The sequence below is a fragment of the Abrus precatorius genome, unplaced genomic scaffold (assembly GCF_003935025.1).
Source record: "Abrus precatorius isolate BTA unplaced genomic scaffold, Abrus_2018 Scaffold4, whole genome shotgun sequence".
In the NCBI taxonomy this organism is placed as follows: Eukaryota; Viridiplantae; Streptophyta; class Magnoliopsida; order Fabales; family Fabaceae; genus Abrus; species Abrus precatorius.
In genome coordinates, this window is record NW_020874384.1 from 6,262,099 (window position 1) to 6,334,187 (window position 72,089).

Below are 72,089 nucleotides of genomic sequence, written 5' to 3' on the forward strand. Positions count from 1 at the left end.
TTGCATGGTTTCCTCCACAAAAATCACAACTTAGCTGACTGGTAGGCATACTCCCTGTTTGCAGATTGTTGATTTGTTGTGTTAAGGCAGCTAATTGTTCTGAAAACATTTGATTTTGTAGCTGATTTTGTGCAAGAAAAGTTTCCAGAACTTTAGCTTCATGACCAGAGTTTCTTCCTTGATTCCTTGAGTTTGAATTCTGATACATTGAAGATGCCATCATGTCAATAATCCTTTGAGCTTCTTCCAAGGACTTTGTATTTAATGAACCTCCAGCAGCAGCATCAACCATTGTTCTTGTTACTGCATTCATCCCATTATAAAAAGTTTCCAATTGCATCCAATCTGGAATACAATGATGTGGACACCTTCTAAGCAGTTCTTTGTATCTTTTCCAAGCTTCATACAATGATTCTCCTTCTTGCTGCACAAAGGATGTAATTTCTCCTCTCAACTTAGCAGCTTTGGATGGAGGGAAGTACTTGGTTAAAAACTTATTCACAAGTTCTGTCCAGGTTGTGATGCTTCGTTGTGGTTGAGCTTGTAACCAGCATTTTGCTCTATCTCTCAAGGAAAAAGGAAATAATCTCAGTCTGATGGCTTCTTCACTAACCCCATTTATTCTTATAGTGTCACATAGCTGTAGAAAATTTGAAATATGTAAGTTAGGATCATCAGAATTTCCACCAGAAAACTGATCTTGTTGGACTAAGTGTAATAAAGCAGGTTTAATCTCAAAATGGTTGGCTTGAATTAGTTGGCCTGATTATAGAAGAGTTAAAACCTTGCATGTTAGGAATAGCATAGTCCCCTAATGTTCTAAATCTGTTCTGTTCTGCCATCTCTATTTCTGAATTTAGTTGTCTCAAAGATGTAGGTGTTCTTTTCACTCTAGGATTACTTTGAGATTCTGGAGAATGGACAGCTTCTAACTCACTATCACTCCCTATGGCTTTTTCTGCTCTAGACTCTTTTCTCAATCTTCTTAAGGTTATGTCTATGTCAGGATCAAAGAGTAGAGTTGATTTGTTTTTGTTTTTGCCACGCATATACAATTCAAAATGAAGCAAAAGTAAACTACAAGTTAGTATTCAGAACTGCACCACGAAAATTATGAAGTAATTATTAGTAAAAGTAATTGAAACACAAGTTTAAAAGTTGCAGAATTATGCAGAATGGATAAAATGTCTAACTACAGACTACTACTACAGAAATTCAGAGAACAAAATACTCAATCTAGCTATTCTTATGTTACTAATGATATTGAAACTCTAATTTCCCCGGCAACGGCGCCAAAAACTTGTTGTTTGCAATCTAACACTAGCAAGTGCACTAGGATTGCAGCAAGTGATGAGTAAATTTAAGATCAGAATATCGTCTCCACAGGGAATTTAGGTTTCAAGTACCACTTCACAGAATTATAACCATTTGAGCCATACGAATTTTTGAAGGAGATTTGTAACATATAACAGCAATAAACCAAAGCAATTAAAGCAAAGAACTTGCAGAGAAACAGAGTATAAGATTTGTGATGAAATGAAATAGCAATGAAGGATAGTTAGGAATTTACTTCACAAGAATATCAATATCAATCCAATTAAATCCTCTGAACATTCAAGCAATTGAATAATTGACAATCAGTTTCACATATATCTAGCCAAAGGTTAATTCCTTAACTCATTGACCCTAACAATCCACTAAACCTCCCTAATCCCTTAGGTGAGATTCAATTTCAGGTTGCATTAAGAATTAGAACTATAAGATTGCAGAATTAGGTCTCCTTATCCCTAAGAAATCCCTAAACTCTGGTTGCCAATTCAGATCGGAGCAAACAATCCAATTCCCATTGGTAAAGATTCCTCTTGATTAATCAAATGAATTTCCATTCAGAGATTGCATGAAGAGCAGAATTAACAACTCAATTAATCCAAGAACTTAAAGTTCAGAAGATAAAGTTGAATCAATACATCAATTCGAGTTCCATAAACCCCTAACTATGGGAAATTAAGCACACATTGCAACAAAAACAGAGAAAGAAGAAGAAGATGAAGAAGAATGCAGAGCAGTCATGGCCACGAGCTCCAATCCGATCCCTCTTCTTGGAGCTTCAAGCTTCAAGAATGCAGAGCAGTCATGGCCACGAGCTCCAATCCGATCACTAACAAAACAGAAAATGAGCAAAAAGATCCCAGTTTCGCGCTTCAATCATGTATTTATAGAAACCCAGTTCTGCGCGTTGTCACTTTTCTTCACAAGAGTAACCACGTAGAAGCTTTATGTAGTGTGTGTGTTCACTTTCAAGAGCAAGAGTAACCACGCGCAACTTGCAGAGTTGAAGGCTCCTCTGGAACATTCACTTTTATTCATAATAGTGGCAACGCAGGAGGTCAAGGGCTGCGCGTGATCACTTTCGTGAGTAATAGTAACCACGCGCAAGCTGTCCTGATACAAGTGCCTCTGGAACGCTCACTTTCGCTGGCGAAAGTGACAACGCGCAGCTCCTCAGGAATAGAGTCTTCTCTGGAACGTTCACTTTCGCTGGCGAAAGTGATAACGCACACTGGCAACGCTCACTCTTGTAAATAAAAGTGATTACGCAAGGCTCTTCTTCTCCTTTAGGCTCTGGAATGATCACTTTCACTAACAATAGTGATCACGCCCAGGCTGCAACCCATAATTCTTGTATTTTGGAGTCCAGCATTGCCATTCTTCCTCTTCCTTCCCGTTGATTCTCCATTTCCATGACTTTTGCTCAGCTTATTCCTTCAAAACAAGATAAATTCCTTAAGAACTAAGCATAAATTCTACAAATGCGAAAATAACTACAAATTGAATTAAAACTTTCAATCATTCTCTTTTTCTGAGTTTTTCTGCTTTCTTCATATATTTTTCTTATTAAATGAGCTAGAATTATGCTAAAATATCAGTAAAAATATGGATTCATCAACAATTTCTAAACACTAGCAAGTGCACTAGGAATTGTAGCATGTAATGAGAAATTTTAAGATCAAAGTATCATCTCCACAGGGAATTAGGAATTCAATTATCTCTTCACAAAACAATAACTAGTTGAGCCAAACGAATTTGGAAGAGTTGTAACAGACAGAAAGTAAGAAACAAGAACAATTAAAAGGTAAGAAATTTGCAGTAAAATAGAGTACGAATTTGATGTTGAGATTAGAAATGAATGAATGATAGTTAGGAATTTATTTCATCAAAATATCAATATCGATTCAACTATGCCTCTGAACATTCAAGTACTTGGTTAATTGACAATCAGTTTCACATATTAATAGTCAAAGGTTAATCCCTTAACTCATTGACCCTAACAATCAACTAAACCACCTTAATCCCTTAGGTGAAGTTCAATTTCAAGTTGCATTAAGAATTAGAACCATAGGACTGCAGAATTAAGTTTGCTTATCCCTAAGAAATCCTCAATTCTAGTAGTTAATTCAGATCTGAGACTTAATTCCAATTTCCATTGGTAAAAGTTCCTCTGTTATTAATCAATTGAATTTCCATTCAAAAATCACATAGAAAGCAGAATTAACAACTCAATTAATCTAAGAACTCAAAGTTTAGAAGCAAGAATTGAATCAATACATCAATTCAAGAATCGAATGATAGTTCCTCTCTTGATTGTTTGCCATGTTGCTTGTGTATGAAGTAGACTGACTATAAGTAGGGTTGTGTTCTTTCTTCAATTTCAAAAGCCTCAATCTCATCCTCTCAATCTTAGAGTCAAATGAATGCAGTATGCCTGGATTAGATCTGGTCATAAAAGGTGAGAATCACAAAGAACAACACACAATTCCTGAATGCACAGAATCAGTTAACAAAGCAAGTACCATCAAAACACAAGCAATGGTTGAAATGAGACCCTGTTAAATCTCTATATGGTATAGGATAACAGCACAAAAATTTTCAGAATTTTTGGAATTGATTTGATATGGAAAATGGAAGCCTAAAATCAAGAAAAATAAGTCAATAAATGCTTAAAAATAAAAAAAACTTATAGAAAACATGAAATTTTTGAAAATTGGGGCGGCCTCATTTGGTGGAGCGGGCTACAGTGGATAGGAAATTTTATTCTACCCCAAAGTCATGTGTGATGGAAAAAATTTTGACATTCCTAGCAAAAGTTATGACACTTTTAAGTTGCACAAAATTTTTCTTCACCACCAAAGTGTATCTCTTTTTCTACAAATGATTTTTCAAATCTACCAACTCTACACACTAATAGACACTAAATGTAATGTGCTTAGAAAAATTCAGGTCAAAATTCTATCATTTACTATTTTTTTGGAATTTTTCAAAATCAGTGAATAGTGAATGAATAGTGTGTGAATAGTGCAATCAGCAAGTGCAATGCATGAAAAAGGATTTCTACTACTCCTTTGTTTTTCTGATTTCTATTTTCAGCAGCAATGTAATGCAACATATACCACACGAATTGGACTTAATCACACATGAACTGAATCACAATATGCAATACAATGCACAAACACTTGATACATAACAAAATACACTATCACAGAATGCATAGAATGTGTATTGTGTTAATGTTACAATACACAGAATTCAGATTTCAGTCGAAACAACCAAATCAATTACAACTGAATTAAACTCTAAACTCTAAACACTTATTCTCAGAATGCACAATTGTATAACATAGCAAAATACAAACGAACTATACTGAACACAGAACACTAAACACACTACAATCAACAATGCAATCAAAACAATTGGTCAACATAACAGAATTATAGAATTCAGAACAACAAAAATGCTACAGGTATACGACATAATCCCACACAAATGAACTAAACACAAATCACAGATATAATTCACACATTATGCAGAACACAGAAAACACAGTACAATTCACAATTGAACTACACTAACACAAAATATTTTTTTTTAAACACATAATGCACCATTGAATCAAAGCAATACAAAATGCATCCCCAGCAACGGCGCCAATTTCGATAACCATGTTGCAAAGGTATCAAAAGTAACTAAATTCCTCACAAAAACATGTAGTTTAGGGAGCAACCTAGGTCATCTCTCACAAGGATGCAAATGCACATTGTTTCTATATCAATTATGCAGAAAACGTTTATGTTTGGGGGAGTTTTATGATTAAATGCAGAAGATTAAATTATAGAAAATCAAACGCAGAGAATTAAATGTAGAGAATTAAACACAGGGAATTAAATGCAGGGAATCAAACGTAAACAAGTAATCAAATACAATCAATCTAAAAATTCAAACCGAGATCCAAAACACACAAATCCCTAACCGAGAATGAAAATCAAATTATTTAAATCTCTTCTGCACAACAAACAATTAATCAATTGTTTATTATACGATTAAGAACAATGCACAATTCAATCGAACAATGCTTTCTATGCAATCGCAAAAGTGTGAGATCAGAAAACAAACTCAGAGCATAAAAAACGTCTTGAACAAATGTGATCTGGACTTCGGCAACGTAATTAAGAAGGAAACATGGAAGAAAATGTTTTTAACTTGCAGAAACTTAATCTCCTTTCAGATGTAATATGTAGAGTAATTCAAATTCGAAGTGAAAAACGCAAGAGAAGAAGAGAATGGGTAAACAATTCAGAGGTTCTATTGGAAGTGGGAAAGTTATTACAAAACTGAAAAATGAAAAAATGAATTAAAGGTGCTTCCAAATCAGCCCCTGGCCTCTATAAATAGTAGTCCTAAAAGAGCAAAACTGAATGGGCCAAAGCTGGGCCGAAAATAAATACAACAAAACCGCAAAACAAAAGCTATACAAAAGTCAAACTAAAAGTCTAAACTTCTAAAATTCGTAGAAAATAGCTCCGGACTCCAAACAGCACGTTCCATATGTCCAAATTGAAGCCCTAGAGGTAAGGAATCCAATGCAAAAGGAATGAACCAAAAAGGATATCTACACAAAAAGTTATCGCCAAATTAGTAACTAAAGGTCAGAATAGAAAACATGAACAAAAGTATAGTATTTACGAAAATTCCTAATTAACATGATAAATGCAAAAACATATTAAATGGAAGAAATAAGGGAATGAAAAGACATGTAAAGGATGCAAAAAGACTAAAAATGTGGGAACAAAATATGACCTATCAGTGTTTTCTGCAAAGTTTTCAATTAAGTTGTTCATCTAATTACTCATCATGATAGTCACACTGCATTAATCAAACTCTGAATAAGAATTGCTATCTAATTTCATATATTTCAGCAAAGTTCATGTGAGCAACAGTAAAAAGCATGATCACAACTCACTAGAAGTGTTTCCCTCTTCACTCAACAGTGTTTAGGCTACTATTTTCTCTCTAAATCACCAATTTTACTACACTCTACCATATGCTTGCCCATATTCTCAATCTCCTCTGCTTAATATAGTCAATCACACATCCAGAGGACTTTTTCAGGTTATAACAAGGCTAAGGTCAAGGTAGGTATTGAACAAAATGGGAAACAATACATGCACTTTCAAAGGATCAGAGACATTTTGAGTGAATGACTTTAAAACTAGCATGGAACTGCACTATTTCTCACTAATTCTCTCAATTATGCAACACACAGATTCATTCGTGCATTAATTCTAATTTTCCTTTCTTTCTTTTCTTGCTTTCATTCACTATTTTCCTTTTCATTGGATTTCTTTTTCTTTTTCTGCAGCACTTTGCTGCAATTCTTTCTTTTGAACTCACTTTTTACTCTTTTCACAACTTTACTGCATATTTTTCAATTTTCTGCAGTATTTTGCTATTTCTTTCTGTCTTTTTGAACTCAAAACCTATATAGCTTGCTATTCCCCACCCCAAACTTAGAACATTGCTTGTCCTCAAGCAAATAGAAATTTGGATGCCACCCCAAACTTAGTTTTAAACTCATTCTTGATTAGACTCAATATGCTCTTTTCATTTGAATGGTAAAATTGGTTTTTCAGCAAGGCTTATAATGAGGTAAATTCAAGAAAGGGCTATTAAGCTCAAAGGGATGAACTAAGATATTTAGGCACAAAGGAAGGTTCATTTAGGCTAACTAGGCATAATCAAACAAGGACTCCATCATATGTGTGAAAACTATAAAGTTTCATATTTAATCAAGAAACAAGGCAAGTTCTAGAGAGTATAAGAAAATTATGATTAATCACGCATGAAAGAAAGATATGCAGTTCAAATCTTACTAGGTATTTGTAAGTAATCATGTTAATCAATGACTCACAATTCACTTTTCAAAATTGTATGCACATAGTAGCAAAACTGCCTCATTTTGAAAATACAAGTGTGATCTCATTTTGAGAATGGGAAAAACAACTTAAAACGAACAAAATCAAACAAAAATTGTAGAATCATCAATTAGCTTTCATTGGATTCACATAAAATAGTTCAATAGCTATATTAAGTTCTGGTTTTGGTCTCTTTTGGTCCCTTTTTGCTTAGTAGCTAAGGAACGCGTGCGAAGGCTACTGTAACTCCTTGAATGTCACTCCAACTGCTCAAAGGAAGGGTTTCTCATCACTCTCTCCCCTCCTGACGCTTCTTGGCGCCTATGGCTCAAGTTCCAATTTTGGTCACCTTTGGTCCTATTTACTTAGCGGCAAAGGAACGTGCATGAAACTCGTCTCAGGCCGCTGACACTCCTTGAATGTCACTTCAAGGACTCACGAAAAGTGTTTTCGACCGCTCTCTCCCCTCCTAGCACTTACTGGCGCCTTTGGACCCAAGTTTTGATTTTGGTCTCTTTTAGTTTTCCTTTTGATTAGCTGCAAAGGAACGCGTGCGAAACTCGTTTTTGGCCGCTGCAACTCCTTGAATATCACTCCTACGAATCAAAGAAAGGGTTTCTCACCACTCTCTCTCTCTCTCCTACCCATCTCTGGCGCCTTTCGACCCAAGTTTCAGTTTTGGTCTCTTTTTGTCCCCTTTTGGTTACCGTCTAAGGAACGCGCCCGAAACGTTCTCAGGCCGCTGAAACTCCCTTATTATCACTCATAAGACTCAAAGGAACGGTTTCCAACCACTCCCTCCCCTCTTGGCACTTCCTAGCACCTTTAGGTCCAACTTCTGGTTTTGGTCTCTTTTGGTCCCCTTTAGCATAGCATCTAAAGAACCCGTGTGTAACTCGGGCTGGCCACTGTAACTCCTTGAATGTCACTCCTAGGACTCAAATGAAGGGTTTCCATCAACTCTATCCCCTCCTGGCGCTTATTGGTGCCTATGTCCCCAAGTTCAAGTTTTGGTCTCTTTTGGTCCCCTTTGGCTTAATGGCTAAAGAACCTGTGCAAAACTCGTGCAGGCCGCTGAAACTCCTTTATTGTCACTCCTAGGACTCAAAGGAAGGGTTTCTAACCACTCTCTCCCCTTTTGGCACTTCCTGGCGCCTTTGAGTCTAAGTTTCAGTTTTTGTCACTTTTGGTCCCCTTTGGCTTAGCAGCTAAGGAAACGCATGTGAAACTCACCTTAGGCCACTGAAATTCCTGGATTGTCACTCCTAGGACTCGAAGGAAGGGTTTCCAACCACTCTCTCCCCTCCTGGCACTTGCTGGCGCCTATGGACCAAAGTTCCGATTTGGTCACTTTTGGTTCGCTTTTGATTAGCTGCAAAGGAACGTCCACGAACTCGTCTCAGGCCGCTGAAACTCCTTGAATGTCACTTTAAGGACTCACAAGAAGTGTTCCCCACCACTCTCTCCCCTCCGGGCACTTACTAGCGCCTTTGGACTCAAGTTCTGATTTTGGTTCACTTTTGATAAGCTGCAAAGGAACACGTGCAAAACTCGTCTTTGGCACTCGTCTTTAGACGTGAAAACTCGTTGAATGTCACTCCTAGTGCTCAAAGGAAGGGTTTCCCGTCACTCTCTCCCCTCTTGGGCCTTCCTGGTGATGAATCCATATTTTACTAGTATTTTACAATAGTTTTTAGTGCAATTAATAAAGAAAACATGCTAGAAATAGTAGAAAACCCTTAAAAAAATAATAAAATGTTGCATGTCACTTTTAAACATAATTATTTTAAAATTCATTGATTTTCTATGTAAAAAGTGACATTTCAAGTATGCTTTTGTAGGGAATTCTGAGCTAAGTTCATGAGGATTGGATGATCAAAGGAAAAATAGAAGAAAAGTAACAAAAATTGGAGGAAAGAAGTTGATAATTGAAGAACAGCCTCTGAGTGATCACTTTCGCTGGTGAAAGTCATCACTCCAGAACCATAAAATGAAGAAGAGCTTCTGCGTAATCACTTTTGCTGGCAAAAGTGATCGTTTCAGAGAGGTTGCAATGAGAAGAGCTTCTGCGTAATCACTTTTTCTGGAAAAAGTGAGCGTTCCAGAGAGTCCTCCAAGAAGAGTAGCTGCGCGTGTTCACTATTATCCACAAAAGTGAACACGTGGAAGAAGGTAGCTTCTGCGTGTTCACTATTTCTAGCAGAAGTGAACACGTGCATGACATTAGTAAGGGAAGCTTTTGCGTGGCTACTATTTTCAACAAAAGTGAACACTTTGAAGTGCGCGTGGCTACTATCACCAGCAAAAGTGAACACGCGCAAGTGGAAATGAAGAATTAGCTTCTGCGTGATTACTATTGCTAGAAAAAGTGATCACACCAACAGAGCGGGAATTCTATAAAAGGCAGTTAGCTCAGGAATTTAGAGAGTTTTTTGTTCATTTTTCATTTTCCATTTGTTTTTGTTGTTGAGAGTCAGAGAGGGAGATTGAGGACGAACACCAAGCTTCATTTCTTGAGGGATCAGATTGGAGATTGGCTTGAAGATGTTTCTTCTTTGCTCATTCTCTTCTCCTCTTCTCTTCTCTTCTCTTTTTGTAATGTTTGCTTAAACTCTTTGTGGTTAGGAACTGTGAATCTGAAATAGAAATGTTGAATTGATTTTGGATCTGAACTTTGAGTTTTGGATTGGATTGAGTGATTGATTCTACTGTTAAAGTAGTGATTGAATGGAAATTTGATCAACTAATCATAGAGGAACTCTTATCAATGGGAATTGAATTTGTTTCTCAGATCTGAATTAATTGCCAAGGTTATTGGTTTCTTAGGGATAAGATATCTTAATCTTGCAATCTTTCGGTTTCTCAAACTTAATGCAGCATTTGATTGGATTAGATCTAAGGGATTAGAGTGATTTGATTAGATGTTAGATTCATTGAGGCAAGGGATTGTCCTTTGATTAATATAACGTGAAACTGATTGTCATTCAATCTAAATGCTTAAAAGTTCAGAACTTTATTAATTCAATGTTAAAGTTTTGGTGAAACAATTTCCTAACTACTCTTTCTACATCTGTTTACTATATACTTTTATGCTAACTTTTCTGTTTTACTTTCTAATTTTGTTTTTGATACATTCATACCAAATCCATCTGAAATTTGTAAAGCTCAACTAATTATGATCTTGTGAAGTGGTAATTGAGAACTTTATTCCCTGAGGACGATACTTGGAACTCAATTTGATTCTAAGATTTTTTTATAACTTGCTACAACAACACTAGTACACTTGCTAGTCAGTTTACTTTCAGTATAACAACAGTTGTAAGAGTAACAAGTTTTTGGTGCCGTTGCCGAAGAATAATTTGTTTCAATATCATTAGTAGCAGAGAGATGGCTAGATTGAGCATTTCTTTTGTTGTTTTACTTTCTAATTTTTCTACTAGCTTTCTAATTTTTCTGAATAATTTTTTTTCCTATATTTTGTGTAGTTTTCTGCATAATTTCGTTTTGCATTTTTCTGCATAGTTGTAATTTTCATTTTGCATAATTTTCTATGTTTTCTACATGTTTTGTTTTGTAATTTTCTACATAGTTTTAGATTTCATTTTGCTTAGTCACTAATTTCATTTGAATTTTGTTTACTTTTTTTTTGTATGCAAGAAAAAAAAAAGTTGCTCTATTGTTTGATGGTAACCAGCATGTATCAGAATTTTCATCAAAGTCAAGTTGCAAGAACAAGAGCTTATGAAGCAGATGCTTTTGAAGCTTTAATTAATAATTTTCAAGCTGGAGTTGCCCAAACTAACCCCTTAGTGTGTGATTTTTATAGCAAAAATGATTTGAATGAAACTTATGATGTGGCTGCACCAGAATTTCAAGAAGAAATCAATTATGGAGGAAATTTTCAAAGACCTGAATTTACCTTTCCTCATGTATATCAATATCAAGCTAACATGAGTCAGCCATATTATGATTGGAATCAACAAATTTCTACTGCAACAACACCTTTGTCAACTCCTCATTGTTCACAACCTTATTTTCAAGCATCATATTCTCAACTTCAAAGAGGACAGCAACCTTCAGAGGCTTCTCCAAAAAGAATGAATGAACTTGAAGAAACTTTGCTCCAGTTCATGGAATTTACTCAAGTTTCAAGAATCAAGAGGGATCCATGGAGAAGATGGAGATGCAAATAGGATAAATTTCAGAACATTTATTAAATAGGAATGATGAGAAATTGTCTAGCAACACCATTGTAAATCCTATAGAGCAATGCCAAGCTGCTTTCACAAGGAATGAGGTAGAAATTTCTACTTATGAAGTTACTGAGAAAGAGAGAGCATTAGATAAATTTGAAGAAAATAAGATTCAAGATAAACAACAAGAGGATTGCAAAGGAGTGCAGTTAACTATTTCAAAGAAAGAAGAACCATAGGATAGCAGCAAGACACAACCTGAAAGAACAAAAAAGCTGTTGTTTGAAGATCCATCTAAGCCAATAGCTGAAGCTAAACACAAAAAGTTTCAATTTTTTCAAGCAGTGCAAAATTTCAAGCAGAAAAATAGAAGGATGATTCTGTTATAAAAGAAGTCCTTGCTGCAGTGACATATGAAGACAATGAAAAGGAAGGAAAGAAACTTAATGAGCATACCAAACTGCTAGAAGTCCCTCCACTTTTATTTCTCTCAAGTTCTGAATTAAATGAAGAGTTGCAAGTTGGTGAGAAAAAGGGAAAACGTTTAAAGATAGAGCAAGAGCCCTTATCATCAAAATCATCTCTTAGAATCAAAGATCAATAGGTGTCAAGCTAGTGACGTTAAAAGAGCGCTTTGTGAGAGACAACTCACATTTCTGAACCATTTTTACTCTATTTGCAATTTACTTAAACTTTTGTTAATTCTTTATTTCAATTTCTGCAATTTTCTGATTTTAGATTCTGTTTTATATGTGTTTTAGGAATAATGTGTTTATTCAACGAAGGTTCATGTTGTGGATGTGATGAGTCCACATTTTACTACATTTTTATACATCATTTATTACTTTTTATAGAAAAGAATAAACTTAGATAGTGTAAATAAGATGAATATTCCAATTAGGCTAAATAATATAGCTTTCTTAGTTTTTTGTTAATTTACATGAATTTAGATAGTTTATTTTTCATATTTTGATCATTTGAATAATATGGCAGGAATCCCCAAGCTTATTTTGAAGAATTATTGGATTTTGAGGAATTTGAGGTGAAAGTAACTACTTTCAATATTGATAGTGACAACTACAGCAAGCCACTTCCAGCAAAGGGACCAAAGTGATCACTTTCAAAGCTTAAAGTGACAACTACAGTAGCCCAAAATCAACCAAACCTGCGCGTGGTTACTATGAATATTCATAGTAGTCACTCCAGAGCATGCAGAATTGAAGGTGCTGCGCGTAGTTACTATCAAAATTCATAGTGACAACTCCAGAGAGTCCAAAATGTCCCAGTGTTGCGCGTGATTACTATGAATATTCATAGTAATCACTCCAGAGAGGCAAAACTCAATTGATGCTGCGCGTGTTTACTATGAAAGAATGAGAGTAACTACTTTGGAGGGTGCCAGCTTTAGTATAAATAGATTTTTACCAAATTAGGGTAGGGAGTTCTTACACCTTTTGAACCTTTTCTCTTCTTTACTCAATTTAGGATATTTTCCAGAGCTTAGGGCAACCTTGGGTGACAGCTAAGGGTCCAACCTAGGGTTTGGTTTCTCATTTCTCTTGCTTTTACATTAATGTTAATGAGTTTTCTGCATTTCCCAATTGCGTTTTTGACCCCCATTTCCATGGAGGGCTAAGTTTGTGTAATCCTTAGTGAATTCACATGGGTTCTTGAGTTCCTTGAATTTAATGATAATATAATTCCTTTCTTTCATGAATTACTTCTTCCTTGTCTCTTGAATTGAATTAATGGTGAATGAGGGGGGTATTGCTCAATTAACCCTAATTTCGTTTTAAGGAGATTCTAAACTAAGGGTTGCTTAATCCTAGGTTTAATTCTAAGGTTGCGTAATTTTGGGATGAGAGATTAGAGCCTAACAAATTGCGTAATTTCGTTGGGACCATAAGGTTGATTTTCGCTTGTTAAATTAACCTAATTCATGGAAGAGAGGATGAATGTTAAATCTTGAGTGGAATGAGGATAGAATCTATGTGGATGAACTAAGGATTGCTGTTTTCTATTGTTTGAATTAATTAAACTCATTTGCTCATTACTCTTTATTTTAATTTGAAACCACAAAACCCCCCATTTTAATTGCTTGTTTAATTAATGCCTTCAACATGTTTAATGAAGATTAATAACCAATGTTCATGGGAGACAATCTAGGGTTACCCTAGTACTACATTAATTTGTTTAAATTTTGATGAGGATTTACGACAAATCTTTTAAACACCTCGAAAAAGTGCATCATCAAATTGGCGCCGTTGCTGGGGATGTTGGTGTTGATTTTTCATAAACATGTTATTTGCTCTGTTTTCATTTTCGTTTTCTGCATTGTGAATACTTTAATATAGTTGTAGTTTCATAGGTAAGTAAAGATATCTTGCATTTAGGTAGAATCAATTGCTGTTTTTTGCATATTGTTTGAATTCTGATTTCTGCATTTTAGTTACCACACTGTATTTTCGTTTGCTGCAATTACCCTGTTTCTGCTGCATAATTCTGCAGAATTTGTGTTTGTGTGTTGCCTATTTTCATTCCCTAGTTTGCAATTTCTTTCTGTTTTTGCTGTTTGGTGTTAATACTTTATTTTACTGCACTTAGATGTTAGTTTTTCTGCATAATTGTCATCTGAATTTTTCTGCATTTTTACTGTTTCATTAGTTTACTTCTTTTCAAATTTCCATAGACAATTCCTAATGAATGACCAGATCAAATCCAGGAGATTTATATCCTCCAGATATTGAAATTGATAGGACATTCCATAGAAATCTTAGGAACCTTAGTAGACAAAATTCTGCACATATTGAGGAGCCATCTTCACCATTTTCTCCATCTTCTATATATTCTTCTCTGCATTCTTTAAATTCTGAACCTTTAGAAATGGCAGAAAATGACTTGACACTTAAGGAGCTTGCCGCACCGGACGTGACCTACCAGACTTTATGTATCCAATACCCGGATGTGGATGCCCCTTTTGTTCTTAAAACTGGCCTAATCCATCTTTTGCCTAAATTTCATGGTCTTGCAGGTGAAGATCCGCATAAACACCTCAAAGAATTTCATATTGTTTGCTCTACAATGAGACCACAAGGTGTTCCGGAGGAGCATGTCAAATTGAAGGCATTTCCATTCTCTCTTATGGATTTGGCTAAAGACTGGTTGTATTATCTTCCACCTGGCTCTATTACAAGTTGGGACACCCTCAAGAGATTGTTCCTGGAAAAATTTTTCCCTGCCTCAAGGGCTGCCTCAATAAGAAAGGAAATATGTGGTATTAGGCAGCTGGAGAGGGAAAGTTTGTATGAATATTGGGAGCGTTTCAAGAGACTTTGTGCTAGCTGCCCCCATCATCAGATAAGTGACCAACTCCTAATCCAATACTTCTATGAAGGCTTACACCCAATGGATAGGAGCATGATCGATGCAGCTAGTGGGGGAGCCCTAGTTGACAAGACTCCCGCAGCCGCTAGAAACCTCATTGAGAATATGGCAGCTAACTCTCAACAGTTTGCTACAAGGCAAAACTCTATCATGTCCCGGAGTGTCCATGAAATTCAAACTTCAGATTCACACAAGCTGGAGCATAAACTAGATGAGTTGGCTACTATGGTAAAATAGTTGGCATCCATTCAAAAGAATTCTACTGCATATACACCTCCACCTTCATCCATTCCAGCAATGCTTTGTGGGATTTGTTCATCTACGAATCACTTCACTGATAAATGCCCCACATTGCAGGAAACTAAATCTTCGGAAGGTAATCCTCAAGCTTATGCTGCTAATATTTATGCTAATAAGTTTCCTTTTCAGCAACCGCAGCAACAACAAAGCTGGGATTTATCTTCCAATAGGTATAATCCCGATTGGAGGAACCATCCTAACTTAAGGTGGGGAGGAAATGCACAGCATCAAGGCTCTAGCCAACCAACTAACAACCATTTCCAACCGCATCAAGCTGGACAAAGCAAGCCATATTCAGCCCAGCAACATCACCATCCCTCATCTTCATCTTAACAGCCCCATCAAGCATCTTCTTCAATAGCCGCTGCACCTCAAAAGAATGAATCATCTTTGGAAGACCTTGTGAAGCAACTCACCATGAGTAATCTCAATTTCCAACAACAGAGTCAAGCCTTCCAGCAACAGACTCAAGCAAGTATCAAGACCTTGGAGAATCAAATGGGTCAACTTGCTTCATCCCTTAATCAACTTCAATCTCAAGGCTCAGGCAATCTCCCTGCACAAACTGTCACAAACCCAAAGAATGTGAGTGCCATTACCTTGAGATCTGGTAAGGTGATGCAAGAGCCAGAAATGCCTACTAAAAAGGATCCCAGTTGCACTTTAGCTGCAGAAGGTGAAGGAGGAGAAGTTGGAAGCCAAGAGCAGCCTACACTTATGCCCACACCATGTCAACCAAAAGTGGTAGACAAGGAGGAGAGGTCTATTCCTATTCCCTTCCCTCAAAGAATGGTTCAGCCCAGCAAGAAGCAAGAAGAGGTTGATAAAGAAATTCTGGATACTTTCAGAAAAGTTGAAGTCAATATCCCCTTGTTAGATGCTATCAAGCAAATCCCAAAGTACGCCAAATTCCTTAAGGACTTGTGCACTCATAGAAGGCGTCTAAAGGGTAATGAAAGAGTGAACATGGGGAGAAATGTATCAGCTCTTTTTGAGAGGCAGAAAACTTCCATGCCTGAGAAATGCAAAGATCCAGGGACGTTTACTATTCCCTGCACTATAGGAAACAATAGGATAGATAATGCCATGCTTGATTTAGGTGCATCTATTAATGTTATGCCTTTATCTATCTTCACATCTTTGTCTCTTGGACCATTGCAGCCCACGGGTGTCATCATCCAATTAGCAAATAGGAGCACTACTAATCCAGCCGGCCTTGTGGAGGATGTTCTAGTGAGAGTGAATGACTTGATCTTTCCTGCTGACTTCTACATCTTGGACATGCAAGAAGAAGAGCCAATAAAAGGAGCTGCACCAATCATCTTGGGGAGGCCATTCTTGAAGACGGCCAGAACCAAAATTGATGTGCATGCTGGAACTCTCACTATGGAGTTTGGAGAGAGTGTGGTTCGCTTCAACATACTAGATGCTATGAAGCACTCTCTTGAGGAGCATTCAGTTTTTCACATTGATGTTCTTGATAGCTTGATAGATGATAATTTTGCTGAATTTTTAGGAGACTCTTTCGTTAATTTTTCTGATTGTATAGATACCATAGATACTAAAAATTGTGAATATTGTACTAAGTCATCTTTGTGTGATATTTGTATTGCTGATTTTCTGGATTTAGATTCTACAACTTCTGACATTAATGACATTGAAAAATCAAAAGGGTTAGAATGTGGTTCATTGAGTACAACAAGTATAATTGAATCTAACCCTTGTGGTTTAAATGTTGCAGAAATCATTTCAAATGAAAGTGCTAAAGCACTGCCTTCAGTTGAGCAGCCTCCCACCTTGGAGCTTAAACCCTTGCCTGAGCATTTAAAATACGCTTATTTGGAAATAGGTGAGAAGCTCCCTGTGATCATTTCCACTGAGCTTGATGAGGACCAAGAGGAGCAGTTGCTTGATGTGATTCGGAAGCATAGAAAGGCTATTGGTTGGACCTTGGCTGACATCCCTGGAATCAGCCCTTCCCTGTGCATGCACCAGATTTTGCTGGAAGAAGGATCCAAGTCAGTAAGACAGCCCCAGAGGAGGGTAAATCTGATTATATTGGAGGTGGTGAAGAAGGAGATCACCAAACTACTCCAAGCAGGCATCATCTACCCGATATCAGATAGCACATGGGTGAGCCCAGTGCAGGTGGTGCCCAAAAAGTCAGGGATTACAGTTGTGAAGACTGAGAAGGATGAGCTCCTGTCCACTAGAGTGCAGAACAGCTGGAGAGTCTGCATTGATTATCGGAGGCTCAACCAGGCGACCAGGAAAGACCACTTTTCTCTACCTTTCATAGATCAGATGTTGGAGCGCCTGGCAGGTAAATCTCACTACTGCTTCCTAGATGGATTCTCAGGTTATTTTCAAATATGCATAGCTCCTGAGGATCAGGAGAAGAGCACTTTTACATGCCCATTTGGTACATTTGCATATAGGAGAATGCCATTCGGGCTTTGCAATGCTCCCGGTACATTTCAAAGATGCATGTTGAGCATATTTTCTGATTTGGTTGAGCATTGTATTGAAGTATTCATGGATGACTTCACTGTATATGGGTCATCATTTTCTGCATGTTTAGGAAACTTGGATAGAGTTTTACAAAGATGTATAGAGACTAACCTTGTTCTGAACTTTGAGAAATGTCATTTTATGGTTAGGCAGGGGGTAGTCTTAGGTCATATAATATCTGAGAAGGGAATTGAGGTAGATCTTGCTAAGCTTAATGTCATTTCACAGCTTTCTTACCCCTATTGTGTGCGAGAGGTGCATGCATTTCTTGGCCATGCAGGTTTCTACAGGCGCTTTATCAAGGATTTTTCCAAGATAGCCCTTCCTCTCTCCAAGTTACTGCAGAAAGATATTGATTTCGAGTTTGGAGCCAAGTGCAAAGAGGCGTTTGATTGCCTAAAGACAGCCTTGACCACAACTCCCATCATTCAGCCACCAAACTGGACATTTCCATTTGAGCTCATGTGTGACGCATCCAACTTTGCTGTGGGTGCTGTCTTAGCACAGCGGTTTGGTAAGGATCCACATGTCATTTATTATGCATCTAGGACTTTGGATCCTGCACAGTGTAACTATACCACAACTGAAAAGGAACTATTGGCCATAGTATTTGCTTTGGATAAATTTAGATCATACTTGCTAGGGTCAAATTTACTGATCATTCTGCTCTTAAGTTCCTTTTGAAAAAGACAGATTCAAAGCCAAGGCTAATAAGGTGGATGCTTCTACTTCAAGAATTTGATGTAGAGATAAAGGATAGAAGTGGAGCACAAAATTTGGTGGCGGATCATTTGAGCAGGATAAAGGGAGTCCCTAAACTCACTCCTCTAAAAGATGATTTCCCTGATGAGCAATTATTAGAGTTGTATACTTCAAAGTTGCCTTGGTTTGCTGATGTTGTAAATTTTTTAGTTGCAGGAGTTTTTCCAGCAGATGCACCAAGGAGTAAAAGGGAAAAGATCAAGAATGATGCCAAGCATTACCTCTGGGATGATCCCTATTTGTGGAAGTTCTGCAGTGATCAAGTGATTAGGAGATGCATTCCTGTGGAAGAAACTGCATCAATTTTGCATTTCTATCATGCATCCACTGTAGGAGGCCATCTTGGGCCCCAAAGGACTGCAAGGAAAGTACTGGATGCGGGTTTTTATTGGCCTACAATCTTCAAGGACTCTTGGCAAGTGTGTTCTACATGTGAGAAATGCCAAAGAACTGGAGGGGTAATCACCTTGAAGCATGAAATGCCTCAACAATCTATTTTATACTGTGATGTATTCAATGTATGGGGTATGGACTTCATGGGTCCTTTTCCTCCTTCCTTTGGTTTCTTATATATTTTGCTTGCTGTAGACTATGTCTCTAAATGGGTAGAGGCTAAGCCTACAAGAACTAATGATTCAAGAGTGGTTGCAGATTTTGTGCGTACTCATTTGTTTTGTAGGTTTAGAGTACCTCAAGCTTTGATTAGTGACCAGGGTACCCACTTCTGCAATAGAACCATTGAGACTCTACTGAAAAAGTATGGAGTATTGCACAAAGTATCTACACCTTATCACCCCCAAACCAATGGGCAGGCTGAGCTCTCCAATAGAGAAATTAAGAAGATTTTAGAAAGGATTGTTCAGCCAAATAGGAAAGACTGGAGCAATGTTGTTAGCAATCTATACTAGCAAGTGTACTAGGATTGCAGCAAGTGATGAGTAAATTTAAGATCCAAATATCGTCTCCACATGGAATTTAGGTTTCAAGTACCACTTCACAGAATTATAACCATTTGAGCCATACGAATTTTGGAATGAGATTTGTAACATATAACAGCAGCAAACTGGAACAATTAAAAGTAAAATGAACTTGCAGAAAACAAGACAATGAACACACAGTTATGTGATAACAGAGGGAGAAACCATAGCTAGGGAATTGCTTCACCAAAACTCCAATGTTTAATCAATAAAGTTCTGAATTAACAAGCAATTGGAAAGAATGACAATCAGTTTCACTTTATACTATTCAGAGGTTAATTCCTTAACTCAGTGAAACATTCAATTAAACCATTCTAATTCCTTAGATCTAATTCAATTCAATGTTGCTTTAAGTGTAAGAAACTAAAAGATTGCAAGATCAAAGTTCCTTATTCCTAAGAAAACTGAAATCTCGGTGATTGGTTCAGATCTGAAGAACAAATTCAACTTCCATTGACAAAGGTTCCTCTGGATTTAGTTAATCAAATTTCCATTCAATTCACACGTGAAGTTCAGAATCAATCACTCAATCTATTCTAAAGCTTGAAATCCAGATCCAAGTCAATTCAACATGTTCATTTCAGATCTACAATCCCTAACTATGAACGAATTACACAACCATGGTAGTAGAAGAAGAAAAAGAAAGAGAAGAAGAAAAGAAGAAACTCAGAAACGCCATGGAAGCTTGCTCCACTCCAATTCCTCTTCGTGAAGCTCCAAGATCTGAATCCCCACTCCTCTCTCTCACTTCCTCTAACCAAAAACTAACTAACAAAACTGAAAAAATAAACAGCATCCCCGTTTTCGCGCTTCAATCATGTATATATAGAAACCCCAGTTCTACGCGTTGTCACTTTTCTTCACAAGAGTAACCACGCAGAAGCTTTATGTAGTGCGCGTGTTCACTTTCAAGAGCAAGAGTAACCACGCGCAACTTGCAGAGTTGAAGGCTTCTCTGAAACATTCACTTTTATTCAGAATAGTGGCAACGTAGGAGGTCAAGGGCTGCGCGTGATCACTTTCGTGAGTAATAGTAACCACGCGCAAGCTGTCCTGATACAAGTGCCTCTGGAACGCTCACTTCGCCTTGTGATGTTTTTGTGCAGACCATGCTCTCAAACTCTGAACAAGGAGTGCATGGAATGATTGAAATATGCACAGCTACCATGAAAGGGGGGTTTAATTTTGTACCTCTATTTTCATGTGTACAGCTTAAATTTTGCATAAAATTTTAACAAGTTAGAAAAATATTAAATTGCATTAGATTTTGTTTTCTTGATAAATAAACCTGATTTTCACTTGATTGAAATTCTGATTGTTGAATTACATAAGTTATTTTTCCTATTCTTAACATGATTGTCATACTTGTATTTTAAAAAAATAAAGCAGTCTTGCTATTTTATTCATGCAAATTTTTGAAGTAAATAGTGAACTGAATTGATGAATATTATCTATTTACTTCCTTGGTGAGACTTGAACCTTTTCATTCATTGATGTGTGACTGATCTCAAATTCTGATTTACTCTCTAGAACTTGCTTTGTTTCTTAACTGAATATGCTGTTTTGCACTAATCACATAAAGGATGGAGGCCATTATTCAGATTTACCTAGTGAGCCAAATAGACTGCCTTTCATTCTTGAATGTCCTAGTTAGCCCCTTTGAGCTGATAGCCTTTCTTTGATTAACCTTAATACAAGCTTTTCTAGAAAAACCATTTTACCTATTCAAATAGAAAAGAGGCAAATTGAGTTGAATCAAAGATAAGTTTTAAAACTAAGTTTGGGGTAACATCATGTTTCTAGTGCATTACTTGAGGACAAGCAATGTTCTAAGTTTGGGGTAGAAAATGATTGAGAAAAGGATTGAAATGAATTAAGAAAGTAAGAAAAAGTCATGCAGAGAAAATATGAAAAAGAAGTAAAAAGCTGCAAGGAAAAATAGAAAAATGAAAAAGAAATAAAAAGAAATCAGCAAATCAAAAAGGAAAAGGAAATTGGTAGATAATTTTGCAAAAATTTAAACTGTGATTGAAAGTTGATTAAGGATAGAAACAGTTGACGCAGCCCTTACTAAGTTTAAAAGCTTATCTACTCAATTTGCATATTTTTCTGTTTGAAATTAGCTGCATTGATATCCTGAATTCATTAAAATCATACCTGTCCCTGAGCCTTAATATTACCTAAAAAGTCCTCTTGATATGTGATTAATTGTAAATTTGCAAAGGAGGTAGAGAATATAGGCAAGCTTATGGCAGAGTTTGATGAATTTGGTGATGTTGAGAGCAAACACAAGCTTAAACACTGATTGAGTTATTGAAACACTTTCTGAGAGGTTGCAATGAGAAGAGCTTCTGCGTAATCACTTTTGCTGGCAAAAGTGATCGTTGCAGAGAGGTTGCAATAAGAAGAGCTTCTGCGTAATCACTTTTTCTGGAAAAAGTGAGCGTTCCAGAGAATCCTCCAAGAAGAGTAGCTGCGCGTGTTCACTATTATCCACAAAAGTGAACACGCGCAAGAAGGTAGCTTCTGCGTGTTCACTATTTTTAGCAGAAGTGAACACGCGCATGACATTAGTAAGGGAAGCTTCTGCGTGGCTACTATTTTCAACAAAAGTGAACACTTTGAAGTGCACGTGGCTACTATCACCAGCAAAAGTGAACACGCACTAGTGGAAATGAATAATTAGCTTCTGCGTGATTACTATTGCTGGAAAAAGTGATCACACCAGTAGAGCGGGAATTCTATAAAAGGCAGTTAGCTCAAGAATTTAGGTAGTTTTTTGTTCATTTTTCATTTTCCATTTGTTTTTGTTGTTGAGAGAGTCAGAGAGGGAGATTGAGGATGAACACCAAGCTTCATTTCTTGAGGGATTAGATTGGAGATTGGCTTGAAGATGTTTCTTCTTTGCTCATTCTCTTCTCCTCTTCTATTCTCTTCTCTTTTTGTAATGTTTGCTTAAACTCTTTGTGGTTAGGAACTGTGAATCTGAAATAGAAATGTTGAATTGATTTTGGATTAAACTTTGAGTTTTGGATTGGATTGAGTGATTGATTCTGCTGTTAACGTAGTGATTGAATGGAAATTTGATCAACTAATCATAGAGGAACTCTTATCAATGGGAATTGAATTTGTTTCTCAGATCTGAATTAATTGCCAAGGTTATTGGTTTCTTAGGGATAAGATATCTTAATCTTGCAATCTTTCGGTTTCTCAAACTTAATGCAACATTTGATTGGATTAGATCTAAGGGATTAAAGTGATTTGATTAGATGTTAGATTCATTGAGGCAAGGGATTTTCCTTTGATTAATATAACGTGAAACTGATTGTCATTCCATCTAAATACTTGAAAGTTCAGAACTTTATTAATTCAATGTTGAAGTTTTGGTGAAACAATTTCCTAACTACTCGTTCTACATCTGTTTACTATATACTTTTATGCTAACTGTTCTGTTTTACTTTCTAATTTTGTTTTTGATACATTCATACCAAATCCATCTGAAATTTGTAAAGCTCAACTAATTATGATCTTGTGAAGTGGTAATTGAGAACTTTATTCCCTGAGGACGACACTTGGAACTCAATTTGATTCTAAGATTTTTTTATAACTTGCTACAACAACACTAGTACACTTGCTAGTCAGTTTACTTTCAGGTACTTTTAGTACAACAGCAGTTGTAAGAGTAACACCTGGCACCTTTGGGCCTAAGTTCTGGTTTTGGTCTCTTTTGGTCCCTTTTTGTTTAGCAGCTAAGGAACGCGTGCGAAACTCGTCTCAAGCTACGGTAACTCCTTGATTGTCACTCCTAGTGCTCAAAGCAAGGGTTTCCCGTCCTTTTCTCCCCTCCTAGCGCTTCTTGGCACCTATTGCCCCAAGTTCCTGTTTTGGTCTCTTTTGGTCCCTTTTTGCTTAGCGACAAAGGAACAGGTGCAAAACTCGTGTCAGGCCGCTAAAACTCCTTGAATGTCACTCCTAGGTTTCAAAGGAAAGGTTTCCATCAACTCTCTCCCCTCCTAGCACTTCTTGGCACCTATGGCCCCAATTAAAGTTTTGGTCTCTTTTGGTCCCTTTTTGCTTGGCGGCAAAGGAACATGCACGAAACTCGTATTAGGCCGCTGAAACTCCTTGAATAAGGACTCATAGGAAGTGTTTCCCACCACTCTCTCCCCTCTTAGCACTTACTGGCGCCTGTGGATCCAAGTTCCAATTTTGGTCTCTTTTGGTCCCTTTTGGCTATGCGGCTAAAGAACTCGTGCGAAACTAGGGCAGGCTACTGAAACTCTTGGATTATCACACTTAGGACTCAAAGGAACGGTTTCCAATCACTCTATCCCCTCTTGGCGCTTCTTGGCACCTCTGGATCCAAGTTCCGATTTTGGTCTCTTTTAGTTCCCTTTTGACTAGCCGCAAAGGAATGCGTGCGAAACTCGTCTCTGGTCGCTGGAACTCCTTGTATATCACTCTAGGAATCAAAGGAAGGGTTTCTCAACACTTTCTCCTCTCCTAACACTCTCTGGCACCTTTGGACCCAAGTTCTAGTTTTCGTCCCCTTTTGCTTAGCGGCAAAGGAAAGCACCCAAAATGTTTTCTGGCCACCTAAACTCCTTGATTATCACTCCCAGGACTCAAAGGAAGGGTTTCCAACCACTCTTTCCCTTCCTGGTGCTTCTCGACACCAGTGGCACTAAGTTCAAGTTCTGGTCTCTTTTGGTCCCCTTTTGCTTAGCGGCTAAGGAACACTTGCGAAACTCGTCTATGGCCACTGTAACTCCTTGAATGTCACTGCTAGGAGTCAAAGGAAGGGTTTCCAACCACTCTCTCTCCTCTTAGCGCTTCATGGCGCCTTTGAACCCATGTTCTGATTTTGGTCTCTTTTGGTTTCCTTTTGCTTAGGCGCAAATGAACGCATGCGAACTCGTCTCATGCCGCTGAAACTCCTTGAATATCACTCCTAGGACTGAAAGGAAGGGTTTCTCCCCACTCTCTCCTTTCCTGGCACTTTCTGGCGCCTTTGGACCCAAGTTTCGATTTTGGTCTCTTTTGATCCCCTTTTACTTGGCAGCAATGGAGCACACGCGAAACTCGTCTCTGGCCACTGTAACTTGTTGAGTGTCATTCCTAGGACTCAAAGGAAGGGTTTCTCATCACTCTCTTCACTCTTGGCGCTTCTTCGCGCCTATTGCCCTAAGTTCAAGTTTTGGTCTCTTTTAGTCCCTTTTTGTATAGCGGCAAAAGAACGTGCGTGAAACTCATCTCAGGCCGCTGAAATTCCTTCAATGTCACTCCAAGGACTCACAGAAATGGTTTTCAACAACTGTCTCCCCTCTTGGCACTTCTTGGCGCCTATGGCCCCAAGTTCCAGTTTTGGTCTCTTTTGGTCCCCTTTGGCTTAGCGGCTAAAGAACCCGTATGAAACTCGTGCTGGCCGCTGAAACTCCTTGATTATCACTCCTAGGACTCAAAGGAAGGGTTTCCAACAACTCTCTCCCCACATGGCGCTTCTTGGCACCAATGGCCCGAAGTTCTAGTTTTGGTCTCTTTTGGTCCGCTTTTGCTTAGCGGCAAGGGAACGTTCACAAAACTCATCTCAGGCCCTTGAAATTCCTTGAATGTCACTCCAAGGACTCACAGAAAGGGTTTCCAACAACTCTCTCCCCTCCTAGCGCTTCTTGGCGCCTGTGGCTCCAAGTTCTAATTTTGGTCCCTTTTTCCTTAGTGGCTAAAGAATCTGTGCGAAACTCGTACAGGCCACTGAAACTCCTTGCTTGTCACTCCTAGGACTCAAAGGAAGGGTTTCCAACCACTCTCTTCCCACCAGGTGGTTCTTGGCACCTTTGGACCCAAGTTTCGATTTTGGTCTCTTTTGGTTCCCTTTTGCTTAGCCGCAAAGGAATGTGTGCGAAACTTGTCTCAAGACGTTGAAACTCCTTGAATATCACTTCTAGGACTCAGAGGAAGTGTTTCTCACCACTCCTTCCATTCCTGGCACTTTCTGGCGCCTATGGCCCCATGTTCCAATTTTGGTCTTATTTGGTCCCATTTTGCTTAGCCGCAAAGGAACGCATGCGAAACTCGTCTCAAGCTGCTGATACTCCTTGAATATAACTGCTAGAACTCAAAGGAAGGGTTTCTCACCACTCTCTCCTTTCCTCGTACTTTTTGGTGCCTATGGCCCCAAGTTCCAGTTTTGGTCTCTTTTGGTCCCCTTTGGCTTAGCAGCTAAAGAACCTGTGCGAAAGTCTTGCAGGCGGCTGAAACTCCATGATTGTCACTCCTAGTACTCAAACGAAGGGTTTCCCATCACTCTCTCTCCTCCTGGCACTTCTTGGCGCCTATGGCCCAAAGTTTCGGTTTTTGTCACTTTTGGTCCCGTTTTGCTTAGTGGCAAAGGAACGTGCGCAAAACTCATTTTAGGCAACATAATTCGTTGAATGTTACTCCAAGGACGCACAGGAATGGTTTCCCACCACTCTGTCCCCTCTTGGCGCTTCTTGGCCCCAAGTTCCGGTGTTGGTCTATTTTGGTCCCCTGTTGCTTAGCGGCTAAGGAACACTTGTGAAACAGGTCAATGGCCGTTGTAACTCCTTGAATGTCACTCCTGGCACTCAAAGGAAGGGTTTCCAACCACTTGATGAATCCATTTTTTATTATATTTTTACTTGCCTTTTTGGTGCTCCTTGATAGAAAAAAGTGGACTTAGATAGTGCAAATAATATAGAAATCACATTTTGAGTAAATATTATAGATTTATTAATTTTTGGTTAATTTGCATTTAATTACATAGATATAGATTGCAATTTTAATTGTCTTGATAATTTTGCAGAGTCCCCAAGTTAATTTTGAGATATCTTGGCCCTTGGATGAAAGTTGCCCCCAAAGTAGCCACTTTTAGGAGCAAAAGTGGCAACTACAGCAAGTCTGGGCATTAAAGGTTCCAAAGTAGCTACTTTCAAGTGAAAAAGTGGCAACTCTAGAAGCTCCAGGGACGCCATTTTGGAAGCATTTTGCGCGTGGCCACTATTGCCTTTCAAAGTGGCTACGCGCATCCAAAGTAGCCACTTTCAAGTCCAATAGTAACAACTCTAGAAGCTCCAGGACGCCACTTTTGGAAACATGTTGCACGTGGCCACTATTGCCTTTCATAGTGGCTACGCACATCCAAAGTAGCCACTTTCAAGCCCAATAGTGGCAACTCCAGAGAATTGGCAAGTTTACGTAAATATGCGCGTGGATACTTTCAAGGCCCAAAGTGGACACTTTCAAAAGACAAAAGTGGACACTTTGCTTACATGTCCTCCACTATAAATAGATTTTAGGAATTAGGGTACGGGGACTTGAACATTTATTTTTCTTGGATTTCCTTTGTCAAATTAGGACATTTTCTTTCCAGAGCTTTGGAGCCTTAGGTGACAGCCAGGGATCCATTATAGGTTTTAATTTCCAATTTCCCTTTGATTCTCATTGAATTTACATTAACGTTGCTTACGTTTCTGCATTCTCATCTTTCATTTGTGAAGCCCATCCATATGGAGGGCTAAATTCTCTTGTAATTCCTAGTCAATTCACATGGTTCTTGAATTCTTAGGTTTAATGGCAATATTATTCTTTCTTTCCTTGGATTTATTAACCCCAATCTCTGAATGAAATGAAATTTACATGAGAGGAACATTGCTTAATGAACCCTAAATTACCTAAACGAAATTCTAATCCAAAATTGCTTAATTTTGATTAATCTTTGAGATTGCTTAATCTTAGGGATAGAGATTGGAGCCCATTAAGATGCTTAATTTTAATTAGGATGCTAAAGTTAATTTTCGCTTGTTATATTAACTTAATTCAAGGGAAAAATAGGGGATTATTGAATCATTTGAAAGAATAGGGATAGAACTCATTGATTGACTAGGGATTACTCTCCTTAATTGATTGAATTTCACTAGTTTACATTTTGCTCTTGATTAAAATCTGGAAATTGACAAACCTCCCCCCAATTTACTTGCTTTAAATTTTATGTTTACACTTGTTCGATGTATATTCCTAACCAAAAATTCCTTAGAGACGACCTAGGACAACACCCTAGTACTGCATTCATTTCTTTGCATATTTGATGAGGATTAACGACAAAAATTTGTGCATAACGAGTAGCGAAATTCGTTTCATCACCACTCACTCCCCTCCTGGTGCTTTTTAGCGCCTATGGCCCCAAGTTCTGGTTTTGGCCTCTTTTGGTCTCCTTTTGCTTAGCGGCTAAGGAACACTTGCGAAACACATCAGTGGCCACTGTAACTCCTTGAATGTCATTCCTGGGACTCAAAGGAAGGGTTTCCAACCACTCACTCCCCTCCTAGCACTTCTTGGCGCCTATGGCCTCTAGTTCCAGTCTTAGTCTCTTTAGGTCCCTTTTTGCTTAGCGGTAATGAAACGTGAGTGAAACTTGTCTCAGGCCGCTGAAACTCCTTGAATGTCACTCGAAGGACTTACGGAAAGGATTTCCCACCACTCTATCCCTTCTTGGCGCCTATGGCCGCAAGTTCTGATTTTGATCTTCTTTGGTCCCCTTTTGGTTAGCATTAAAGAAACGTGCTCGAAACTCATCTCATGCTGCTGAAATTCCTTGAATGTCACTCCAAGGACTCACAGGAAGGGTTTACCCCCACTCTCTCCCTTCCTGGCACTTCCTGGCACCTTTGCGCCCAAGTTCCGGTGTTGGTCTCTTTTGGTCCCCTTTTGCTTTGCGGCTAAGGAACACATGAAAAACTCGTCTATGGCTGCTGTAACTCCTTGAATGTAACTACTAGGACTCTAAGGAAGGATTCCCCACTGAACTCTCACCTTCTTGCACTTATTGGCGCCTTTGGACCCAAGTTCTGATTTTGGTCTCTTTTGGTCCCTTTTTGCTTAGCAGCAAAGGAACGTGTGCGAAACTGGTCTCAGGCTGTTGAAACTTCCTGATTGTCACTCTTAGGACTGAAAGGACGGGTTTCCAACCACTCTCTCCCCTCCTTGTGCTTCTCGGTGCCTATGGGCCCAAGTTCCAATTTTGGTGTCCTTAGGTCCCCTTTGCGGCTAAAGAACCTGTGCGAAACTCGTGCAGGCGTCTGAAACTCCTTGAATGTCACTCCTAGGACTCAGAGAAAGGGTTTCTCACTACTCTTTCCTTTCCTCGTACTTTTTGGTGCCTATGGCCCTAAGTTCCAGTTTTGGTCTCTTTTGGTCCCCTTTGGCTTAGCGGCTAAAGAACCTGAGCGAAACACGTGTAGGCTGCTAAAACTTCTTGATTGTCACTCCTAGGACTCAAAGGAAGGGTTTCCAACCACTCTCTCCCCTATTGTCACTTTCTGGTGCCTTTAGATTCAAGTTTCAGTTTTGGTCTCTTTTGTTTCCCTTTTGCTTAGAGGCTAAGAAACGCGCTCTAAACATTCTCAGGCTGCTTAAAGTCCTTGAATGTCACTCCAGGGGCTCAAAGGAAGGGTTTCCAACCACTCTCTCCCCTCCTAGCACTTCTTGGCGCCTATGGCCCCAAGTTTCGATTTTGGTCTCTTTTGGTCCCCTTTGGCTTAGCGGCTAAAGAACCTGTGCGAAACTCGTGCAGGCGTCTGAAACTCCTTGAATGTCACTCCTAGGACTCAGAGAAAGGGTTTCTAACCACTCATTCTCCTTTTGGCGCTTCTGGGAGCCTATGGCCCTTAGTTCTAGTTTTGGTCTCTTTAGGTCCTTTTTTGCTTAGCAGCCAAGGAACGTGAGCCAAACTTGTCTCAGGCCGCTAAAATTCCTAGAATGTCACTCCAAGGACTCACAGGAAGGGTTTCCTACCAGTCTCTCCCCTCCTGGCACTTCCTGGGGCCTATGGATGCAAGTTCCGATTTTGGTTTCTTTTGGTTCCCTTTTGCTTAGCTGCAAAGGATTATGTGTGACACTCGTCACAGGCTGCTGAAACTCCTTGAATATCACTCCTAGGACTCAAAGGAAGGTTTCTCACCACTTTCTCATCTTCTGGCACTTTCTGCCGCCTTTCGACCCAAGTTTCGATTTTGGTCTCTTTTCGTTCCCTTTGGCTTAGCGCCTAAAGAACCTGTGCGAAACTTGAGCATGTTGCTAAAACTCATTGTCACTTCTAGGAATCAAAGCAAGGGTTTCCAACCACTCTCTCCCCTCCTGATGCTTTTTGGCACCTATGGCCCCAAGATCCAGTTTTGGTCTCTTTTGGTCCCCTTTGGCTTAGCGGCTAAAGAACTTGTGCGAAACTCATGCAGACCGCCAAAACTTCGTGATTGTCAGTCCTGGGACTGAAAGGAAAGGTTTCCAACCACTCTTTCCCCTCCTATCACATCTTGGCCCATTTGGACGCAAGTTCTGATTTTGGTCTCCTTTGGTTCCCTTTTCCTTAGACGCAAAGGATTGCGTGCGACAATCGTCACAGGCCGCTAAAACTCGTTGAATATCACTCCTAGGACTCAAAGAAATGGTTTCTCACCACTTTCTCATCTTCTAGCACTTTCGGCGCCTTTGGACCCAAGTTCCAGTTTTGGTCTCTTTTGGTCCCCTTTGGCTTACCGGCTAAAGAACCTGTGTGAAACTCGAGTAGGCCGCTGAAACTCCATGATTGTCACTCCTAGGAATCAAAGCGATGGTTTCCTAGCACTCTCTCCCCTCCTGGCACTTTTTTGTGCCTATGGCACCAAGATTCAATTTTGGTCTCTTTTGGTCCCCTTTGGCTTAGCGGCTAAAGAACCTATGCCAAACTCATGCACGCAGCTGAAACTCTTTAATTGTCACTCGTAGGACTAAAAGAAAGGGTTTCCAACAACTCTCTCCCAGCATGGCGCTTCTTGGTGCCAATGGCCCCAAGTTCCAGTTTTGGTCTCTTTTGGTCAGCCTTTGCTTAGCGGCAATGGAACGTTCACGAGACTCATCTCAGGCCCTTGAAATTCCTTGAATGTCACTCCAAGGACTCGCAGGAAGGGTTTCCAACACCTTTCTCCCCTCCTAGCTCTTCTTGGCGCCTATGGCTTTAAGTTCTAGTTTTGATCTCTTTTGGTCCCCTTTGCCTTAGCGGCTAAAGAACCTCTGCGAAACTCGTGCAGGCCGCTGAAACTCCTTTCTTGTAAACTCTTAGGACTCAGAGGAAGGGTTTCCAACCACTCTCTCCCCTCTTGGTGCCTTTGGACCCAAGTTCCGATTTTCATCTCTTTTGGTTCCCTTTTGCTTAGCCGCAAAGGAACGCGTGCAAAACTCATCTCAAGCCATTAAACTCCTTGAATATCACTCGTAGGACTCAAAGGAAGGGTTTCTCACCACTCTTTCCATTCCTTGCAGTTTCTGGCGCCTATGGCCCCAAGTTCTGATTTTGGTTTTATTTTGTCCCCTTTTGTTTAGCCGCAAAGGAACGCTTGCGAAACTCGTGTCAGGCCACTGAAGCTCCTTGAATATCACTGTGAGGACTCAAAGGAAGGGTTTCCCACCACTCTCTCCTTTCCTGGTACTTTCTGGCGCCTTTAGACACAAGTTCTAGTTTTGGTCTCTGTTGGTCCACTTTTGCTTAGCGGTAAAGGAACGTGCATGAAACTTTTAATTAGCCACTAAAACTCCTTCAATGTCACTCCAAGGACTCGCAGGAAGGGTTTCCAACAACTCTCTTCCCTTCTGGCGCTTCTTGGCACCTATTGTCCCAAGTTTCAGTTTTGGTCTCTTTTGGTCCCATTTGGCTTAGCGGCTCCAGAACACGTGCAAAACTCGTGCAGGCCGTCGAAACTCCTTGTTTGTCACTCCTAGAACTCAAAGGAAGGGTTTTGAATCACTTTCTACCCTCCTAGCTCCAATGGCCCCAAGTTCTGGTTTTGGTCTCTTTTGGTCCTCTTTTGCTTAGCAGCTAAGGAACACGCCCGAGACTCGACTATGGCCATAGTAACTCCTTGATTGTCACTCTACGACTCAAAGGAAAGGTTTCCTACCACTCTCTCCCCTTTGGGCACTTCTTGGCACCATTGGCCCCAAGTTCCAATTTTGGCCTCTTTTGGTTCCCTTTTGCTTAGCGACTAAGGAAGACATGCGAGACTCATCTATGGCCGCTGTAACTCCTTGAATGTCACTCCGAGGACTCAAAGGAAAGGTTTCCAACAACTCTCTCCCCTCCGGGCGCTTGATGGCGCCTTTGGACCCAAGTTCCGATTTTGGTATCTTTTGGTTCCTTTTTGCTTAGACGTAAAGGAACGCGTGTAAAACTCATCTCAGGCCGCTGAAACTCTCTGAATATCACTGTTAGGAATCAAAGGAAGGGTTTCTCCCCACTGATATCATGTCGCACAGGTATCAATAGTAACGAGATTCCTCATCAAAATATGCAGTTTAGGGAGCAACCTAGGTCATCTCTCACAAGGATGCAAATGCACATTATTTCAATATCAATTAAAAGGTTGTATGTTTGGGGGAGTTTTGTGATTAAATTGCAATTACAGAGAATTAAATTGCAAGTATAGTAAATCAAATCGCAAGTAAATCAAATCCAAGAATGAAAACCGAGAATGATCAAACACAATCAAAGATCCAGAACACACAAAACACAAATGTAAGTGATTAAACCGAATTCATTTAAATCTCTTCTGTGCAACAATCAATTAATCAATTGCTTGTTATACGATCAAGAACAAGAGGCACAATTCAATCTAATTGTCTGTCACACTTCAAAGGAGAAGTTGATTTAACTAGAAAGTATACTAGTGTTGATGTAGCAAGTTATAAAAAATGATAGAACTGTGTTAGAGTCCCAAGTATCGATCTCAGGGAATAAAAGTATTCAATTACCACTTCACAAGGCCACAATTAGTTGAGCTTAATGAATTTCAAAAAGTGTTTGGAATTAAAATTGATGAATATTGAAATCAGAAGAAAAACAGAACAATGAACAAGCAATTGTGAGAAAACAGAGGGAGAAACCATAGCTAGGGAGTTGCTTCACCAAAGCTCTAATGTTGAATCAATAAAGTTCTGAACTTGCAAGTAATTGGAAAAAATGACAATCAGTTTCACATTATATTATTCAAAGGTTAATTCCTTAACTCAGTGAACCTAACATTCAATTAAATCACTCTAATTCCTTAGATCTGATTAAATTCAATGTTGCTTTAAGTGTGAGGAACCAGAGGATTGCAAGATCAAGTTCACTTATCCCTAAGAAGGCTATAATAATCTTGGTGAGTAGTTCAAATCTGAAGAACAAATTCAATTTCCATTGACAAGAGTTCCTCTGAAATTAGTTAATCAAATTTCCATTCAATTAATACATAAAGTGCAGAATCAACCACTCAATCCATTCCAAAACTTGAGATCCTGATCCAGAATCAATTCAACATGATCGTTTTGGATCTAAAATCCCTAACTATTAAGAAATTACACAGCCATTGCAGCAGAGAAAGAAAAAGAAAGAGAAGAAGATGAAGAACGCAGAAGAAGCATCTTCAACCGATCTTCAATCCGATTCCTCTAGGTTGAAGCTCGGTGTTTGTCCCCAGTCTCTCTCTCAGACTCTCTCTACACCCAGGAACTTAGTGAAAATGAAAAATGAACAAAAGATTCAAAAATCTGAGCGTTTCTGCAATTTATAATTTTCCCGACTCTAGGCGTTGTCACTTTGCTTCATAAGAGTTGCCACGCAGAGGCTTATGTAGTTTCTGGAAGACTAGAACATTCACTTTCGTTGATAAGAGTAGCAACGCCGAACGTCAAAGAGTGCGCGTGATCACTTTCAAGAGCAAGAGTGGCCACGCACAATCTAGCTATTTATCACCATTGCTCTCGAAAGTGACCACGTGTACTCCTCGACCTCCTGCGTTGCTACTCTTATCAATGAAAGTGAATGTTCTAGTCTTCCAGAAACTACATGAACCTCTGCGTGGTCACTTGTAAGTTTAGAACTTTATTGATGCAACATCAGAGTTTTGGTGAAGCAAGTCCCTAGCTATGGTTTCTACCTCTGTTTTCTCACAATTGCTTGTTCATTGTTCTATTTTCCGTCTGATTTCAATATTTGTCAATTTTAATTCCAAACACATTTTGAAATTCGTTAAGCTCAACTAATTGTGGCCTTGTGAAGTGGTAATTGAATACTTTTATTCCCTGAGATCGATACTTGGGACTCTAACACAGTTCTATCATTTTTTATAACTTGCTACATCAACACTAGTACACTTGCTAGTTAATTCAACTTCTGTTTGAAGTGTGACATGTTAAAGCTACAATCATGCTGCTAGAGTGTGTTCTGCTGAACCTTGGTCAGAAGATGGGAATGACCAAGGATGAGACGTACCATACTCCAGATTTGGCAGAAATGCTTAGTGCCTGCGCTCCTCAGTTTTCAAAGACCTGCTAATCTATAAAACTTATTTCCCACAGCCAGCTGAAGTGGAGGAGGAGGCAGAAGAAGAAGAATCAGAGGAAGAAGAAACCTCAGATGAGGATGAAGCAGATGAATAGATTAGGATGTTGTTTTTAAATTCTGCCATTTAGAATTTTTTTACACTTTTGTAACTAAATTTCAAACTTTTTGGGATTGTAAGTACAGTTTGGTACATTTTGGTTTAATTTTAAATTCTGTTTTGAATATCTGCTAGTTTGCAATTAATTGCCTTTTTACTTGCTAATTGAGAAATTTTTGGTGTTTTGTGCAGAATTTGTCACTATCACACAACATTCAAACACAAGGATTGTGACACTTGCACAAGCTGCCATGAAAGGGGGGTTAATTCTTTACCTCTTGTTCATGTGTTAGCTTCACAATACACTGAAACTTTTCAGAAAAACACAAAAATATTAGTATAGATATTGAACTGCTTTCTGTGAAACAATTACATTTCAATTGATAATTCTGTGAATTCTAATTTAATTTTTTCTTTTTAAGTTGTTTTTTTCCCTCTCAAAATGAGATCACACTTGTAATTTTCAAAATTAGGTAATCTTGCCACTGTGTGCATATAATTCTAAAAAGTGGATTGTGAGCTTCATTAATTATTATGTTCACTTAAATATCCTTAGTGAGACTTGAACCTCATGCATTTCTTGTTGTGTGTTGATTGATTCATATTTTGTTGCACTTCCAGAACTTGCATTGTTTCTTGATTAAATCTATAATAGGTACAATTCATATATATTAAGGAGGCCTTCTTTGTATATACATAGAGCCTAAACAAACCTCCCTTGTGTTGAAAATCCTAGTTCACCCTTTTGAGCCAAACCTTTCTTTTGGTAAACTTCACTATAAGCCATAATGAAAAACCATAAGACCTATCCAAATAAGGAAGAGGCATTTTGAGTTTAACCAAAGATGATTTTCAGAATTAAGTTTAGGGTGGGATGTTGTGATATTGTATGACATTGGTTGAGGACAAGCAAAGTTTTAAGTTTGGGGTGGGTAACAGCAAAAGTATGAGTTACTTGAAAAGAAAAGAAACAGCAAAAGCTCTGAGTTCTGAGTTAATTGAACAGAAAAATGAAAAGCAAAGTTTGAAAAGAAGAAATACAAAGTGTGAAAAATAGAAAAGAAATTCATGCATAAATGCATAAATTGATACATGAAAAACAATTGAAATGTTGCAAAAATCAGAAAATGCTGTGCAGAATTGAATGGAAGATAAAAAGAATGCAATCTCATTCTAAATTCTCAATCTCATCTACTTGAATTGCATCTTTTCTGTTTAGCATAACCTACATTGTTTTCCAAATTGATTGAACACCTACCTATCCCTTATCCTCAATTTTGCCTGAAAAGTCCGCTTGATATGTGATTTGTTATATTTTTATAGAGGAAATTGAGAATATTTGCAAGCCTATGGTAGAGTGTGGTAAAAATGATGATTTAGAGAGAAAACAGTAACCTAAACACTGTTGAGTGATGAGGGAAACACTTCTAGTGAGCTGTGATCATGTTTCTTAATTTTTCTCACATGAACTTTGCTGAAATATATGAACTCAGATAGCAATTCTTGCTCATAGTATGATTAATGCAGTGTGACTAGCATGATGAGTAATTGGATGAACAACTTGATTGAAAATTTTGCAGAAAACACAGAATTGGAAATTGGAAAATCTGAAAAAAGCAGTTTGTTAATTGAAATTGAAAATAGAGGAACTTATCCTTGGTTCAGTTTGATTTGCTTGAGGACAAGCAAAAATTCAAGTTTGGGGTAGTGATGAATCCATATTTTTACTAGTATTTTAATATATTTTTAATCCATTTGATATGGAAAATATGTTGGAAAAAGCAGAAAAACTCATAAAAATAGAAGGATTGAAGGTTGTCTTTAAATACATAGTTATTTTAGCATTTGTGTATTTTCTGCATAGAAATTAATAATTCAAGCATGTTTTTGTAGAAAATCCTGAGCAATGTTCATGATGATGGAAAATCAATCGAGAGATAGAAGAAAAGTAGCAAGTCTGGACTCAAAGAACAAGATTTATGGAGTTTGGGTTGGGCATGATCATTCTTGCCAGTGAAACTGAGTGATGCAGAGCTTAATTGAGAAGTAGAGTTTGGGCGTAGTCACTATTATCAATGAAAGTGAGTGTTCCAAAACGTTTCTCAGAAGAACACAGTGTGCTTTGTCACTTTCGCAGGTGAAAGTGAGCATTCCAGAGAAGCTCCAAACATTGCATACTGTGCGTTGTCACTTTCGCTTGTGAAAGTGAGCATTCCAGAGGACTTCAAAATTAGTAGACTTGCGCATTGTCACTTTTGCTGGCGAAAGTGAGAGTTCCAAAGAGACCTTCAGCTCTACTAGTTGCGCATGGCCACTCTTGCTCTCGAAAGTGATCACTCGCACTCCTCGACCTCCTGCGTTGCTACTCTTATCAATGAAAGTGAATGTTCCAGTCTTCCAGAAACTACATGAACCTCTGCGTGGCCACTCTTATGAAGCAAAGTGACAATGCCCAGAGACGGGAATTCTTATAAATACCAGAGCAAGCTCAGATCTCGGGATCTTTTGTTCATTTTTCATTTTCACTTAGTTCTTGGGTGTGGAGAGAGTCTGAGAGAGAGAGTGGGGATGAATACCGAGCTTCAACCTAGAGGAATCGGATTGAAGATCGGTTGAAGATGCTTCTTCTATGTTCTTCCTCTTCTTCTCTTTCTTTTTCTTTCTCTGCTGCAATGGCTGTGTAATTTCTTCATAGTTAGGGATTGTAGATCCAAAACGAACATGTTGAATTGATTCTGGATCTGGATTTCAAGTTTTGGATTGAATTAAGTGGTTGATTGTGCACCTTACATAGTGATTGAATGGAAATTTGATTAACTAGTTTCAAAGGAACTTTTGTCAATGGAAATTGAATTTGTTCTTCAGATCTGAATCAATCACCAGGATTATAGCTTTCTTAGGGATAAGAGAACTTGATCTTGCAATCTTTTGGTTTCTCACACTTAAAGCAACATTGAATTGAACCATATCTAAGGAATTAGAGTGATTTAATTGAATGTTAGGTTCACTAAGTTAAGGAATTAACCTCTGAATAATACAATGTGAAACTCATTGTCATTCTTTCCAATTACTTATAAGTTCAAAACTTTATTGATGAAACATTGGAGTTTTGGTGAAGCAACTCCCTAGCTATGGTTTCTACCTCTATGTTCTCACAATTGCTTGTTTATTGTTTTGTTTTTCTTCTAATTTCAATATTTGTCAATTTTAATTCCAAACACATTTTGAAATTCGTTAAGCTCAACTAATTGTGGCCTTGTGAAGTGGTAATTGAATACTTTTATTTCCTTATATCGATACTTGGGACTCTAACATAGTTCTATCATTTTTTATAACTTGCTACATCAACACTAGTATACTTGTTAGTCAATTCAACTTCTATTTGAAGTGTGACATTACCATAGGCTTGAAAAGCCTCTAATTTCTACCATTTAAAACACATGCACCAAAGATCAATAGGACTTTTATTAAGCTTGTAATGAGACTAAGGTAAAGGTAATATAAAAGAAAGTGTACAAAGCTAAAAACCAAAGAGAAAAGAAGAGCAATGGGGAATGGATTAAAAACAAGTAAAAGAAAAACAGCAACATACATCACAACTATTTAAACAGCAACAAACAAGATCAAAAGGGCTTTTTTTTAAATATTTTTTTTATTTTCGCAGTTACTGCACTGTTTCTATAGAATCTACTTTCCAATCAACTTACAAAGCATCAAAATCTTCTCAAAATTTTATGAATAAAGCAATGTATACAAAACACCCCCACACTTCTTTTTAACCAATTCCCAATACAATTCCAAAGCTCATCTATTCCCAAAGGTTGGGCACATCATGATTTTTCAAGTTACATGGCTTGGAATGAGCTGAAAATCATCAAGAAAAAGGTTAATAAGGCTTAAAGGGGGAAAACAAATCGAATACATGCAAGGTAAGTCAATTTGGCCAAGTGGCTAAAATCAAAAGAAGGCCTAAATCATATCAAAAGTGCATGTGAACAAATAACATCAAAAAGAGTCAAATCAAATTCTAGAATACTTACAAACATGAGTGAATCACACAAGAAAGAAGATAAACTCAAATCTCACTAAGGCATACATTCTACCAATCAATGATCCACAACCTAATCATCATGAAAAACTAGCAAAACTCAAAATACAAGAAACACATCTATCAAGTTATGAAACTTCTAACTAAGAATGGAAAATGAAAAGTTGCTCACATAAATGGAATCTAAAAGCAAGGGAATCCAATGAAAAATATGCTAAGGAATACTCCTTCCCCCCACACTTAAACCAAACATTGTCCGCAATGTGGGAAAAAGAAATAAAAAATGCAAAACATGCAAACAGTACAAGAAAAAAGTGCAAAATATACATGAAAAAGTAAAGGAAAGTATAAGGAAAAGAAACAAAGGTAAAAGAAAACAATGCTCCAAACTCTGAGTGCCTATGTAGACACATCCTCCATCAAAGTAGGCTCCACTAAGGATAGATCAACTACGTTTTGAGCCGGCTCCACTGGTTTGCTCTCTTGGAATAATTTCAGCTGATGACCATTGACTTCCTGTCGGTAGCTTCATCCTAAATCTCAATTGCACCATAGGGAAAAACATGAGTAATCACAAAAGGTCCATCCCATCTAGATTGAAGCTTACCTGCAATCAATTCCAACTGAGAGTTAAACAATAACATTTTCTAGCCTACAGAGAACTCTTTCCTCAGAACATGTGTATCATGAAATCTCCTAACTTTCTCTTTATACAATCTAGAATTCTCATAGGCTTGCAGTCGTATTTCATCAAGCTCCTGAAGTTGGAGCTTTCTTTCAATTCTAGCCTGCTCAAGTGTCAAGTTACAACTCTTCACAGCCCAATATGATCGATGCTCAATTTCCACCGAAAGGTGGCATGCTTTACCAAACACCACTTGAAATGGAGACATGCCCAGTCCTTCCTGTTCGGGTGTACTAACTTTTGCAACAGGTGCTTGACTTCTCTGTTGAATACCTCAGCTTACCCATTAGTTTGGGGATGATATGGTGTAGCAACTCTGTGTGTAACCCCATACTTCTGGAATAATGCTGCAATGGTCCTGTTACAGAAGTGACTCCTCTGGTCACTGATGACAGCCTTAGGCACACCAAACCTGCAAAATATATGAGTACGGAGAAAATCAGAAACAACTTTAGAATCATTAGTTCTGGTGGCCTTTGCCTCCACCCACCTGGACACATAATCAACAACAAGCAATATGTAAGAATATTCAGCAGAAACAGGAAAAGAACCCATAAAATCGATGCCCCAAACATCAAAGACCTCACAAAAAATAATGGGCTGCTGAGGCATCTCATGTCTCCTGGTAATAGTCCCTCTCACCTTCTGACATATCTCACAGCTCTCAGAAAATCTAGCTGCATCTCTGAATATGGTGGGCCAATAGAATCCGCTATCCAATACTCTCCTAGCTGTCCTGTGCGGTCCAAAATGGCCTCCTACAGATGTGCCATGACAAAAATGCTAAATGTCTTGAAATTCATGGTCAGGGACACATCGACGGATAACTTGGTCATTACCAAACTTCCACAAATATGGATCATCCAAGACATAATATTTAGCATTACTTTTCAGTTTATCAACCTAGGATCTAGATGCATCAAGAGGTACAATAGAAGTAACCAAATAATTCATAATATCAGCAAACCAGGGTACAAAATCTATAGAGTTCAGAGCAAATAAATAATCATCAGGAAAACTATCACGAATAGGTAAAGGGTCAACAGTCCTTTCAATACGACTCAAGTGATCAGCAACCTGATTCAACACACCACTCCTATCTTTTATCTCAATATCAAACTCCTGCAGAAGAAGCATCCATCTAATCAATCTAGGTTTCACATCCGGCTTCTTCAATAGGAATTTCAGTGCAGCATGATCTGTAAAGACAGTTATGTTGGAGCCAAGCAGATAAGAATAAAATTTATCTAATGCAAATACAATAGCCAACAGCTCCTTCTCAGTGGTGGTATAATTTATCTGAGCTGTATCAAGGGTTCTAGAGGCATAAGCAATAACGTGCGAAAATTTACCAACTTTCTGAGATAATACAGCTCCTAGTGCAAAGTCGAAGGCGTCACACATCCTTAAAGGGGAGCTCCCAATCTGGTGGCTGCATGATAGGTGCTGTGGTGAGTCTCCTCCTTAACTCCTCAAACGCCTCCTTACACGAATCAGTGAATAAGAACGATATGTCTTTCTGCAAAAGACTGGACAATAGTAGAGCAATAGTGCTGACGACTCTGATAAATCGCCTATAGAAACCTGCATGTCCAAGGAAAGAATGCACCTCCCGCACAAATGTGGGGTAAGATAGAGAAGAAATAACATCAATTTTTGACTTATCAACCTGTATTCCCCTCTCAGAAATAAGATGTCCTAAAACTATACCTTCCTTTACCATAAAGTGGCATTTCTCATAATTAAGCACAAGGTTAGTTTCAACACATCATTCTAACACCCTGGTTAAGCTATGTAGACATGAATCAAATGAAGAACCATAAACAGTAAAATCATCTATAAACACCTCCATGCAATTATCAATTAAATCAGAAAAGACACTTAATATACACCTCTAAAAAGTAGCAGGTGCATTGCATAGGCCGAATGACATCCTTTTATAGGCAAAACAGCCGAAAGGACAGGTGAAAGTGGTCTTATGTTGGTCCTCAGAAGTAATATGAATCTGCATGTAACCAGAAAAACCATCTAGAAAACAATAATGGGATTTACCTGTCAACCTCTCAATGACCTGATCAATGAATGGGAGAGGGAAGTGGTCCTTTCTAATATCCTGGTTGAGTCGCCTATAGTCAATACACACTCTCCATTTGTTAGCAAATCGGGTGGGAACCATCTCATTATCCTGGTTCTGCAAACAATAATCCCAGACTTCTTAGGAACCACTTGGACAGGTGAAACCCATGTATTGCCAGAAATGGGGTAGAAGATTCCAGCCATCAGTAGCTTGGTCACCTCCTTCTTCACTACATCCAAAATGGTAGGATTGAGTCTTCTTTGGGGCTGTCTCACTGGCCTAGACTCATCCTCACTGTCTCACTGTGCATACATACAACTAGACTAATTCTAGGAATGTCATTCAATGTCCAACTGATGGCTTTCTTGTGCACCTTTAGGGCTTGCAGCAACTTCTCTTCCTGGTCCTCTAGAAGGATGTTGGATATAATCAATAGGAACCTCTGCTTTGTATCCAGATAAGCATATTTAAGGTGGTTTAGCAGAGGGCTCAACTCCAATGAAGGTGGCTGTTGAATAATTGATAATGGAGGTTGTGGGGCTGCAGCAGCCATGGATATCACAGAATCTGGATCTGCACCTGCAATGGAAGGTAAAACAACAGAAGATATGGCAGTATTAATCTTAGCACAAATGGAACAAATGCCACTATCACAGGTGCAGCCTGGTAAAACATCTAAATCTAAGTCTAAAAACTGAGACAAATCAAAATCAAAATCAAAATCTACATCAAAAACAACTACAACAATATCAGAATCTATGACATTAATATCAAAATCAAAATCAACATCAACATCAGAATCAAAAACAACATTTCTATCCAATACATCAACTAGAAAAACAGAAAAATCAGAACACTCAGAAAGCATCAAATGGCTCTCAGCTGGATGTCTCATAGCATCAAAGATATTGAAGTGAACTGTGTCATCTCCAAACTCTATGGCCAGTGTGGCTGTATGGACGTCAATCTTGGTCTTCGCAGTCCTCAAGAATGGTCTACCCAGAATCAAAGTCGAGTTCTCGTCCTGCATATCAAGAATGTAAAAATCAGCCAGAAAAATCAATTGGTTAACTTTTACCAACACGTACTCCCAAGGGCTGAGCTGTACTTCGATTTGCTAACTAAATAATGACGTTGGTTGGTTTCAAGTCTCCCAAATGCAACATCTTATATACAGCTGATGGCATAACATTGATAGAAGCTCCCAAATCTAGCAAAGCACTAGCAAAAGAGGACTCTCCAATGGTGCAGGGAATAGAGAAAGTTCCTAGATCACCACATTTTTGTGGAAGGCTAGACTGGGACAAGGATGAAACTATCTGGACTTTCCTCTTCTTCAAGTTCCTTTTATAAGTACAAAGCTCCTTCAAGAATTTTGCATAATGAGGAATCTATTTAATGGCATCCAGCAAAGGAATATTAATCTCCACCTTTTTGAAGGTATCCAACAACTCTTGGTCTATTTTTATTTTCTTTGATGAAGGAGCTCTAGATGGGAAAGGAAGGGGAATCTGCTGTTGCTGCACAGAATTATCTCAGACTCCCTCTTCACTTCTACTACCTTCACTGGCTTGCACTGGACAATTGGTCAGTTCCTTGCCACTTCTCAAAGTAATAGCACTCACATTACCTTTTGGATTAACTACAGGCTGAGAAGGAAGTGCTCTAGACCCTTGTTGCTGTACATTATTCACTGAGGTTGCCAGCTGCCCAATTTGGGTCTGTAAATCCTGAATGGTGGCGGAAACATTATGCTAAAACTGCAGACTTTGAGTGGCCATCTGACTCATCAACTCCTCCAAGGAAGGTCCAGTGGTGGGCTGTGGAGGGGGCTGTTGCTGAGCTTGATTTGGCTGTGCAGGCTGCTGCTGTCTCAATGGAGGAGGCAGATACTTTGGTTGTTGCTGCTGCTGCATAGGATGGTGTATTGGCTGGTGGTATGAAGGATGTGTAGGCTGCTGTGGATAAGCATACTTCTACTGCTGCTGTGGTGCTGGTGGACCATACCTCTAATTGGGATGATTTCTCCACCTTGGATTATATGTAGGGGAGAAAGGATTATATTGCTGCTGAGGCTGCTACTGGTGGCTTTGATAAGGAGGGTGTATGCTTACCACCATATGAGAAGATTGTGCTGTCTCCTGCAGCTGAAGACAAGAATCTGTATAATGGTCACTTGCACAAATACTGCAGGTTTGCTGGATCTGTGGAACTGCTTGACCCATGGCCAATTGCCTTACTAAGGAAGTTAATTCAGTATGTTTGTTTTCCAGCCTTTGGTTACCAACTGCAGCAACACTGCTTATGGTTGCCTCATGTACAGCTCTGGTGGTCATGCTTCTAGAACTCAATTGCTGAGAGTTCTCTACCATGTTGGAGATCAAATATCTTGCAGCTGCAGGAGTCTTATCTATCAGAGCACCTCCACTGGCTGCATCAATCATGTTGCGCTCTATAGGCATCAACCCTTCATAAAAGTATTGAATCAACAGCTGCTCATTTATCTGATGATTTGGATAGGTCAAACAAAATTTGTTGAACCTCTCCCAGTACTCATATAAGCTCTCTCCTTGCAGCTGTCTAATGCCACTAATTTCTTTCCTTATTGCTGCGGTTCTGGATGCAGGAAAGAATTTCTCCAAGAATCTCCTCTTCATGTCGTTCCATGTAGAAATAGGTGTTGGTTGTAGGTAAAGCCAATCCTTGGCCATATAATATAATGAGAATGGGAATGCCTTCATCTTCACAAAATCCTCAGGCACATCCACTGGCCGCATGGTAGAACAAACTACATGAAACTCCATCAAGTGCTTATGTGGATCCTGTCCTGCAAGACCATGAAATTTAGGAAGTAAATGAATAAGACCAGACTTCAGTTCATAACTTGCTACTCCATCTTTTTATTGTGGTATCTGAATGCACAATGGTTGGTGGCCAACATCAGGGGCAGCAAGCTCTTTCAAGGTCCTCTCTGATTGTTTGCCATGTTGCTTGGCTTTGAAGTAAACTGACTATGAGTAGTGTTGTGCTCTTTCTTCAATTTCAAAAGCCTCAATCTCATCCTCTTAATCTCCGGATCAAATGAGTGCAGTATGCCTGGATTAGATCTGGTCATGCAAGGTTAGAATCACAAAGAACAACACATAATTCCTGAGTAGACAGAATCAGTCAACAAAGCAAGTACCATCAAAATGCAAGATATGATTGAAGTAAGACCTTGATAAATCCCTATATACTATAATATGACACCACAAAAAATTTCAGAGTTTTTTGAATTGATTTGGTATGGAAACCAGAAGCCCAAAATCAAGAAAAATAGGTTAATAAATGCTAAAAAATAAAAAACTTTTAGAAAACATGCAATTTTTGAAAATTGGGGCGGCCTCAACCGGCAAAGTAGGTTGCAATGGATAGGAAAATTTTTTCTACCCCAAAGTCATGTGTGGTGGGTTAAATTCTGACATCCATAACAAAAGTTATGACACTTTTAAGTTTCAAAATTTTTTTCTTCAGTACGAAAGTGTATCTCTATTTCTACAACTGCTTTTTCAAATCTACCAACTCTACACACTAATAGACACTAAATGTAATATGGACACAAAAATTCAGCTCAAAATTCCACCTCTAACTATTTTTTTGGAAATTTTCAAAATCGGATGAATAGTGCATGAATAGTGCAATTAGCAAGGGAAAACGATTTTCTACTACTACTCTGTTTCTGTTTTCTGTTTTCTGATTTCAACATACAATGCAATATACACAATATGCTATCACAAACCTATTGGACTTGATCACACACTCAAACACGAATCAAACCACAATACATATACATACAACAGTACACAATACTCGAAATGCAGAACACAAATGACAGATTACAAAACAAAACAACTAAATCAAATGCAATCGATCTACACAATTCACAAAACACAAAATACAATACAATACACAGAATACAAAACAAACAACTGAATCTACATAGAATATTTTTCTTTCTATCGAGCGCAGAATGCAGAAAACACAATGCACCATTGAATCAAAGGAATACGAAATGCATCCCCGACAACGGTGCCAATTTAGATATCCATGTCGTAGTGGTACCAAAAGTAACTAGATTCCTCACAAAAATATGCAGTTTAGGGAGCAACCTAGGTCATCTCTCACAAGGATGCAAATACACATTGTTTCAATATCAATTATGCAGAAAAGAGTTGTATGTTTGGGGAAGTTTTGTGATTAAATGTAGAGAACTAAATTGCAGAATTGAAATATAGAGAATTAAATTGTAGAGAAAGAATTAAATCATAGGGAATTAAAATGCAAGTAAATCAAATCGCAATTAAACCAAAACCAAGAATGAAAAACAACACAATTAAAGATCTAGAACACACAAAACATAAACGTAAGTGATTAAACCGAATTCATTTAAATCTCTTCTGCAGAACAATCAATTAATCAATTGCTTGTTATACAATCAAGAACAAGAGACACAATTCAATCGAATAATCCTTTCTATGCAATCGCAAATATGTAAGGTCAGAAAACAAACTCGAAGCAATTATAAACATATTGAACAGGTGCGATAAGTCCCCTTTGGCTAAGTGGCTAAAGAACCCGTACGAAACTCATGCAGGCCATTGAAACTCCTTGACTGTCACTCCTAGGACTCACAAGAAGTGTTTCCCACCACTCTCTCCCCTCCTGGCACTTCCTGGTGCATATGGCTTCAAGTTCCAATTTTGGTCTCTTTTAGTCCTCTTTTGATTAGCTGCAAAGGAACGCGTGCAAAACTGGTCTTCCGACGCTGAAACTTCTTGAATATCACCCCTAGTGCTCAAAGGAAGGGTTTCCCGTCACTCTCTCCTCTCCTAGCGCTTCTTGGCGCCTATTGCCCCAAGTTTCGGTTTTGGTCTCTTTTGGTTCCCTTTTGATCATCCGCACAGGAACGCGTGCAAAACTCGTCTCTGACCACTGAAACTCCTTGAACACCACTCCTAGGAATCAAAGGAAGGGTTTCCAACCATTCTCTCCCATCTTGCCACTTTCTGGCACCTTTGGGCTCAAATTCTGGTTTTGGTCTCGTTTGGTCCCTTTTTGTTTAGAAGCTAAAGAACGCGTGCGAAACTTGTCTCAGGCTGCTGTAACTCCTTGAATGTCACTCCTAGTGCTCAAAGGAAGGGTTTCCCATCACTCTCTCCCCTCCTAGCGCTTCTTGGCAACAATGGCCCCAAGTTCCAATTTTGGTTTATTTTCATCCCCTTTAATTTAGCGGCTAAGGAACACGCGTGAAACTCATCTCAGATTGTTGTAACTTCTTGAGTGTCACTCCTAGGACTCAAAGGAAGGGTTTCCCATCACTCTCTCCGCTCCTGGCGCATCTTGGCGCCTATTGCGCCAAGTTCGGATTTTGGTCTATTTTGGTCCCTTTTTGCTTAGCACCAAAGGAACGTACATGAAACTCGTCTCAGCCACTGAAACTCCTTAAATGTCACTTCAAGGACTCATAAGAAGTGTTTCCCACCACTCTCTCCCCTCCTAGTACTTACTGGCGCCGTTGGACCAAAGTTCAGATTTTGGTTTCTTATGGTTCCCTTTTGATTAGCTATAAAGGAACGTGTGCGAAACTTGTCTCAGGCCGCCAAAACTCCTTGAATATCACTCCTAGGAATCAAAGGAAGGGTTTCACACCACTCTCTCCTCTCCTGGCACTCTCTGGTGCCTGTAGACCCAAGTTCTAGTTTTGGTCTCTTTTAGTCCCTTTTGGCTTAGAGGCTTAGAAATACGCGTGAAACTCGTCTATGGCTGCTGTAACTTCTTGAATGTCACTCCTAGGACTCAAAGGAAGGGTTTCCCACCACTCTCTTCCTTTCGGGCGCTTCTTGGAACCTATGGCCCCAAGTTCCGATTTTGGTCTATTTTTGTCCCCTTTAACTTAGGGGCTAAGGAACACGCGTGAAACTCGTCTCAGGCCGCTGTAACTTCTTGAGTGTCACTCCTAGGACTCAATGGAAGGGTTTCCCATCACTCTCTCCGCTCTTGGCGCGTCTTGGCGCGTATTGCCCTAAGTTCCGATTATGGTCTCCTTTGGTCCCCTTTTGCTTAGCGCCAAAGGAACGTGCGTGAAACTCATCTCAGGCCGCTGAAATTCCTTGAATGTCACTCCTAGGGCTTAAAGGAAGGGTTTCCAACTATTTTCTCCCCTCCGGCGCTTATTGGCAACAATGGCCCCAAGTTCTAGTTTTGGTCTCTTTTGGTACTCTTTTTCTTAGCGGCAAAGGAACACGCGCGACACTCGTGTACGGTCGCTGTAACTCCTTGAATGTCACTCTTAGGACTCAAAGGAAGGGTTTCCAACCACTCTCTCCACTCCTGGCGCTTCTTGGCGACAATGGCCCTAACTTCCAGTTTCGGTCTCTTTTGGTCCCCTTTTGCTTACCGGCTAAGAAACACATGCGAAACTCGTCTATGGCCGCTGAAACTCTGTCATTGTCACTCCTAGGACTCAAAGGAAGGGTTTTCATCCACTCCCCTGCTGGGGCCTTTGGACCCAAGCTCCGATTTGGGTCTCTTTTGGTTCCCTTTTGCTTAGTCACAAAGGAACGTGTGCGAAACTCGTCTTATGCTGCTGAAGTTCCTTCACTATCACTCCAAGGACTCAAAAGAAGGGTTTCCCACCACTCTCTCCCCTCCAGGCGCTTCTTGGCACCTATGTCCCCAAGTTCTGATTTTGGTGTCTTTTGGTCTTCTTTTGCTTAGCGGATAAGGAACACATGCGAGACTCGTCTATGGCCACTGTAACTTCTTGAATGTCAGTCTTAGGACTCAAAGGAAGAGTTTCTAACAACTCTCTCCCCTCCTGGAGCTTCTTGGCGTCTATGGTCCCAAGTTTCAGTTTTGGTCTCTTTTGGTCCCCTTTGGCTAAGCAGCTAAAGAACTCGTGCGAAACTCGTGCAGCCCATTGAAACTCCTTGATTGTGACTCCCAGGACCCAAAGGAAGGATTTCCAACCACTCTCTCCGCTTCTGGCACTTTTTAGCGCCTATAGCCTAAGTTCTAGTTTCGGTCTCTTTGGTCCCTTTTTGCTAAGCCACAAAGGAACGAGTGCGAAACTTGTCTCATGTTGCTGAAATTCCCTGAATATCACTCCTAGGACTCAAAGGAAGGGTTTCTCACCACTTTCTATTTTCTTGGTACTTTCTAGCGCCTTTGGACACAAGTTCCTATTCTGATCTCATTTGGTCTCCTATGGCTTAGCGGCTAAAGAACCTGTGCGAAACTCGTGCAGGCCCCTGAAACTCCATGATTGTCACTCCTAGGACTCAAAGGCAGGGTTTCCAACCCCTCTATCCCCTCCTGGCACTTTTTGGTGTGTATGGCCCCAAGTTCCAGTTTTGGTTGCCTTTTGCTTAGCCGCAAAGGAACGCATGCGAAACACATCTCAAAGGAAGGGTTTCTCACCATTTTCTTCTCTTCTGGCACTTTCTGGCGCCTTTGGACCCAAGTTCCGATTTTGGTCTGTTTTGGTCCCCTTTGGCTTTGCGGCTAAAGAACCTGTGCAAAACTCGTGCAGGCCGCTGAAACTCCATGATTGTCACTCATAAGAATCAAAGCAAGGGTTTTGGTCTCTTGTAGTCCCCTTCTGTTTAGTGGCAAAGGAACGTGTGCGTAACTCGTCTCAGGCTGCTAAAATTCCTTGAATGTCACTCCAAGGATGACAGGAAGGGTTTCCCACCACTCTCTCTCCTCCGGGCGCTTCTTGGTGCCTATGGCCCCAAGTTACGGTTTTGGTCTATTTTGATCCCCTATTGGGTAGCAACCAAGGAACACGCGCGAAACTCATCTTAGGCAACTATAACTCCATTGTGTCACTCCTAGGACTCAAAGGAAGGGTTACCCACCACTCTCTCCCCTCATGGCACTTCTTGACGGCTATGGCCCCATGTTCCGGTTTTGGTCTCTTTGAGTCCCCTTTTGCTTAGCGGCAAAGAAATGTGCGCGTAACTCGTATCTGGCCGCTGAAACTGCTTGAATGTCACTCTTAAGACTCACAGGAAGGGTTTCCAACAACTCTCTCCCCTCCTAGTGCTTCTTAGAGCCTATGACCCCAAGTTCTAATTTTGGTTTCTTTTTGTCCCCTTTGGCTTAGCGAGTAAAGAACCCGTGCAAAACTCTTGTAAGCCGCTGAAACTCCTTGATTGTCACTCCTAGGACTAAAAGGAAAGGTTTCCAACCACTCTCTCATCTCCTGGCCCTTCTTGGCGCCAATGGCCCTAAGTTCTGGTTTTGGTCTCTTTTGGTCCCCTTTTGCTTAGCGGCTAAGGAACACGCGCGAGACTCGTCTATGGCCGCTATAACTCCTTGAATGTCACTCCTAGGACTCAAAGGAAGGGTTTCCAACAACTCTCTTCCCTCCTGCCGCTTCTTGGCACCTATGGCCCTAAGTTCCAGTTTTGGTCTCTGTTGGTCCCCTTTTGCTTAGCAGCTAAGGAACATACTGATGAACGATTTTTCGTTTGCAAAAGGATTTGTCGTCAACCTTCATCAAATATGCAGAAAAATTTATGTAGTCTAGGATGCAAGCCTACGTTGTCTCCAATGAATTTGGTTTGTAACATCCATTGAACATGTTGTAAACATTCACTATAAAAGCAATTAAAACAAGGGGGTTTTGTGTGATTCCAATTTTAATGTAAAGGTGATAGTCATATTTTAGTACATCTTTGTTTCCATGTTTTTGGTTTAATTGAGCTTCATTAGTGCATTATTTTGATGTGTTAGTTTAGATTTGTGTTAGTAAGTAATTTAGAATTTAAATATAAATCTTTCTTAATTCCCGCCATAATTTCTTATTTTGACACAGTTTCTTGCAAAGACCATATCTGGAGCTACACTACTCAGAATTGGACAAATTTGGTGTCCCTGGAAAGATAAGACGGATATCTACAACTTCTCTGTTGGGGGAAAAGCCCAGTTCGAGCATCTTTAGGTCCAAAATTGCGTCACAATGTTGCTGCCCTGCACTGAAATTTTCAGAATTTGATTGTATTGTTGATTTTACTTAATTAGGGAGTTGGGTCTTAATTAAGCCCAATTATTATGTCTTTTACTTAGTTACATGTTTAGGAAACTCATTAGGGAGTTGGGCCTTAATTAAGCCCAATTATTTTGTCTTTAAATAGAGGTTATGACTTGATGAATCCATATTTTTACTGATATTTTAGCATAATTCTAGCTCATTTAATAAGGAAAATATATGAAGAATTTTAGCATAATTCTAGCTCAATTTGTAGTTATTTTCTCATTTGTAGAATTTATGCTTAGTTCTTAAGGAATTTATCTTGTTTTTGAAGGAATAATCTGAGCAAAAGCCATGGAAATGGATTATCAATGGAAAGGAAGAGGAAGAATGGCAATGTTGGACTCCAAAATACAAAGAATTATGGGATGTAGGCTGGGCGTGATCACTATTGTTATGAAAGTGATCATTCCAGAGCCTAAATGAGAAGAGGAGCCTGTGCGTAATCACTTTTATTTACAAGAGTGAGCGTTGCCAGTGTACGTTATCACTTTCGCCAACGAAAGTGAGCGTTCCAGAGAGACTTCATTCCTGATGAGCTGCGCGTTGTCACTTTTGCCAACGAAAGTGAGCGTTCCAGAGGCACTTGTATCAGGACAGCTTGCGCGTGGTTACTATTACTCACGAAAGTGATCACGCGCAGCCCTCGACCTCCTGCGTTGCCACTCTTATGAATTAAAGTGAATGTTCTAGAGAAGCCTTCAACTCTGCAAGTTGTGCATGGTTACTCTTGCTCTTGGAAGTGAACACGCGCACTACATAAAGCTTCTACGTGGTTACTCTTGTGAAGAAAAGTGACAACGCGCGGAACTGGGGTTTCTATATATACATGATTGAAGCACGAAAACTGTGGTCTTTTGCTCATTTTCTTTTTTGTTAGTTAGATTCTCGTTGTGAGAGAGTGGAGAGAAGATTGGGGTCGAAGCTTGAAGCTCCAAGAAGAGGGATCGGATTGGAGCTCATGGCCATGGCTGCTCAGCATTCTTCTTCATCATCTTCTTCTTCTTTCTCTGTTTTTGTTGCAATGTGTGCTTAATTTCCCATAGTTAGGGGTTTATGGAACTCGAATTGATGTATTGATTCGACTTTATCTTCTGAACTTTAAGTTCTTGGATTAATTGAGTTGTTAATTCTGCTTTTCATGCAATCTTTGAATGGAAATTCATTTGATTAATCAAGAGGAATCTTTACCAATGGGAATTGGATTGTTTGCTCCGATCTGAATTGGCAACCAGAGTTTAGGGATTTCTTAGGGATAAGGAGACCTAATTCTGCAATCTTATAGTTCTAATTCTTAATGCAACCTGAAATTGAATCTCACCTAAGGGATTAGGGAGGTTTAGTGGATTGTTAGGGTCAATGAGTTAAGGAATTAACCTTTGGCTAGATATATGTGAAACTGATTGTCAATTATTCAATTGCTTGAATGTTCAGAGGATTTAATTGGATTGATATTGATATTCTTGTGAAGTAAATTCCTAACTATCCTTCATTGCTATTTCATTTCATCACAAATCTTATACTCTATTTTTCTGCAAGTTCTTTACTTTTGATTGCTCTGATTATTGCTTTTATATGATACAACTCTCTTCCCAAATTCGTATGGCTCAAATGGTTATTTTTCTGTGAAGTGATAATTGAGTTCCTAATTCCCTGTGGAGACGATACTCAGATCTTAAATTTACTCATTACTTGCTGCAATCCTAGTGCACTTGCTAGTGTTTAGATTGCAAACAACAAGTTTTTGGCGCTGTTGCCGGGGAAATTTGAGTTTCAATATCATTAGTAACATAAGAATAGCTAGATTGAGTATTTTGTTTCTCTGAATTTCTGTAGTATTAGTCTGTAGTTAGACATTTTGTCCATTCTGCATAATTTTGCAGCTTTTAAACTTGTATTTCAATTACTTTTACTGATATTTGCTGCATAATTTTCGTGGTGCATTTCTGAATACTAACTTATAGTTTACTTTTGCTTCATTTTGATTTGTATATGTGTGGCAAAAACAAAAACAAATCAACTCTAGTCTTTGATCCTGACATAGACATAACCTTAAGGAGATTGAGAAAAGAGTCTAGAGTAGAAAAAGTCATAGGAAGTGATAGTGAATTAGAAGTTGTCCATTCTCCAGAATTTCAGAACAATCCTAGAGTGAAAAGAACACCTACATCTTTGAGACAACTAAATTCAGAAATAGAGATGGCAGAACAAAATAGAATTAGAACATTAGGGGACTATGCAATTCCTAACATGCAAGGTTTTAACTCTTCTATAATCAGGCCAACTATTCAAGCCAACCATTTTGAGATTAAACCTGCCTTATTACACTTAGTTCAACAAGATCAGTTTTCTGGTGGAAATTCTGATGATCCTAACCTACATATTTTAAATTTTCTACAGCTATGTGACACCATAAGAATAAATGGGGTTAGTGAAGAAGCCATCAGACTGAGACTATTTCCTTTTTCCTTGAGAGATAGAGCAAAATGCTGGTTACAAGCTCAACCACAAGGAAGCATTACAACTTGGACAGAACTTGTGAACAGGTTTCTAACCAAGTACTTCCCTCCATCTAAAGCTGCTAAGCTGAGAGGAGAAATTACATCCTTTGTTCAGCAAGATGGAGAATCATTGTATGAAGCTTGGGAAAGATACAAAGAATTGCTAAGAAGGTGTCCACATCATTGTATTCTAGATTGGATGCAATTGGAAACTTTTTATAATGGGATGAATGCAGTAACAAGAACAATGGTTGATGCTGCTGCTGGAGGTTCATTAAATACAAAGTCCTTGGAAGAAGCTCAGAGGATTATTGACATGATGGCATCTTCAATGTATCAGAATTCAAACTCAAGGAATCAAGGAAGAAACTCTGGTCATGAAGCTAAGGTTCTGGAAACTTTTCTTGCACAAAATCAGCTACAAAATCAAATGTTTTCAGAACAATTAGCTGCCTTAACACAACAAATCAACAATCTGCAAACAGGGAGTATGCCTACCAGTCAGCTAAGTTGTGATTTTTGTGGAGGAAACCATGCAAATGGTGCATGTGAGGCATCCACAAGTGAACCACAAGAGCAAGTGAATTATATGAATAATTTTCAGAGACAACAGCCATCATATATCAATTTTTGAATAATAGAACTCAGCAGTATTCTAATTGGAATAATCAATATGCTGCTGCAAAGAATTCTAACTCAAATTTGCCTTTTTCTAATGCAGGTCCAGCAACACAACAGCCTTATTTTCAGAGGAATTCATCCACTCAACCTCAAGGAAATCAGAAATTTTCCAGACCTATGAATGAGAGGTTGACTGAGATGGAAGAAACTATGCTGCAATTCATGAAGGTGACTCAAACAAGCTTCAAAAACCAAGAAGCTTCCATGAAGAAACTAGAGACACAGATTGGACAATTAGTTGAACAACTATCCAGCAGGGATGAAGGAAGATTTCCAAGCAATACAGTAATCAATCCTAAAGAGCAATGTCAAGCCATAACTACAAGGAGTGGAGCTGTAGTTGCAAGCCCTAAACCAGCAGAAAAGAAAGTAAATGATGTAGCAGAGAGAAAATTGAACAAGATCTGCAACAAGGAAATTTTAAGCTATTGAAGAAAGACCATTCAGAAGAAAAAGTAGATGTTCCTATGAATTCTGAAAGGAAAACAAAAAAACAACTCTTTGAGGAAGCTTGTAAGCCAATAGACCCAGAAAAATACAAGAGGCTGCCTTATCCTCAAAGAGTCCAAAATCCTAAACAAGAGGAACAATTCGAAAGGTTTATGAATGTCTTTAAGAAATTACAAATTAACATTCCTTTTGCATAAGCTTTGGAGCAAATGCCTTCATATGCAAAGTTCATGAAAGAACTACTTTCCAGAAAAAGAAAGCTAGAGCATGACAAAACAGTACCTTTGACAGAGGAGTGCAGTGTCATTCTCAAGAGAAAGCTTCCTCAAAAGTTGAAAGATCCTAGATCATTTAGCATTCCTTGTGAAATAGGAAACTGCACTGTGGGAAGAGCATTGTGTGACTTGGGAGCAAGCATAAATCTGATGCCATTAGCTGTTCTATAGAAACTTGGCATAGAGGAAGTGAAGCCTACCAACATTACACTGCAGCTAGCTGATAGATCATACACTTATCCATATGGAGTTGTTGAAGATTTATTAGTTGAAGTTGAGAAGTTCATTTTTCCTGCAGATTTTGTAATTCTGGACATGGAGGTGGATTCTAACATTCCTTTAATCCTAGGGAGACCATTTCTTGCAACTGGGAGAGCCTTAATAGATGTGCAGAAAGGTGAACTTATGCTTCGAGTTCAAGATGAGAAGGTAATATTTAATGTGTTTGAAGCTTTAAAATATCCAGTTGAAGATAATACATGTATGAAGGTAGATATACTGGATACTTTAATTACACAACACCATATGAAAGAATTTGATGAAACTGCTGTGTTAGAAGAAATAATATCTGCAGGGAATGACAAATCTGAAACCCTGAATGAAGAAGATATCATGGAAATGCAGCAGCAATTGGAAGCTTTGTCGATGCAAAAACCTGCAGAAAATTTAGTAAAAGAAGAGCTGAAAAAGGACGCTAAAGAAGAAAAGCAGAAGCTAGAACTGAAACAACTTCCTACACACCTGCGGTATGCATTTCTGGATGAGAAACATGAAAATCCAGTCATCATCAACAATGAACTTAAGGAAGAACAAGAGGAAAAATTGTTAAGAATCTTAAGAGAACACAAATCTGCAATTGGCTGGAGTATTGCAGATCTGAAAGGTATAAATCCCTCATTTTGTAAGCACAGAATTTTATTTGAAGAGAATTTTAAGCCTGTTGTGCAGCCACAAAGGAGGTTAAACCTAGCCATGAAAGAGGTAGTTAAAAAAGAGGTCACAAAGCTGTTAGATGCAGGAATAATATACCCTATTTCTGACAGCAATTGGGTAAGTCCAGTCCAAGTTGTTCCAAAGAAAGGTGGTATGACAGTTGTACCTAATGAAAAGAATGAACTTGTCCCTATTAGGACTGTGACTGGATGGAGAATGTGCATAGACTATAGGAAATTAAATAATGCAACCAGAAAAGACCATTTCCCACTACCATTTGCAAATCAAATGCTAGAAAGACTTGCTGGACATTCATTTTATTGTTTTCTTGATGGGTATTCAGGATATAATCAAATAGCTGTGGATCCTTTGGATCAAGAGAAAATTGCATTTACATGTCCATTTGGAGTCTTTGCATATAGGAGAATGTCATTTGGTTTGTGTAATGCCCCTGCCACTTTTCAAAGATGCATGCTTTCTATTTTTTCTGATTTGGTAGAAAACATCATAGAAGTGTTCATGGACGATTTCTCTATTTTTGGTGATTCTTTTTATGATTGTTTAGCTAATCTATCCACTGTTTTGCAGAGATGTCAAGATACTAACCTTGTGTTAAATTGGGAGAAGTGCCATTTCATGGTACAAGAAGGCATTGTCCTTGGTCACAAAATTTCAGAGAAAGGAATGGAGGTGGACCAAGCTAAAATAGAAGTCATTAGTAAATTGCCTCCACCTATCAATGTTAAGGGAGTTAGAAGTTTTTTAGGACATGCTGGTTTTTATAGAAGATTCATAAAAGATTTTTCCAAGATTGCTAAACCCTTGAGTAATTTACTTGTAAAAGATGCAGATTTCATATTTGATGATAATTGTTTGCATGCATTTTCTGTTTTAAAAGAGAAACTGATTTCTGCACCTATTCTTGCAAAACCAGATTGGAAATTACCTTTTGAACTCATGTGTGATGCAAGTGATAGTGCAGTGGGTGCTGTGTTAGGACAGAGGAAAGATAGGAAATTACATGCTATCTATTATTCAAGCAAAGTTTAAATCCTGCACAAGTGAATTACACAACAACAGAAAAAGAACTTTTAGCGGTTGTATATGCTTTTGATAAGTTCAGATCATATTTAATGGGTTCAAAAGTGATTGTATACACTGATCATGCTGCTCTTAAATATCTTTTGACAAAACAGGATGCAAAGCCCAGATTATTAAGATGGATTCTACTCCTCCAAGAATTTGAGCTAGAGATCAAAGACAAGAAAGGGAAAGAAAACAGTGTTGCTGACCACTTGTCCAGACTTCCTTTGGAGAGTTTAACCACTGAATCATTGGAAATAAATGAAGAATTTCCAGATGAAAAGCTGTTTGCAGTGGAAAACATGCCTTGGTTTGCTGACATTGCAAATTTTAAAGCCACTCAATTCATTCCAAAGAGGTTTACTTGGCAGCAAAAGAAGAAGTTCTTACATGACAGCAAATTCTATGTGTAGGAAGACCCATACCTGTTCAAAATTGGAGTAGATGGGTTAATTAGGAGATGCATTCCACAAAGTGAGCAAGCTGAGATACTATGGCATTGTCACAATTCAGAATATGGAGGCCACCATGCAAGTTCAAGGACTGCTGCAAAAGTCTTGCAAGCAGGTTTCTTTTGGCCTACACTCTTCAAAGATGCCAAGAAGTATGTGGAAAACTGTGATAAATGTCAAAGAACTGGAAATATTTCAAGAAGACATGAGCTGCCATTAACCAACATCCTAGAAGTGGAACCATTTGATGTATGGGGGATTGATTTCATGGGACCATTTCCCCCATCATTCTCACACGAATACATTCTAGTTGTAGTGGATTATGTGTCTAAATGGGTAGAAGCAATTCCCACCAGATCGAATGATGCAAAGGTAGTGATTTCTTTTATAAGAAAGAACATTTTTTCAAGATTTGGTGTGCCTAGAGTGCTAATAAGTGATGGAGGTACTCACTTCTGCAACAAGTATCTTGAAGCTGTATTAATGAAATATGGTGTGAAGCATAAGGTTGCTACTCCATACCATCCACAAACAAGTGGACAAGTGGAGGTTTCAAATAGAGAGATCAAGCAAATTCTAGAGAAAGTAGTGAACAGTTCAAGGAAGGATTGGTCAAAGAAACTGGATGACTCACTGTGGGCATATAGAACTGCTTTTAAAACTCCAATTGGTATGTCTCCATATAAGCTAGTATTTGGAAAGGCCTGTCACTTACCTCTAGAGCTGGAGCACAGAGCATATTGGACTACCAAGTGGCTTAACTTTGATTTGTCAAGTGCTGGAAAGAAGAGAGTTTTACAGTTGCATGAATTGGAAGAATTCAGACAACAAGCTTATGAGAATGCAAAGTTGTACAAAGAAAGAACCAAGAGGATCCATGACAAATTTATTCTGCAAAAAGATTTCAAACCTGGCCAGCAAGTACTATTATTCAATTCAAGATTAAAATTGTTTCCAGGGAAACTGAAATCTAGATGGTCTGGACCGTTTTTAATTAAGGAAACTTCTCCCTTTGGAGCAATTCTTATAGAAGATCTGAAAACAGGGAGAGAATTCAAGGTCAATAGCCAAAGATTGAAGATCTATCATGGAGAGGAGTTTACAAGGAACATATCATGCATGAAACTGGTTTCTCTTGAGTGAGAAACATTTAATGTCAAGCTAATGACATTAAAGAAGCGCTTTGTGAGAGGCAACTCACATTTCTAACCCAATTTAAGTTTTCTGCATTATTTTTGAATTAACAGTATTCATAGAAGTCAAAGTCTAAAATTTTCATCTTGGTTACCTTGCTGAATCTGATGTTTGGAATAAATCTGGTGGCTGAAACAAGAATGCAGATTGGAATTAATTAGAATGCTTAAAGTTCTTGTACAGTCTGAATAATAGTTATCAAATTCTGCAATTTTTTTGCAAAATACAAAGTTCTGCATCATACTCATCATATTCTGTAATTTTGATGCAAAAGGTAAATTTTGAAGCATGCTAAATCTGTCATTTGTAGCGAATCTGATGAACTTCATGCTATAATATGTTATGGAAAAGTCAGAATTGCATTGTGAATATGTTAAGTAGAAATTCTGCAGAATTCAACTGTGATGTTTGTTGCATCTGTAATTTGGAGCGAAAATGATGAATGAATTGAGAGTTCATGATAGGAGTGTGTAATGTAAAAGTCAAAACTGCATAAGTAGGGAGTGAATACATGTTCTGCAGAAATTCTGCAGAATTCAGCCTTGGATGAATGTTGCATATGTAATTAAAGGTGAACATGATGAGGTAAATAGGTATTTTATATGGTGAGTGTGTATTGGAATGATTATGATTTGTTAAGTGAGCCAATTAAAGTTTGGAGAACTTAGATTGATGAAAGGAATCACTCTTTTGCAGGAAAGCAATCATGCAGAGATGGAATTCTGAGATTTCCCCTCTGGAATAATCACTCTCGCTGATGAGAGTGATAACGCAGAAACTGACTGGGAAACACAGCTCTCTGGAACAATCACTCTCGCTGATGAGAGTGATAACGCAGAGGCAGATGAGAAAAACACACTCTCTGGATCACTTCCTTTCCTTGTCAAGAGTGACCACGCGCAGGTAAGTATGGAATATTTCATAGCGCGTTACTCCTTTTACTGATAAAAGTGACCACGCTCAAGCAATAAGCTTGCACGTTATCACTTTGCCCAGCAATAGTGATAACGCGCATTACATTCAAAATTTCCAAGCTCTCTGGAACACTCACTCTGTTCGACAAGAGTGATAACGCAGAATTTTATTAATAAGGGAACGTTCACTTTTCACTTAAAAAGTGGTCACGTGCACACGCGTGACCCCAGACTCAATATAAAGGAACCACGCTCACATCCATTTAAACCTAAATCCCCATTTCCCTCTGAAATTCCTCTGACTTTCAATCTTTCGTGAAGCAACCAGCAAGCAATTGCTCCCTCTTTTTCACTGTCATTCACATTTCTGAAGCTCAAGGTACGTTCTCTGCATTCTAAGAAATTGTATTTAGGGTCTTTCTTTGTTGCAACTCTGGAAAAATGTCAAAAATGGCAAGTGGGGAAATATCTTGAGCGTATTCGATTTAAGGAACTTTAAATACTGTGAATAGGTTTTCAAAGTCATTCAATCTCCTCTGTTAACATATTCATATCTGCATTATGCGAAAAATCTGAACATGACTTTGAAAGAAATAGAAATATTCCAGTTGCCATCAACGAAAATACTCTTTGCATGCAATATTTGAATGTTGATGTCTGAACTGAGTTGTATGGAACGAGTTACTGCTGTATATTGCACTGCATGATTGTACAGATACCATACTGATAAGTCCTGCATTAAGCTGATATTTAGTCTTTGATGATAATGAATGAGTGCACTGTTCTAATTGTATGTGATTCAAAGAAACAATAGGCAATATTCTAGGTGGAATTTTACTGTCAGAAGATAATTTCTTTTAGGAACCATTCGAGCATGTATTGCACTTCTAGTGGGCAGGATGAAAGTGCATTAGTAGTTGAAATTTGGTTGAAAATTGTGATTCTTTTTCTGCATTCTTGGTGAAATTGTGAACTCTGAGGGAACAAATTAGGAAGACCAGTCTAAAATCCCCTGAATATGGTTTGATTAATTTTGTACCTAAGTGCTGGTATATCTGAAAAGTGACAATTTTGCTCTGATAAATAACTTTTGTCCTTACATAAGAGAGCATGTAAAAAAAAATATGTTGATGACCTATAATAGCATCTCTGCGTTAACCTAATGTGCTTTGAGAGTGTGCACTCTAAACTACAAATTTAAAGGTTTAACCAATTTTGACTGTGATTGCTTAGTAATTTGCAATATTGCTTGTGTGTTTATATGATTACATCCTCATGACAGCAACTGATTGTAAAAAGATACATACTGCAAGTTGGAATTCTGCACATGGATTGATTGAATTTATCTAGTAAAGAGATGTATACTGTCACAATTCTGTGTCATGAATTTTAAACTGTCAAATTACTTGCTTGTTTTTTTTTTTTTTTTGCAGCCACTTCAAAATGGTCAGAACTTCTTTGAATACACCAGTTGGACATTCTAAGAAGACCAAAGCTGGATCTGCCAGCAACACTCCAAGAAGGAGATCTATTAGGAATATTCAAGCTGGAACAGCCAGGAATTCTCCAACCACAAAAAGAGAAAGAACTGATGGTGTCTCACCTTCCTCACCCATTGAAATCGCTGACCCTCCTCAGCCAAGAGTAACCGCACCTGCAACCTCTTCACCACCTCAGCCGACCAGAAGAAATGCTCCTTCTACCTCTACCCCTACTGATCATGATCCAAGGTTCAGGAGTATTGCTCACGAAAACTATTTCAAGGCAAATATTTTGAGGAGGAAGATTGTCCTGGATAGAGCCTTTGAAATTGCTGAAGGCAACTACCCTGAGTACTCAGAAGAAATTCAGAAAAGGGGATGGGACAACTTCTGCTCCTTGGCTGATAATGGTTAGAGAGAAATTACACAGGAGTTTTATGCAAATGCAATGCGGTTCAAGGGAGACCAAATTCCCAAATTTCACACAACGGTCAAGGGTATGAGGGTGGATTTCACTGCTGCCAACATCAATCGAGTGTTGGAAATTTACACTGAAAGGCAACCTGGGCAGATGGACTTCACTGACTTTAAGAATAGTCCAGACAAGGATTATATTGAAATCCTGCACAGAATTGGAAGGCCAGGCACAACTTAGCAGCTGAACCTCACCCAAAAACCCAAGTGTATCACCACCAAGAACCTGCTACCATTTGCCAAAGTCTGGAGTACTTTTCTGTTGAACTCTTTCATGCCAGTCAAGCATAGTTCAACCCTGGCAGTAAAGAGGGCTGAATTATTGTTTGCTATCGTTAATGATATGTACATTGATGTGGAGGAAGTAATTAGTGAATGTATCTTAAATATTTTGAAAACAAAAAGAGATTCACTAGCCTTTCCCTCATTAATCACTTTACTTTGTGAGGATGCAGGGGTTGAAGTTGGAGACTACCAAGAGAAAATCAGATCTGCTTCCCCTATCTCTGTCTCAATGGTAAAGGAAATCTATGCCACCACCTCCTGCACTTCAGCTGCACCTATCCCCACCCAGTTCAGAAAGGAGAAACCAATGAAGATGAAGGACATCCTACATCTTTTGGTTGAAAGGAAAAATCAATTGGCTGAACGACAAACTGAGCTCCACAGCAGTTTGAAGGCAGGAACTATGCTATTGGAATGTGTGTTGATGAATCTTGGTCAGAAGATGGGAATGACCAAAGATGAACTTTATCACACACCAGATTTGGCCGAGAATGCTCAATGTCTACGCTCATCAATCTTTAAAGACTTGCCAATCTACAAGACTCATTTTCCACAGCCAACTGAAGAAGTGGTGGAGGAAGAAGAAGATGAGGAGGATGAGGAAGAAGATGAAGATAAAATTTCGGATGAGGAGGATGCCCAAGATGACTAGTTTAGGATTTTTGTTTTCTTTTCTGTTAATTCGAATTTTCTCTTGACGGTCTTGTAATTAAGTTTCAAAGTTTTTGGTTTCATTTTAGAATTTGGGTTTGTAATTTGCACACTTGGTATATTTTGGTTTCATGCTAATTCTGAACAATTATGTTTTGAACACACATTAATTCTGCAGAATTCAATCCCTTTTCACTTGATAATTGACAGAATTTTTGGTGTTTTGTGCAGAAAATGTCACAACCACACAACACTCACACACCATGGAAGCTGACACTTGCACAAGCTGCCATGAAAGGGGGGTTTCATTCTCTACGTCTTATTCATGAGTTAGCTTCACATTACACTGAATTATTCCTGAAAAACACCAAAATACTAGAATAGATAATAAATTGCTGGCTGTTAATCAAATAAAAATGATTGACAATTTTGTTAATTCTGTGTGAATTTCTTTTTAAGTTGTTTTTCCTATTCTCAAAATGAGATCACACTTGTATTTTCAAAAATGAGGCAGGTGCCACTAGGTGCATATATTTCTGAAAAGTGCATTGTGTTTTCATTAATCCACATGATCACTTATAAATACCTAATGAGATTTGAGCTATCTAATTCTTTTTCTTGTGTGATTAATCATATTTGGCTGCATTCTCTAGAACTTGCCCTTGTTCTTAAATTGAATATGCATGTTACAGTTTTCACCTACATGATAGAGGCCATGATTGATATCCTAGTCAGCCTAAATGCCTTCCTTTATGATTGAATGTCTTAGTTCACCCTTTTGAGCTTCATATCCCTTTTCTTGAAATTACCTCATTATAAGCCTTGCTGAAAAACCAATTTTTACCATTCAAAAGATCAGAGGCATAATGAGTTTAATCAAGAATGAGTTTTAAAACTAAGTTTGGGGTGGCATCCAGATTTTAATTGCTTGAGGACAAGCAATGTTCTAAGTTTGGGGTGGGAAATAGCATGCTATCTAAGTTTGAGTTCAACAAGCCAGAAAGAAAGAACAAAAGTGCTGCAGCAAAATGAAAAATTTATGAAGCAAAGCTGTGAAAAGAACAAAAATGTGAGTTCAAAAGAAAAGAAGTGCAGCAAAGTGCTGCAGAAAAAGAAAAAGAATATCAACGAAAAGAAGATAGTGATTGAAAGCAAGAAAAGAAGAAAAGAGATGAAAATTTTGCTGCAAGAAAAAATTTGTTTGCTGCATAAGTGAGAGAATTAAGGAGGAATAATGCAGATCCAGGATAGTTTTAAAACAAATCACTCAAAATGCCTTTGATCTTTTGAAATTGCATGTATTGTTTTCCATTTTCTTTGATACCTACCTTAACCTTAGCCTTGTTATAACCTGAAAAAGTCCTCTAGATGTGTGATTAATTGTACTAAGCAGAGGAGATGGAGAAATTGGGCAAGCATATGGTAGAGTGCAGTGAAATTGATGATTTAGAGTGAAAACAGCACCTAAACACTGTTGAGTGATGAGAGAAACACTTCCAAGTGAGCTGTGATCATTTTGATTAATTGTACTTAGGTAGCAATTCTTACTCAATGATGATTATGTAGTAGGAATATCATGATGAGTATTTGGATGAACAACTTGATTAAAAATTTTGCAGAAAACACAGAATTAGAAATTAGAAAAATCTGAAATAAGCAGTTTATGAACTGAATTTGAAAATGGAGGAACTTACCCTTAGTTTAGTTTGATTTGCTTGAGGACAAGCATGACTCTATGTACGAATCCTTGTTTTTCTTTTCCCGCAATTTTTCAGAATTCAAAAAGTCTTTATTTTAAATTCTTTCCTTTATTTTCGTCTCTCTACCTTCCATCTTTTCATATTTTTTTCTGGTTTTGGCCAAAGCAAGCATGATCATGAAGCAAGGCTAATCCATCAATCGGTTTAAGGTTTCAAGAACAACATTGCATTTGAGTTTCAGGTTAGGTTCTATCGAATTCTCACTCTTCCTCCTCTTTTCTGATTAGGATAATTACGTTTTTCATGATATTGATTTTTCGTTTGCATTCTAAACAGAGAATAAGAATTTCAGATTTGAAATAAATGAATTCACCTAATTCAATAAATTAATTGTTCTGAATTTTGTTAGAGCATTGGATTTGCGATTGCAGTTCTTGTTTTGATGGAATTCATAATCTAGATTTAGATTTTGGGTTATTAATGTCATATTGAATTAGTGTTGATTGGAAATTCGTTGGAATTGTATTCGTGTAACAATGAGAATTGCGTTGTAGTTATTGAGATCTTGATTTGGTTGAATTTCATATTTCGTTTCATTATAATTATTCTTTGTTCTTTTCTTTTCTGCTGTTTACAATTTTATTCAAAACAATCCTTCCCTGAGCTAATATGAAATTACATGATGGAACCAGAAACAGAATGTATCTTATGTCCTTGTGAGATGACCTAGGTTTACTCCTTCTATTGCAAAATTTTAAAAAAAAAATCTAGTTTATTTGATACCATTGTGACGTGGTTATCAAAATGGCGCCGTTGCCGGGGACATAAGTCAATTTGTTTTTATTTCATCATGTGTACTAACTGATTCGGTGTTTCTGTGTTTGTGCTACATTTCATCTGTGTTTTTATTTCATAGTGCATTTTGTTCGTCTATTCCGTTATGCGTATTGTGTTTATGTTTGTTTGCAAACTCTAAAACTAAGTATTCTATGTTTCTGTGTTCGTTTGCAGATTTAGTTTTGCATTTCAATTCGTATGTGTGTGTTGATCAATTCGTGTTTTAATGTTTAGTCGTGATCCTTTGATTGTCTATTCCATTATTTCATTGCAATTGAGTATGTGATTGTGATTGGTTCCCTTGTGGTTCAATTGTTGTGGCTGCATACGGAAAACATAGTTGCTGCATATTTTGATATCAGATTTTACTGTTCATGCTCTTTTCATGCACTATTCATCAGATTTTGAAAAATTCCAAAAAAAATACCTAGAGATTGAATTTTGATCTGAATTTTTGTGTCCACATTTCTTTTAGTGTCTATTAGTGTTTAGAGTTGGTAGATTGCAAAAATCATTAATAGAAAAATAGATACATTGTGGTGGCCAAGAGAATTTTTGTGAAACTTAAAAGTGCCAAAACTTTTGCTAGGAATGTCAGAAATTAACCCACCACACATGACTTTGGGGTAGAAAAAAATTTCCTATCTACCACAACTTGCTCTGCCGGTTGAGGCTGCCCCAATTTTCAAAAATCGCATGTTTTCTAAAATTTTTTTATTTTTCAGTATTTATTGACCTATTTTTCTTGATTTTAGGCTTCTAGTTTCCATGGTAAATCAATTCAAAAAAATCTGAAATTTTTTGTGGTGTTTTTCTATACCAAAAAAAGATTTATCATGGTCCCACTTCATTCATATCTTGCATTTTGGTGGTACTTGCTTTGTAAACCTACTTTATGCATTCATTGATTCCTTGTTGTTCTTGTTGGTTCTAACCTTACATGACCAGGGCCAACCCCAGTGTAGTGAATCAACCTGATCCCGAGATAGAAAGAACACTTCGTAGGATAAGAGCTAGCAAAAACAGTGGTAGTGTATTTGGTGCTTCTTCTGAAACTATTAATCCTACTGTTAGTGAATCTGAACTTGAAATTGAGAATATGACTGATAACCCTGAGCTAACTTTGAAGGAATTGGCCACACCTAATGTTGTGTATCAGTCATGGTGTGTCCAATATCCTGAAGATGAAACAATTTCCTATGAGCTTAAATCTGGACTTATCCATTTGTTGCCAAAGTTTCATGGACTTGCAGGTGAAGATCCTCATAAGCATTTAAAAGAGTTTCACGTGGTGTGTTCCACCATGAGACCTCAGGAAGTGCCTGAAGACCATGTCAAGATGAAGGCGTTTCCTTTCTCTCTGGATGGTGTTGCAGAAGACTGGCTTTACTTCCTACCTTCAACAATCACTACATGGAATCAAATGAAGAGGTTATTTCTGGAAAAATTCTTCCCTGCATCCAGAACTGCAGCAATAAGGAAAGAGATTTGTGGTATAAGGTAGCTGAATGGGGAGACTTTGTATGACTACTAGGAAAGATTCAACAAGCTGTGTGCTACCTGTCCCCACCATCAAATAAGTGAGCAATTACTAATTAAATATTTTTATGAGGGACTAACTTTGATGGACAGGAATATGATAGATGCGGCAAGTGGAGGAGCATTGATGGATAAGACACCACACGCTGCAAGGCAACTTATTACAAACATGGCAGCCAACACTCAACAATTCGGATTCAGAGGAGCTGCTAAGGGAGTGAATGAGATAGCACTTGGTCCTGGTACTAGTGCTGTTTATGATGTGGAAAATCAGAGGCTGGAAAACAAAATCAACAAGTTGACCACCATGGTGAGGCATTTGACAATTGGTCAACAACAAGTAAGTGCAGTAAGTGAGCAACCAGCAAGAGTTTGTGGCATATGTACTTCCACTGAGCACCCTACGAATTCATGCCCTACATTGCAAGAGACAGATGCGAATGTTTCTGGAATCTACACAAACCAATAGCAGCAATATAGAGCTCCAAATTAGTAGCATCAGAATTATAACCCATACTCCAAGACATATAATCCAGGTTGGAGAGATCATCCAAACCTGAAATAGGGGGGCAATAGCAGCAGTAGCAGCAACAAAGCCAACAACCTTCATTTCAACCTGCTGTAGGCAAATATCAGCCTCTATTCAGGCAACAGCCACCTCCACCACCCCCTCCTACACAAAGAAGTGAGCCGTCATTTCAGGAGATGATGCAACAGATGGCTACAAACAACCTGCAGTTTCAACAGAACATGCAAGCAACTGTCCAGGATTTGAAGATTCAGGTTGGACAGCTAGCAACTCAATTGAGTCAGATTCAGTCTCAAGGTTCCAGTAATCTGCCTTCTCAAATAGTCATGAATCCAAAGGGAAATGTGAGTGCTATTACACTGCGAAGTGGAAAAGAGTTACCAGCAGTTGCAGCTGCAGCACCAGATTCTAAAAACAATAGTGATGCAGCTACTGAGAAACATGTTCCACTGCCCTTCCCGAACAGACCAATAGCATCAAGAAAAAAACCAGAGTCAGATAATGAGTTGCTGAACATGTTCAGTAGAATAGAACTAAATATTCCTCTCCTTGATGCCATCTGACAAGTTCCAAAATATGCAAAGTTGCTAAAGGAATTGTGTACTAACAAGAGGAAGCTGAAGGGTAATGAGCGAGTGAGTATGGGGAGAAATGGTTTTGCACTTCTCCAGAATAAGAATGTGTCGGCGATCATTCCACCTGAGTTACCACAAAGTGCAAAGATCCAGGAACTTTCACCATTCCTTGTACTATTGGAGAGGAAGTTTTTACAAATGCTATGCCGGATTTAGGTGCTTCAATTAATGTTATGCCTGCATCTATTTTTAGATCATTGCAGATTGGAGATTTGATTCCTATAGGAATTGTAGTCTAGCTAGCCAACAAAAGCACTGTGCAGCCACTTGGTGTCGTGGAAGATGTTCTTGTCAAGGTTGAGGACCTTCTTTTTCCTGCTGATTTTTACATTCTAGAGATGGAAGATGACCTACCCAGCAATACTACATTAATCCTTGGGAGACCATTTTTGAGGACCGCGTGAACAAAGATAGACGTGCATGCAGGGACCCTTTCTATGGAGTTTGGTGACAATTTGGTGCATTTCAACATTTTTGAAGCAATGAGACACCCAGCAGAGAACCATTCTATTTTCAGTTTAGATGTTATTGATTTAACTGTTGATGATTGCAAAAATTTAGATGATTTATTTGTTGATTTTGCAGATTTCACTAACCCATCTTGTACTTGTGATGATTCATCTATGTGTGTTGTTTGTAGTGTTGATGTTATAGGTGAAACAGATATAGTTAGACCAGTAGATGTTTCAACACTAGCAGTTGTCTTATCTCTACCTCCATCAGTAGAGCTTAAGCCTTTGCCTGCATATTTGAAGTATGCTTACTTAGAGGACAACCAGCGACTTCCTGTCATTATTGCTCGTGATCTCAACTCTGATCAAGAGGAGAGATTATTGCATGTTTTGAAAGAGCATAAGAAGGCCATTGGTTGGACTCTTGCTGACCTTCTTGGAATTAGTCCTACTATTTGTATGCACCGAATTTTATTGGAGGATGAGTTTTGACCTGTGAGATAGCCACAGAGACGACTCAATCCTACTATTCTAGATGTTGTAAAGAAGGAGGTCACAAAGCTACTAGCAGCAGGTATTATTTATCTTATTTCTAACAGTAAGTGGGTTAGTCCTGTGCAGGTGGTCCCAAAGAAGACTAGGATGACTGTGGTGAAGAATCAGGATGATGAGTTGGTTCCAACCAGAGTTCAAAACAGTTGGCAAGTTTGTGTAGATTACAGAAGACTTAACCAGGCTACTCGCAAGGATCATTTCCCTCTTCCATTTATCGATCAGGTTTTGGAGAGGCTGGCAGGTAAATCCCATTACTGCTTTTTAGATGGATTTTCTGGATACATGCAGGTTCATATTGCACCAGAGGACCAACACAAGACCACATTCACCTGCCCATTTGGCACATTTGCTTACACCAGGATGCCATTTGGTTTGTGCAACGCTCCGAGCACCTTTCAGAGGTGTATGGTGAGTATATTTTCTGACCTTTTGGAGAGTTGCATGGAGGTGTTTATGGATGATTTTACTGTCTATGGTTCTTCATTTGATGCATGCCTAGAGAATTTATCTAAGGTGTTACATAGGTGCATCTAAACTAACCTTGTGTTAAATTTTGAGAAGTATCATTTTTTGGTCACAGAAGGTATAGTCTTGGGTCACTTTGTCTCCAGATAGGGTATTCAGGTTGATAAGGCTAAAATTGATATCATTGCTTCTCTACCTTACCCCACTTCTGTGCGAGAAGTGCGTTCCTTCCTTAGACATGCAGGTTTTTACAGGAGATTTATACAGGACTTCAGCAAGATTGCACTGCCATTGTCCAAGCTTCTGCAGAAAGAGGTAGAGTTTGTTTTCGATCAGCCTTGTCAGCTAGCTTTTCAGGAGCTGAAGCGGCAGCTTACCACCACACCTATTGTTCAGCCACCTGATTGGGAGCTTCCTTTCGAGCTCATGTGCGATGCATCCAACTATGCACTTGGAGCTGTTCTAGCTCAGCAGGTTGGGAGGCTTTCTCATGTAATAGCTTATGCTTCTCGCACATTGGATGCTCAAGTTAATTACACCACTACTGAAAAAGAGCTTCTAGCTATTGTATTTGCTTTAGATAAATTTCGTTCATATTTGCTAGGCTCTAGGATTATTGTATATTCTGACCATGCAGCTTTGAAATTCATGTTAAAGAAGCCCGATGCTAAACCCAGATTGATCAGATGGATGCTTCTCCTTCAGGAGTTTGATATTGAGATCAGAGATAGGAGTGGTGCAGAGAATTTGGTAGCAGATCACTTGAGTAGGATTGAAGGGGGGAATGTTGATCCCTTTCCGATTAAAGATGATTTTCTTGAGGAGTAGTTGATGCAGTTACATGATATTACTCCTTGGCTTGCTGATATTGTGAATTACCTGGTTGCAGGTGTCTTTCCTACAGATGCGTCTAAAGCACAAATAGCCAAACTAAAAAGTGAGGCTAAATATTATGTTTGGGATGACCCTTATCTTTGGAGATTTTGCAGCGACCAAGTGATTCGAAGGTGCATTCCAAATCAGGAGATCCATTATGTGCTTCAATTTTGTCATGTTCACCCGTTAGAGGACATTATGGATCATATAGGACAGCTAGGAAGGTGTTGGAAAGTGGGTTTTACTGGCCTACCATTTTCAGAGATGCACATCAATTCTCCAGCACCTGTGAGCAGTGTGAGAGAGCAGGGATGGCCATTACATAGAGACATGAGATGCCCCAACAGCCGATCATTTTCTATGAGATTTTTGATATTTGGGGTATTGATTTTATGGGTCTATTTCCTGTATCTTTTGGTTACACATTTATTTTACTAGTTGTAGATTATGTTTCCAAATGGGTGGAGGCTAAGGCCACCAAAACTAATGATTCTAAAGTTGTTGTGGATTTTGTTAGATCTAACATTTTTTGCAAGTTTGTTGTGCCTAAAGCCATTATCAGTGATAGGGGAAGCCATTTCTGCAATAGAAGCATGCATGGGGTTATGCATCGAGTGTCTACAGCTTATCATCCCCAAACTAATGGGCAGGCCGAGGTTTTTAACAGGAAAATCAAGCAGATTTTGTAGAAGATAATACACCCCAATAGAAAAGATTGGAGCAAATTTTTGGGGGATGCTCTTTGGGCTCATAGGACAGCTTACCGGACGCCAATTGGGATGTCTCCTTACAGGATTGTGTTTGGTAAAGCATGTCATTTGCCTGTTGAGGTTGAGCATAGAGCATATTAGGCGGTAAGACATTGTAACTTGGAGTTTGAACAAGCAGGTATGGAAAGGAAGCTTCAATTACAACAGCTTGAGGAGCTTCGTTTGGAAGCCTATGAGAACTCAAAAATATACAAGGAAAAAGTCAAACGCTTTCATGATAGACATATTTTGAGAAAGGAGTTCAAAGTGGGCCAACAAGTGCTTTTGTTCAATTCCCGCCTAAAACTTATAGCCAGTAAACTTAGATCTAGATGGGATGGTCCTTTTGTTGTTACTAATGTGTTTTCCCATGGTGCAGTTGAAATTAAGAATGAAGTCACCGGTAGCATTTTCAAGGTCAATGGATATCAACTCAAGGAATTTCATCAAAGTCCAAAGTTGGAGGAGGAAATTGTAGAAAACATGTCCTTGTAAGCACCAACTCTTGAACCTTAAGGGAGTTCTTTCCCCATTCTGTATTCTTTGAAATTGTCTTTGTTGTTTGGCTGCATTGAGGACAATGTAACTTTTAAGTGTGGGGGGAGTTGCATGAAAACTTGTGTTGCTGTTTTCATTTTCTGCAGTTTTCATTTTCTGTTTTTTTTTCTGCAGTTTTCATTTTCTTTTTTTGTTTTCTGCAGTTTTTTATTTTCCATTTTCTTCGTTTTTTGCTATTTTTCAAATTCTGCAATTTGTGCTTCTATTTTTCTATTTTGATGATGTTTTGTTGGAGTTTTCGTCCTTTCTTTTTAATTTCTAGATGTAGGAATTGTGAAAGTTGTTACACCATTTTTAGTTGATAGGTTGCAATACTTGATATGAGTCATTTTTACATTTTTAGTTGAGCAAGTTGCTTGAAAATTTTGAGTTTGATTCATTAATGATAGAATATAAACCTTATGAGAATTTTAAGCATATTTTACTTCTTTCTTGTGTGATTTCACTCATGTTGCTAGATTACCTTTGGTTTTGCCTTGTATCTTTTTGAAGCTTCTTGTCATATGCATTATTGATATGATTTAGGCCTTTCTTCAAATTGTAGCTACTTTGCCAAATTGACTTACCTTACATTGATTCCTCTTGTTTACCCCCTTTGAGCCTTTATAACACTTCCTTGATTTTAGCTCATTATAAGCCATATAGTGAAAAACAATGATGTTCCATAACCTTAGGGATTATAGGAGCTTTGGAATTGTTTTGGGAATAAGTCTTTAATAAGTGTGGAGGTGCCTCTAGGAAATACTTCTATATTGTGGATATTGAGTTGTTTGGTATTTAAAAAAAAAAAAAAGAAGAAAGAAAGAAAGAAAAACAAGCAAAAGAAAAAAAAAGTATATATATAAAAAAAAAATATGTGGAAAACCATTGGGGTTAGGAGATTTTTCTAGGGGTAATCTTTTTGCTTATTTAAACTTATTCCCCATTGCTCCTCTTTTCTCTTTGGTTGTTTAAGCCTAAATGTCTTTTCCATCTAACCTTTACCTTGGCCACATTACAAGCCAAATAAAAGTCCTTTTGATCTTTAATAGCATGTGTTTCAAGTTGTGGAAATTAGAAGCTTGTCAAAGCTTGATTGTGCTAGTTTTCATGTTGTGTTGAGCGTAAATACTAGCCGAAAATATTTGAGAGTTGAGAGCTATACACTATCTATGAGGTTCTATCATTTTTGAATCTTTCTTTATTTTAACTTGCCTTCTTGCTTACTTTTAATGTCATTTGTGTCTCATTGATTGTTTGTTGCCTTGATTCTAGAAATGTTTGTTCTCTTTCTTTATTCTTTGCATTGGAAATTCATTAGAAAGTTTTGCCCCGGAGTGCAAAGGATTAAGTGTGGGGGTATTTGATAGTCATATTTTAGTACATCTTTCTCTCCATGTTTTTGGTTTAATTGTGCTTCATTAGTTCATTATTTTGATGTGTTAGTTTAGATTTGTGTTAGTAAGTAATTTAGGATTTAAATATAAATCTTTCTTAATTCCCGCCATAATTTCTTATTTTGACACAGTTTCTTGGAAAGACCATATCTGGAGCTACACTACTCGGAATTGGACAAAATTGGTGTCCCTGGAAAGATAAGACAGAGATCAACAACTTCTCTGTTGGGAGAAAAGCCCAGTTTGAGCATCTTCAAGTCCAAAATTGCGTCACAATGTTGCGGCCCTGCACTAAAATTTTCAGAATTTGATTGTATTGTTAATTTTACTTAGTTAGGGAGTTGGGTCTTAATTAAGCCCAATTATTATGTCTTTTACTTAGTTCGGTGTTTAGGAAACTCATTAGGGAGTTGGGCCTTAACTAAGGCCAATTATTTTATCTTTAAATAGAGGTTATGACTTGTTGTTCGCAATCTAACACTAGCAAGTGTACTAGGATTGCAGCAAGTAATGAATAAATTTAAGATCCAAATATCGTCTCCACAGGGAATTTAGGTTTCAAATACCACTTCATAGAATTATAACCATTTAAGCTTTTTCAAAATTGGAAGGAGAGTAGTAACATGTAATAACAGCAAACCAGAACAATTAAAAGTAAAATGACCTTGTAGAAAATAGAACAATGAACAAACAATTATGTGATAATAGAAGAAGAA

The 72,089-nt window shown here is 38.5% G+C and overlaps 3 non-coding genes across 3 annotated transcripts; 1 reads left to right on the forward strand and 2 right to left on the reverse strand.

Annotated features, from left to right (window-relative positions):
* Positions 1–350: 350 nt before the first annotated feature.
* Positions 351–457, forward strand: LOC113866455. The gene has a single exon (XR_003505095.1). It is a non-coding gene; the product is annotated as a small nucleolar RNA R71 (small nucleolar RNA).
* A 14,237-nt stretch (positions 458–14,694) lies between these two features.
* Positions 14,695–14,799, reverse strand: LOC113866450. Its single transcript, XR_003505090.1, has one exon. It is a non-coding gene; the product is annotated as a small nucleolar RNA R71 (small nucleolar RNA).
* A 37,512-nt stretch (positions 14,800–52,311) lies between these two features.
* LOC113866429 lies at positions 52,312–52,418 on the reverse strand. The gene has a single exon (XR_003505069.1). It is a non-coding gene; the product is annotated as a small nucleolar RNA R71 (small nucleolar RNA).
* Between the last annotated feature and the right edge of the window lie 19,671 nt (positions 52,419–72,089).